General features: G+C 42.9%; 2 protein-coding genes and 1 long non-coding RNA gene across 8 annotated transcripts in view; 1 reads left to right on the top strand and 2 right to left on the bottom strand.

Moving 5' to 3' along the window:
- Positions 1-1141, bottom strand: part of LOC307042476 — a 2391-nt gene extending 1250 nt beyond the window's left edge. The window contains exons 1-3 of one of the 4 annotated variants that reach the window (XR_013809134.1): positions 1023-1141; positions 586-646; positions 1-52 (exon numbers count right to left, since the gene is read on the bottom strand). The exon at positions 1-52 is cut by the window's left edge and continues 72 nt beyond it. This is a non-coding gene — a long non-coding RNA (uncharacterized lncRNA). The other 3 variants (XR_013809135.1, XR_013809136.1, XR_013809137.1) reach the window with 3 other exon arrangements.
- Positions 1142-16434: 15293 nt separating this feature from the next.
- On the top strand, positions 16435-53446 carry LOC307044530 (uncharacterized protein). 3 transcript variants are annotated; one of them, XM_079689840.1, is made up of 3 exons: positions 16435-16492; positions 51817-51882; positions 52039-53446. In XM_079689840.1, exons 1-3 carry the CDS (start codon positions 16450-16452, stop codon positions 53133-53135), a joined length of 1206 nt encoding a protein of 401 aa, XP_079545966.1. In that variant the 5' UTR covers positions 16435-16449; the 3' UTR covers positions 53136-53446. The 3 variants fall into 3 exon arrangements, with proteins under 3 accessions (XP_079545966.1, XP_079545967.1, XP_079545968.1); XM_079689841.1 differs by lacking the exon at positions 16435-16492 and adding an exon at positions 46798-47002; XM_079689842.1 differs by lacking the exon at positions 16435-16492 and adding an exon at positions 46800-47002 and having other exon boundaries at positions 52095-53446.
- Positions 32638-46345, bottom strand: LOC307043983 (zinc finger MYM-type protein 1-like). The gene is made up of 4 exons (XM_079688960.1): positions 46220-46345; positions 36363-36446; positions 36191-36268; positions 32638-36070 (listed from the first exon to the last, which is right to left on the bottom strand). Exon 4 carries the CDS (start codon positions 35400-35402, stop codon positions 34218-34220), a length of 1185 nt encoding a protein of 394 aa, XP_079545086.1. The 5' UTR covers positions 35403-36070; positions 36191-36268; positions 36363-36446; positions 46220-46345; the 3' UTR covers positions 32638-34217.
- Positions 53447-72089: the final 18643 nt, after the last annotated feature.

Below are 72089 nucleotides of genomic sequence, written 5' to 3'. Positions count from 1 at the left end.
GGGTTACAAAACTCTGCAGGAATTGCAGATTCCCCTTCCAGGAATAAGGACACTGCAAAGAAGGATGCAATGTGTTAAGTTTGAGCCTGGTGTGTAACAGCTAACATCAATGCCCCTCCACCCGTAACATCACTGCCCCTCCACCTGCCAACATCACTGCCCTCCACCTGCCAGCACCCAGCCAGAGGAGCGCAAACAACAAAAACAAGCAAGGTGTCCAGTGATGTACCTGGAAGTTTGGGTTGGCAAAATGGAGTAAGAGAGGGACTTGAAAAACCTTGGTGGCTCTCTACTCATGTTGTTACAGTTGTCTTGGTTACAGCTCTCAAGTTTTTTTTTGTTGCCATTTCCACATCTTTAGAAAATATGAAATAAATGAAGTGAAATCGACCTCTTCTCTGGAGAACAAACTTTGATTTCTCTGTCTTGTGAGTTTGCAGTTTTGCAGTTTTGCTCCTCCACCCGTAACATCACTGCCCCTCCACCTGCCATACAGTAGGTTACTAACAAGATTACTTATATAATACAGTGATAGAATACATGTTTAGTATGCTTACTTATATAAAACAGTAGTATTAAACTTACCTTGTGTTTTCACTCTCACTTAAGTCCCTCTCCCTTTGCCATCAATCCAAAATCAGCTGAGCTGCAACATTATACAGACAGGTAATAATCAACACAATATGGCTCTGCTAAAAACACTCACACTTACACGCACCAAAATTATATTTATCTAATATTTAACTCCCTCCACCCCCGCATACAATCCCGTTTAGAAGCCCCTCTTCTCTAATTCAACAACGTTGGACGAAATGACACTAAGAGAACGGAATTTATAATTAAAAGGCTGTTCAACGTGTGTTGCTAACTTGATCCGTTATCCTAGCTTTATCTGTTATCTGTAAACATTCCCTAAATCTAATAATTTAGGGATAATCCACTGACATCCTTTAATACACATGTTAATTTGAATCAGATGTACTGATAATATCCGCAATATAAATCTTTAAACTTCTTCTTACCTTTAAAAGTCCGTCACGAACGGTCTATTATGCTGCAACTCTACAGCTCTGCTAGCCTTGGCGCTAACTTCCGGGGAACGATTGAGAGGCTCCACGATCCGCCATTGCTGTAAAAAAGTGGTCCATTGGAGTGAACGGAGATGACGTAACTCTCAGTCTATACGGCGCTGGTTCTGTGGTTAAACTTGTGTGATTAGTAGTGTCTAAAGTAGCTTAGTTAGAGTGTAGAGTAGCTTAGTTAGTGTTTAGAGTAGCTTAGGATTCTGTGACGGTTGCCTGTAGTTTAGTTGTGTGTTTATATAGATTCTTTGTGTTAGTTGTACCACTTTTAAAGTGAGGGTTTGTTTCGTTCTTTATTTAGTATATTAGTATTTATTTTCCCTGTATGTCTTTAGACTCCTTTCTTAGAGTCCTCCTTTTGTTTTGTTATTTGTCAACCTGTGCCCTTTTGGCCCTTTTGTTTGTTCCAGGCTGCATGCCTGGCATTTTGGTTACCCAGCTATTTTAAATAAACACTTATAATTATTACCAATTACATACTGGTGTGTCTTGCATTCCTCTTCCTCTAGTTGGGACGTAACAATTATGCATTTGTTTACATGCCCACCGGAACCCAGAGGCCTTACCAACAGATCAACGCACAATCAACCCACACAGGACATCTCTTTCTCCAAATTACTTGTTCGACAATATAATTGACTATTCTTGTCTGTCACATACTCTTTTGTCTGTCACATACTGTAAGTGGTGCAAGTTGCGCAACTGATGCGGTATTGCACTAAGGGGAAATATATTTTGACCGGACGCTTTGACCGGAGAGATTTAGATTTGCCGGTCTTCAGCATATTTTACCGGTCATAGTCCGATAATTACCGGCTAACAGGAACTCTGGCCTGCAATGGGTTTTGGCTTTTGCACTGTGTGTCCATTATGCAGGGCCGATTCTAGGGTCTGTGGGGGCCCTAGGCAAAAATTCACTGGGGGCCCCTCGAACCAGCTTTCATCAGCTTTTTCTTGTGTTAGACACGTTAAGACATACAAAAACGAATAAATCACGCATAGAAAAGAACAATTAAAACCAGAATAGTTTTCCTTTGTTAATCTACATGAAGTTTTTTCAGTATTCTGCAGAAAGACTATATCTGCTTCTTGTATTGGTCCTCTTATTACTAGTGCACACTTTTCACTATCATTCAGGACATTTGGCCATTGTGCAGGGTCTTCTGATGTGATCAAACCTTTTGTAGTCGTGATAGTGCAGCTGGAGGTAGGGGTTGACTTGTCATCTTCATGATGAGAAGATGTTGCTGTCCCACTGGAGGCAGATGTTGACGCCTCACTGGAGGCAGATGTTGACGCCTCACTGGAGGCAAATGTGGACGCCCCACTGGAGGAAGATGTTGACACCCCACTGGAGGAAGATGTTGACGCCCCACTCAAGGTAGATGTTGACTGAACTGCTATGACCAAAAAAGAAACAGGAAATATCATGTTACAAGGAATCTTTGGAGTGCGATGCAGGTATAATCAATTAAAAGTGGAATACTTAACTTACCATCATCAGCATTTGGAGGGGGCACCTTATCCTTTTCCGTTGCTGCTGCTGGTGCCAGAAACTTAAGAAAGGATCCTGAGGATGGATAATAAAGTGAAACTTATTACAGTAACATGTTAACAATTCAAAATGCTTTCACTTTATATAATTAAAATTCCTCATATTCAGCTTTCGAATGTTGTTCTTGGGGATAGCTTCCACTATTGTTTACTATTTCCATTTCATTTGAAAGGGATAATGTAAGTGAACATGGTTCCAATACAGAGGATTGTGCTGGAGCCTGCACTATGGCTACCAAGGTTGAAATATACAGTTTTCAGTATCATCATAAAACCACTAGGAGTACACTACAGAGAAGCAAAATACAATAAAATACACTCCACACAGAGAACACTAACTTAACAATAAGTTATTTAGAGAACACTTGTCCAAATGTCTTGCATCTACATTTCCTAATTTAACATTCATAGCTGACAGTTAGCTCAGTCGGACACAGCTTCATCAGTTAACTAGCCTACATAAAAAGTTAGCTGATTTTCCCCTGACAGTACAAGCGCTAGCCAATCAAACCGCTTGCAAGCTGGGAGAGCCAGTCCGCAGTTCATTTCCTCATATTCCAAACGAGAAATTACGGTAGCAAATCACCCGGTTATTTACGACCAGACTATTTACCGGGATACAAACCGGAGGAACCAGGCATGGAGGGAGTTGGCAGAGACAGTGGGTTAAACTGGTAGTTTTTCGCCTGTTTGGGGAGTTTATATCCAGTTTACTTCGCTTTAACATTGCTATTGCTTTGTATGTCGGGGCGGGAGATTCATGTGATTGGTTGTTGGTCGCAAAAAATCCCCAAGCTTTCAGACACGCCCACCTCCAAGATTTTCAAGATTTTTTCAAAGCTGCTGTGTGGACGGGCCGTTAAGGTTAGACTAGCAACATTTAGTTATTTCGTATTTCATCGTTATCTACTCAACTTACTTACCACTGTCTTTTTTTTTTCTCTCATCTCCATCTTTTTTCTTCTTCCTTTTTTCGCTTCCAGAAAGATAATTTGTCTTCATTTTTTTGATAACATTGTTAGAACATTATGCCCTACTATTATTAAAACATTTTCAGCTGCAAGTTAGACTTTTTAATTAGAATGTTATTATTTTAGAGTATGATAACATGCTTTATCGTTCAGATTTATCAGAATTATTTTCTTTTTTTTATAAATGCGACCAGCAGCTAGTACGAGTCACTGTAGGTGTCACATGTACTGGAGGGGACCCAGAATCAGACTCGGAATCAGTTGGTGAAAGTTACATTTGTTTATTAGAAAAGGGGAGGTTGGTTATGGCGGCAGTGGGAAACAGTTGTTCCAGGGTGGGTAGAGAGGCCTGGCTGGTCTTGGGAGTGTGGAAGGCCTTGGATTCCTCCTGGGAGAGACATACAAATGAGTGTGAGGCAAAAGCAGACAAAGTTGTCAAAGAATATGCTGATAAAAAGCTAGAGCGGCACGCAGCAAACTGTTCACGGCAACCATCCGGCAGGGAATGAGTGCAGGCTGCAGGCTTTCATAGTGTGGCTGATGAGCAGGTTGCCGGTGTGGTTGATTGGAGATTGCTCCCAGCCTTGTCGAGCAGACCAGCAGGCAGAGAGAGAGAGACACACAGTAGAAACAAACACATACAAACACTAACAGGGGTTTCAGGGAAGGGCAGTGACAATCGGTCCGTTCCTCTATATGTCTGTCGGTCTCAAATCTAAAGGGTGCAATAACGATTTGTATCCAATATGCATAAACAGCGGACACTGTTTACTGTATACGCAGCCCTCACAAACCATACACGGCCAGATAGCTTATCTAACAGTTAGAACAGGGGTGGGGAACCTCCGGCCCCAGGGCCGTATACAGCCCGCGTGACCATTTGGTACGGCCCTCGAGGTAATTTATAAACACAAGCAAAAAAGAAAAAAATTTAAGAAATCTCGACCGCAAAAAAATTAAACAAGCGAGTGCCTGTTTTTCCTGGCCAATGCTAACGAATATAAGAAGCTTTTTCTCCAACCAGTGAGGTAAAGGCACATCTTTATATGATCATTATAGTTATAAAAAAACAAGAGAATAAAGTAAACAGGTATAAAATACTATATGACAGTAAATAAAAGTTGTTATTAATAAACAAGAATACAGTTTGAAAGGGGAGTGATTTGTAAAATATCCATAAAGAAAAATAAATCTGCTTACAGTTTTGTTTCATAGGGATGTTGAGAGATCTATCCATAGATCTCCTAATGTTGCTCTCAAAGTACACCAGATTGATGCTTTTAACTTTCAACATTTAAAAAAAGATCTTCCCGGGGTAACATGCCCCCGGACCCCCTAGAGGAGGTTAGGTCCCCCCCCACTTAAATCACGTCCATATGGATAGGGAACTAAATACATTTGCACACATCTTGTGTCCATATACTTTCTGTTTTGGTGGTCATGCATGTGAATGCATGCACGAGTCATGGTAAGATATCTGGATTAAGAGTAGGGGTGCACCGAATGGGAAATTCTTGGCCGAAACCGATACCGAAAATAGGAAACAGTTGGCCGAAAACCGAATGCCGAAAATGATTAATAGAAATATATATATATATATATATATATATTACATATATATATATAATGTATACATTTTTTACCAATGTTGTTTAGCTGCCTGATTATGGAAAAATACATGATTATGGCAAAACTTAACTTAAATAATAATCACTATTATGGGTCCATAAAACATTTATTCAGCACTTTTGAATGCCTACAGTACATTAATTCCAAGTCAAGTGCATTTTCTTTTCTCTGTTGGATAGCTACAACAAAGTGCATTCAGAACAAAGCCAAGGTGCTTTAAAACTGCATAAACATCTAGGCCAGTAGGCCTACAACAAAATAGTGTAAATAAAGACTGTAATAGCCAGGCCTTCAACAACAACAAATGCACCTATAAGTGCATGCATACAAATGTGCAAACTGGATAAATCCACATGAATGTAACTATTTACAAATGAAATTACAATACAATTGCAAGAATCTGTAAATAAGGCTGTCTGTCCTCATAAGCAAAGTAGTAAACATTGTATAAAGATACATAAAGTGAAAACTGGATACAAAATCCACAATCAATTACAAATTAAATTACAATTTCAAGAATCTGCAAATAAGGTGGTCTGTCCTCATGAGCAATGTAAACAACATTGTATCATTTAGATACCGAAAGTACAATATATTGAACACTGTGCTGCTGTCATTTCCCACTAATGATAACCTGAGATGGTGAATTATAACTCACAATGAAAATTGTTCAGGAAAGTGGGTATAGAGTAGACATGTAGAACTATGATAAGCCAGCCTTGTCTACTTATTAAGGAAAAGTGGGAGGTTCTTTTTGTAGCTTCTCTGCTTTATCAGCCATAAGTCTGTTCCTCTTCTCATCAAGCACATGAGAGGCAGAGCTGCACAGTCACTCGCTGTCAGTGCTTGTGATTTGATCTTACTCCGCATATTTGTCCGGGTGTTTTGATTTCAAGTGGTGGAGTAATCCTGAAGTGGTGAAAGTATTTGCGGTTACACCCCCTCGAGAAATGTCTGCTGAACACGTTTTACAAATCGCAATCCGCGCCTCTTTCGCTGATATTTTTAAATATCTCCAAGCACCAGACATGTTGGCTGTGAGCCAGCCGCGAGCATGGTCGCGCGCCGTGCTTGTCGCCGCGTTTTGATTACGTGATCACAACAACACGTTAGCTTACCAACGTAACCCTGTTCCCTGACATTCGGTGATATTTTTTCGGTGCCTTTTTAACCATTTTCGGCCGATAATTTTCGGCGGACGAATATTCGGTGCATCCCTAATTAAGAGGTTGCTTTTTCTTTGCACAGCATGAAAGAAAGGCAAAATGAATGGGCTGTGATTTTAGTATTTTTAAGCAGAGGTCAATAATTTGTAAGGCCCTCGGAGGATGTTGAAAAAATTGAAAGGGCCCTTGAGAGGAAAAAGGTTCCCCACCCCTGAGTTAGAGCCAGGGGCGTCGCCTGGTCCTGAAAACATTCGGGGCTTAGCCCACAGTGGCGCTGCAGTGGAATTTTCTACTGCAACGCCCCCCACACGCAAACACACAGTACAATGAAGGCTCGATAATCAGCTCACGGCATTTAGGCAGGGATAAAATGCTATTTTTTATGAGTGGGGGGCGGACCTCACCTCCTGTAAGGGGGTCGATTTTTTTTTAAATATTGAAGTTAAAAGCATCAATCTGGTGCACTTTGAGAGCAACATGGAGAAATCTATGGATACATCTCACAACACATTACATTTCATTTTAGCTGATGCTTTTATCCAAAGCGACTTACAATTACCAATTACAGGGACATCAGGGTTCCTGCAGGTTTCGCCAACTCAAATTTAAGACTTTTTAAGACCTTTTTAAGACCTCTTTGAATAGAATTTAAGACCTATTTCACGGCAAGAAAGTATGAAGAAAAATTGCTATGAAAGAAGAAATACGTCCCATAATTACTTACAAAGTAAATGTATTCATGTTCAACATAAGAACAACGACTGAACATAACAGCATAACAGTACAGAACTGTCTTATCGTGTTAGACAAAAAGTGTGTGTGTGTGTGTGTGTGTGTGTGTGTGTGTGTGTGTGTGTGTGTGTGTGTGTGTGTGTGTGTGTGTTAGGGCTGTGCAATTAATCGTATTTTAATCGCAATTACGATTTTGGCCTGCCACAATTACGAAAACAACATAATCGAAAAAAACGATTATTTTGCTTTGCTAGGTTGTGACAGTGCACTACAACATATTTGATCTAATTAATTTTAGTCTCATTTATTTATCATATTTATATATGTTAAGTAGCTTGTGGAAGAGCGCTCCAAAATATTTGTTGATCTTGTTTATTGGTATTTATTATTTTTATATTATTTATTTAAATGTATAATTTATTTAATTAATTTTTGTATTGGTTTTTCAGTTGAATTATACATTCAGGGTAATGTGTGTGTGTGTGTGTGTGTGTGTGTGTGTGTGTGTGTGTGTGTGTGTGTGTGTGTGTGTGTGTGTGTGTGTGTGTGTGTGTGTGTGTGTGTGTGTGTGTGTGTGTGTGTGTGTGTGTTAGGGCTGTGCAATTAATCGTATTTTAATCGCAATTACGATTTTGGCCTGCCACAATTACGAAAACAACATACTCGAAAAAAACGATTATTTTGCTTTGCTAGGTTGTGACAGTGCACTACAACATATTTGATCTAATTAATATTAGTCTAATTTATTTATCATATTTATATATGTTAAGTAGCTTGTGGAAGAGCGCTCCAAAAATATTTGTTGATCTTGTTTATTGGTATTTATTATTTTGATATTATTTATTTAAATGTATAATTTATTTAATTAATTTTTGTATTGGTTTTTCAGTTGAATTATACATTCAGGGGAATGTGTGTGTGTCTGTCTGTGTGTCTGTCTGTGTGTGTGTGTGTGTGTGTGTGTGTGTGTGTGTGTGTGTGTGTGTGTGTGTGTGTGTGTGTGTGTGTGTGAGTGTGAGTGTGTGTGAGATAGAGAGAGAGAGTGAGTAACAAGAGCTATATTCAGAGCTCTGCTGCCTTGGCTAAACTATTTCATCGTTGCTGTGGTATGATTGGTGTTTAGCTACGGTATTTAGCGTCTACAGCACCTCCGCTTTTAGGGTTGACGTAGACCCAAACTTCGCCCGGAGGTCCCCCAGTCTTGTTGCGGGAGCTGCTGCACTAGCTAACGCTGCACTAGCTCACGCTACATTAGCTAACGCTGCATTAGCAAAAAACACGCTAGTTTATTTTGCAAAAAGGTGCAGCGGGCTTCAAACACGTTCCCTCCAATGGTTTCAACGAAGCACTAAATTAGATGTTTTCCAACCAAATACGGTTGAACTTACACTTCCCCATATTTATTTGTAAGTAGATTAGAAGAGACATGAGTTTCTGACTGCCGCTAGCTGAAGCTTGGTTGCTAGGTTACTAGCTGGGTGTTCTCCAATAAGGGGCCGGGGGAAACAAAGTTAGTGATTACTGGTTCCATGTTGATTTAATTCAATACAAATTGTTGGGGGGAACTGAAAGGCTATTACCGTACTGGTTACTTTGCAGCCCGGACATTTCCCCCAAAACACATTTAGACTCTATCGCAACACAGAAGTACCTTTCAAATCCGATCATTTTTAAGACCTTCTAAAATAATATTTAAGACCTTTCTTATTTTTTTGGTCATATTTAAGACCTTTTTAAGGCCTTAAATTCAGATTATCAAATGTAAGACTTTTTAAGACTTTTGAAGACCCCGCGGGAACCCTGGACATTCTCCCTGGAGTAACTAAGGGCTAAGTGCCTTACTCAAGGGCACACTAGTGGTGGTGTTCCAGGCGGGAACACCCATATGAAACAGAACTGTTAACAGATTTTCTTTTTCTTTATGGATATTTTACAAATCACTCCCCTTTTAAACTCTATTCTTGTTTTACTGCCATATAGTAGATTTCCTAACTGTTTTTCCTTTATTCTCTTATTTTTTTTATAACTATAATGATCATATGAAGGTGTGCCGTGGAGATAATCTTTTGAATAATTTGTGACCAAACCGTTTGAGACCCACTGAGATAACTTAGACTAAAGTTAACTATCTAAACACTCAGAGTCCTTTAGCTCACCTGAGTCACTCAGTCTGACAGGAGAGGACCCTCCTCCAGCTTGTTGTGGAAACAGCTCCTTATGTCCGTTAGAGCAGCTAGATAACCAGATGCTAACAACACGGTCCCTGCTGGCACCGGCCCCCCTCTCTCCCTCTCTCTCTCTATCACACTAAATGCGCTATTGCCACACACACACAGAGCCGAGCTTGAATGACACAGGTTTATTTCCATGCAACTCTCTGATTGGTCTGGTGTCTTGCCTCTGTTGCATTCACTGAACACGGGAAATTACAGTTCTGCCGTCCATTATTTTTGGGATATTTTAAACAAATTATATTATGAATACTGTGGGCCTACATTACATTACATTACATTACATTGCATTTAGCTGACGCTTTTATCCAAAGCGACTTACAATAAGTGCATTCGACCAGGAAGATACAACCTTTAAGAAAACAGAATCATATAAGTACATCAGGTTTCATAGAGCCAAACATTTCAAGTGCTACTCAACTGGCATTTAGAAAGCCAGCCCTTTATTAGTATATAAGTGCTTTGATAGTAATTCTATCGCTCGAAGTGGAGTCTAAAGAGATGAGTTTTCAGTCTGCGTCGGAAGATGTGTAAGCTATCTGCTGTCCTGATTTCAATGGGGAGCTCATTCCACCATTTTGGAGCCAGGATAGCAAACCCACGTGTTTTTGCTGACGGGAACTTGGGTCCCCCTCGCAGTGCGGGTGCAGCGAGCTGTTTGGCTGATGCAGAGCGGAGTGCACGTGCTGGGGTGTACGGTTTAACCATGTCCTGGATGTAGGAAGGGCCAGATCCATTCGCAGCATGGTACGCAAGTACCAGTGTCTTGAAGTGGATTCTAGCAGTTACTGGAAGCCAGTGAAGGGAGCGGAGGAGCGGTGTGGTGTGGGAGAATTTGGGAAGGTTGAAGACCAGACGAGCCGCTGCATTCTGGATGAGCTGCAGAGGTCGGATGGCATATGCAGGTAGACCAGCCAGGAGGGAGTTGCAGTAGTCTAGGCGTGAGATGACGAGAGCCTGGACCAGAATCTGCGCTGATGTCTGGGTCAGCTGGGGACGTATCCTCCTGATGTTGTAAAGCGTGTATCTGCAGCAGCGGGTTGTAGCAGCGATGTTTGCAGTGAAGGACAGTTTGTTATCTAGGACCACACCCAGATTCCTTGCAGTCTGAGTCGGGGAAACAACAGAGGTGCCGATGTTGATTGTTAGGTCAAGAGTGGGACAATCTTTTCCCGGAAGGAAGAGCAGTTCAGTCTTGTCAAGGTTGAGCTTGAGGTGATGAGCAGACATCCACCGAGAGATGTCTGCTAGGCAAGCAGAGATGCGTGCGACGACCTGGGTCTCTGAGCGGGGAAAGGACAGAATTAGTTGGGTGTCGTCAGGGTAGCAGTGGTATGAAAAACCATGCGGGCTAATGACAGACCCGAGCGAGTTTGTGTACAGGGAGAAGAGGAGGGGACCAAGAACCGAGCCCTGAGGGACCCCTGTAGTTAATTGACAAGGGTCGGACTCGGACCCTCTCCAAGTAACCCTGTAGGTGCGGTCGTTGAGGTATGAGGTGAGGAGGGAAAGTGCAGTGCCTGAAACTCCAAGTTCTTGGACAGTGCGAAGGAGGATCCGATGGTTCACCGTGTCGAATGCAGCAGACAGGTCCAGAAGGATGATGACAGAGGAGAGGGAGGCTGCTTTAGCAGTGTGCAGTTTGTCAGAGACAGCAAGGAGAGCAGTTTCTGTTGAGTGACCTGCCTTGAAACCAGACTGGTGCGGATCCAGAAGGTTGTTCTGATGGAGATAAGAGGAGAGTTGTTTAAAGACAGCGCGTTCAAGTGTTTTAGACAGGAACAGGAGGAGAGAGACGGGTCTGTAGTTAATAACATCAGACGGGTTGAGAGTGGGTTTCTTTAGGAGAGGGTTTACTCTTGCCTCCTTGAGACTGTTTGGAAAGTGACCAGAAGTTAGAGAAGTGTTGATGAAATGGGTGAGAAATGGTAGAATATCAGGAGCGATAGTCTGAAGGAGGTTTGAGGGGATAGGGTCCAGAGAACAGGTGGTAGGACGGGCAGAGGTAACGAGGGTAAGAACCTCACTTGGAGAGAGAGGGGAGAAGGAGGTCAGTGTGTGGGTGAAGGGAGGGTCTGGTGACCCAGAGGTGAAGGAGGTCAGTGTGTGGGTGAAGGGAGGGTCTGGTGACCCAGCGGTGAGTAAAGGTGAGTCAGAAAAAGAAGAGCGAATATCATCAACCTTTTTTTCAAAATGGTTAACAAAGTCGCTTGACAGAAGGGAGGAGGGGGGAGGTGCTTTGGGGGGGTCCAAGAGGGTGGAGAAGATAGAAAATAGTTTTTTGGGATTGGAATAGGAAGATTGGATCTTATCTTGAAAGAAAGTGCTTTTTGCCTGAGAGATGGAAGCAGAGAAAGAGGAGAGGAGAGCCTGATAGGTTAGGAGGTCGTCATGGTGTTTGGATTTCCACCATTTCCGCTCTGCTGCCCGAAGGATGGTTCTATTAGCACGCAGTGCATCATTTAGCCAGGGAGCAGGAGGGGACTGACGAGCCGGCCGCGATGTGAGAGGACAGAGAAAGTCCAGAGAGGATGAGAGAGTCGAGAGGAGAGTTTTTGCAGCAGTGTTTGGAGGCAGGAGTTGGAACGAGTCAGAGGAAGGGAGGGCTGAGAGCACCGATGAGGCAAAGATAGAGGGGGAGAGGGAACGGAGGTTACGGCGGACAGGAGCAGAGTTAGAAGAGATTAGGTTGTTATGTTTGGAAAGGGGTAGAGAGAATGAAATGAAGAAGTGATCGGATGTGTGGAGCGGGTTTACAGAGAGGTTAGAAGTAGAGCAGTTCCTTGAGAATATGAGATCAAGGACATTGCCAGCTTTATGAGTTGGTGGGGATGGAGACAGTGAGAAAGCAAAGGTGGTTAACAGAGATGTTAGTTCAGATATCTTCCCTGTCTGGACGTTGAAATCTCCGAGAAGTACAGCGGGAGGGCCAGTTTCAGGGATGTGTGAGAGGAGATTATCTAACTCCTCCAAGAAGTCCCCCAAGGCGCCTGGTGGACGGTAGAGAACAACAATGGTTAATTGTATAGGATGGGTTACTGTGACGGCATGGAATTCAAAGGTGGAAGGAGTGAAATTAGGTAGCTTGAAGAGGGAAAAGCTCCATTTGGGAGAGAGCAGGAGACCAGTGCCACCTCCTCTGCCAGAGGGTCTGGGTGTATGGGAGAAGGAATATGCTGTGGAGAGAGCTGCTGGGGTGGATGTGTTGGATGGAGTTGGATGGAGTGATCCAGGTCTCCGTGAGAGCAAGGAAATCCAGAGACTGCAGGGAAGCGTAGCCAGAGATGAAGTCAGCCTTAGGGACAGCTGACTGGCAGTTCCACAGGCCCCCTGAAACGAGATGTTGGATCTCAGTGGAGCATGTGGGATAGACGAGAGCAGGCCGGTGAGATCGATTAGGAGAAACACGGGGCCAGTGATAATTGCGAGAAGACACATGAACAGGAATGCAGAAAATACACATGATTATAGCATGAGGGGCTAGAGAACCCAAGAGAATTGAATAAAACTAAATAACACCAGCGATACTTGGCGCAATCAGAGTACGATTTGCCTCCTCTTTGCCTCCCACAGGACTCTTAATGTCTTTGTCAGTCTTCGTCTGGCTGACGCTGAAGCTGACGCTCCAGGAAAACGCAACCTAAGATGGATACCTGATTGCTCAGTTCTCACAGCTTTGGGGGCACGCCCCTGTAATTAGTTAACTATTTTCTGCTGATGGGCGACAGCAGAGTCTTCCTACCTATTGAAATGCACACTTGAGGGGCGTGACTCACTGAGACCTGAGTTACGCCTGGAGTTGAGCAGATCTGATCTCTCAGAAATCGCCGTTTTAGCTACAATAACTACAGAACAATTATACAGAGTAGAATAAATGAAACAGAGAAGTCTATTTAAACAAGAATATAACTTACAGTGTTTGCTGAGTCAGTATCGATAGTGTCCTCACCGAGTCTGGAAGCACACTGAGTTATTCTGATTTGAAATGCGCTATTTAAAATGTTTTTCAGCTGGGAAGCGTTTTGCACTTCACGCAATCAGCAGAGTCTTCCTACCTATTGAAATGCACACTTGAGGGGCGTGACTCACTGAGACCTGAGTTACGCCTGGAGTTGAGCAGATCTGAGATTTTAAAATCTCTCAGAAATCGCCGTTTTAGCTACAATAACTACAGAACAATTATTCAGAGTAGAATAAATGAAACAGAGAAGTCTATTTAAACAAGAATATAACTTACAGTGATTGCTGAGTCAGTATCGATAGTGTCCTCACCGAGTCTGGAAGCACACTGAGTTATTCTGATTTGAAATGCGCTATTTAAAATGTTTTTCAGCTGGGAAGCGTTTTGCACTTCACGCAATCAGCAGAGTCTTCCTACCTATTGAAATGCACACTTGAGGGGCGTGACTCACTGAGACCTGAGTTACGCCTGGAGTTGAGCAGATCTGAGATTTTAAAATCTCTCAGAAATCGCCGTTTTAGCTACAATAACTACAGAACAATTATACAGAGTAGAATAAATGAAACAGAGAAGTCTATTTAAACAAGAATATAACTTACAGTGATTGCTGAGTCAGTATCGATAGTGTCCTCACCGAGTCTGGAAGCACACTGAGTTATTCTGATTTGAAATGCGCTATTTAAAATGTTTTTCAGCTGGGAAGCGTTTTGCACTTCACGCAATCAGCAGAATCTTCCTACCTATTGAAATGCACACTTGAGGGGCGTGACTCACTGAGACCTGAGTTACGCCTGGAGTTGAGCAGATCTGAGATTTTAAAATCTCTCAGAAATCGCCGTTTTAGCTACAATAACTACAGAACAATTATACAGAGTAGAATAAATGAAACAGAGAAGTCTATTTAAACAAGAATATAACTTACAGTGATTGCTGAGTCAGTATCGATAGTGTCCTCACCGAGTCTGGAAGCACACTTAGTGTGATTATAAGTGCATGTGAGTGAATATTGGCATTCAGAAATTCGTTTTTATATGTCCTATTCATTGTCTCAATGCGCTCATACATCTTAAGAAAGTTATCACCAAAAATGTTTTTAGAGAACGTTATCCTACCTTTCAGAAGAACATTCTGGGAACCAAAATAAAAACGTTTTAAGAACAGTAGGGCATAATGTTATCAAAAACATCTTAAGAAGGTTATCAAAACATCTTAAGAAGGTTATCACCAAACATTTCAAGAATGTTTTTAAAGAACGTTATCCTACCTTTCAGACAAATCTATCAATCTATCTATCTCTCTATCTATAAGGAACCACAGTAGACAAAAGGCGTTGCTATAGCAACACGTCATGTTTACGCTGCATTTTCTATGAGGTGTAGTGATCACTAATTTACTCATGTTACATAATTCACTCATGGAACTACAGGTTGGGGGTATTGTTTCCACACGGACACATATGATGTTGACTACTTAGTGTGTGCCCCCCTTTCTTCTTTCTTTTCTCTTCCCGGGCTGTAAAGTCAACAGATATTGTTCTAAACTGTATTAAAGTGAACATGTATTATTTGGGACTGTTTTCAAGTAATCCTATATATATAACCTTCTCACTTACACTCATTGACCCAGATACCAGCATACACACACACATTCTTTTCAAGGTTCTTTCTGGGGCCAATATAATCTCAGGTACCAATATATCTGTGTACAATGTTTGATTGTCTGGGAAAGAATAGTTTGTGTGAAATATTCCTTGGGAAAGCAAAGGAGTGAATTCAGGTGCAAGATAAAGATTGACTCTGTCCTTGTTTACTTCCAAAGCTCTCACGCTCTGTTCAGAAGTAAAATACTTTTTCCCAGAACTCTGATTCGCTGTATTGGGCCCGACCAGAGGTGAATCCAACCAGTAAGAACACCTAGGGGAGTGAGCAACCGACACAACTCCTCCCCACGGACTCTCTGATTCGCTTAGGAGTGAAATCGACCAATTAGAGATTTGGGGGGGCGGAGCAACCAACACAACTCTGCCCCCAAATCTGTCTATGTATACTGATGTTTATTCATGCACGATGCCCCCTGTTTCTGACTGGCTGGTCCCGATATCTGTATCGCATATTATTGTTTAACCCTTATCCTGGTGCTTTGGGTTCCTTCTTTTGTGAACCAGCTCATCAAGGGACGGCGCGGAGCAGAGGTGGTGCTCCAACAGCTGCGACCCGACAACATATGGTTTTCTCCTGCTTAATAAAGCCAATGTTGCACCTTTGATGCACCACCTCTGACTCCCTTCTCTCGGCACTACACTGGTGACCCTGACATAAGTGTCGCAGAAGTTTCCGAGACATGGCTAGAAACGCAGTTTTTCGCAAACTGCCGGAGATTTTTGGAGACGTTCGTGGCTGCCTCGTGCACACGGATTGAGGCTCGGTGCGCCCTCCGCGGAATGGCCGAGGACGTCTCTCGCCATTCCCACATCGTTTCGGCACTGGGAGACAGCAAGCCTTCCCGACCACATGGAGACGATACTTTTTATTCATCACCACTGGTGGCGCGGCACTGCTGCGACCCGGGCTCCTGTTGTATGCTGCAGTTTTTGTGTATTTATGACTGGTTAAACGTTTCGTCCTTGGTTTAAACCACACGCTTTAATCAAGAGACTGTGTCTGTGTGTGTGTGTGTGTGTGTGTGTGTGTGTGTGTGTGTGTGTGTGTGTGTGTGTGTGTGTGTGTGTGTGTGTGTGTGTGTGTGTGTGTGTGTGTGTGTGTGTGTGTGTGTGTGTGTGTGTGTGTGTGTGTGTGTGTGTGTGTGTGTGTATTTTGGTACAATGACAACCCTTGCGAAACTTCTACTGGCACTCTTTATCCTTGAACTTTTTCAACCATGCCAAACATTACGGGGAGGAAAAAAATTGGCCCTTTCATACACCAGAGATGCACTGCTGGCCCTCGGTGCTGCGGGAAGCTTCCCACCCCCCAACCTGCCGGTGGACATACGATCTACGGCTCCAGGGAGATGTCTCCGAGAAGGGGAAGGAGGGGAGGAGTACGGCAGCGCCTCAGACGGAGAGGCAACAGGCCACCTTTACCCTCCATGATACTCAGTAATGTGAGGTCGCTACGGAGGAACATGGAAGAGCTGCGGATCAACACTACAGCCTGTTTCGAGTACCGTGAGTCGTCTATTATGGTGTTTTGTGAGACATGGCTTCATCAGGATATTCCCGACGCTTTGTGTGAATAGGAGGGTTTTTCACTCATCCGCTCGGACAGGAGTGAAACGTCGGGGAAAGGCAAAGGTGGGGGTATCTGTGTATTTATCAATGACAAGTGGTGCAGACAACACACTTTGCGTAAGACTATCTGCAGCCCCGACGTTGAACTTATGTGCTTGAGCCTAAGACACCTGTACCTGCCTAGAGAGTTTGGGAATATCATTCTCTGCACTGTTTATATTCCACCCAGCGGGAACGCAGCAAGTTCAGCAGCTCAAATAACTGACTGTGTTCACCAGCAGCTACTACACACTCCTGACGCTCCGGTTTTTATTCTAGGGGACTTTAAGCATTGCAAACTTGAACTGTCACTACCCGATTTTCAACAATACGTTACATTTGAGACCCGGGAAGATACAATTCTAGACAAATGTTACGGAAATGTGAACAACGGATATGTGAGTAGAGCCAAACCCCCGCTTTCGAACTCGAACAAAACGGTTCTCAAGCATTGTAAACCACAGAGCAAGACTGTAAAGGTTTGGACTAGTGACATCATAGAGCAGGGGTGGCCAACCAGTCAGAGGTTAAGAGCCACATGTTTTACATGTTACTTCAAAGAGCCACATCAAACACAATCACTGATACCGCTTGTTTCAGTTTTTTGTTTTCTGGAGACAAGATTTCAACCACGTCACTGATGCATTTTTGTGGCATTGGGATATATTTTTTTTAAATCCTCCTGAGCAGAGAGAGGAGCTGTTGATTATTGTTATTGATTAATGCATCAGTGTTCTATTTCGTATATGGCTTCGCCCTCTAAGGCTATCGCTATTGGGTAATCCCCCTGCGCCCCCGCGCAGCACTGAGACACTTGTAGTCCACGCCCACCCGCAAGGTGGGCCCCACCCTCGGGCCTCCTTCCGGTATAAATAGGAAGGAGGCCCGGCAATCTGCTCCCTCTTTTTTTCAGCAAACCAGCACAGTTATTGAAGCACAGCAATTGAGAATCATCATGAGCAACAACTGCGTCCGTGATTGTCCCTCATGTGGCTCTGGGTTGATAATGAGTTATGACCTGCAGAGATAAAAGCAGTATGCGAATCCTGCCGGGTGTCAGAGCACGCATACGTGGCTCTAAACCAGCAGGTAACATGCACTGCGCTCATCTCCCCTCGGGCGACAGGAAGCGGAGAGTGGACACTCTTGCTGCTGTGGCCGAGGAGGACGATTGGCCCGTCCAGGCTTACGAGCCCGGGGACGGGGCCTCGTGTCCCTGGGGCAGAGTGCCGGGCAGGAGTCCGAAGCAACTCCTGCCAAGCCTCCCTCCATGGTTCACTGTTCGGTTCTCCCCTCCTTCCTCTCTCCCGGACGGGGGAGACAGAGTCAGAGCAGGGTGCCAGCTTGGCGGCCGAACATGCTTTCCCCCTCTCCGTCACCACAGCGCGGCGGCGTCTGTTACGGAGACGGCCAGAAAATTGCTACTGGACGCTCCTATGATCGCTGCGCAAGGTGGGACCTTCGTCTCTACTTTCTCACAGCGGCCGGTATGTATTGTTCCCAGCCTTCACCCCGTCGGGAAAATAGGCATGTTTTGCTATGTTCCAGGGACGGTGATGCGCCATTACGCATGGCACAACAGGCATGGGGTGTTATTTAGCAGGTGTGTCTGTGCTTCTAGTGCCGGGCGGACCCAGTGGGGCGCAGACTACATCATGCTTCGCCCTTAACCCAATAGCGATAGCCTTAGAGAGCGAAGCCATATACGAAATAGAACTGAGGTTACCTACTGTAATCCCAGCTTCTATGAGTAAATGGCGTAGCCCTCTAAGTGCTGGGCCCCACTGGCTCTACGAATAGCTGAAGAAAAGTTATTTGGAATGGGAGCAGATTGCCGGGCCTCCTTCCTATTTATACCGGAAGGAGGCCCGAGGGTGGGGCCCACCTTGCGGGTGGGCGTGGACTACAAGTGTTTCAGTGCTGCGCGGGGGCGCAGGGGGATTACCCAATAGCGATAGCCTTAGAGGGCTGCACCATTTACTCATAGTAGCTGGGGTTATAGTAGGTAAGCTCAGTTTCTTAGGGTCAAAAACACTAAACTCACAACTTAAAATGAAAGCGTTTAGTTTATTTAATAAAAGAGCACATGTTCAATGTGAAAAGTGACAGAAATGATAGATTATTTGCAATTTGGTGCTATATATATATTTAAAAAACAAAAATTATATTATTTGAGTCCTGCAGGACTCGTAAATATCAGTGTCTCGAAAACACATGTTGGCGACCGGGGACGTGCACAGGTACGGGCTAATGTTGCCCGGGCAACGGCCCGTTTGCCATTTGTGTCTGCCCTGTCCCCTGGAGATAGCGAGAGTTTTTTTGTTTTCTATTGTGGCCGAATCAACATGATAAGCCCACAATTAGTATTCTAGCGTCTCACTGCGATAAAAACACAACTTGTCAGCGCTTTCATTTGCCCCCAGTCACGTGACTTTGTTTACAATCTGACAGCTGGAAGCAAAGGAAAGCCTTCCGAGTCCGGATTCATATGGCTATGGTGATCACACCAAATGCCTGCCTGGCGTTAGAGTATAGGGGACAAACCAGGGGACCTAAATATACCTGTTAGTGTGCTTCTGTCTTTCTGTGTCTTTTCATCTGCTCCGTAAACTCCCTCAACGGGGCCGCTCACTCTCTTTTCTTGATTGCCCTCTCACGGAGAACACTTCAATGCCCCGCTTCATTGTAGGATTTCTGCCCTGTCTCCATTTTAGTTTGACCATCTCTATTATTAAGTTATGGAATTCTAATTAAATAATTAAATACCTTACCGTTACTTCGTTCATAAAGAATTATAAGAATAAGGCGTATTGAACTGGTTTCATTAATTAATGTGTTTATTTAAGGTAATTAGTTAGAAGCCCTATTTTATCAGTAGCCTATGTCTGCCCAGCAGTTACAAAGGTCAAACTACATTAAAACAGAATTGTCCCCATTTTTCTTTAATAGTTACTAACATTAGATATTTTAATGAGTTATGGACTGCAAAACATTTGCCTGAATAACGAATTTAGCAGTTGGACATGAAAGTCAATGAGTGTCACTTGCAATGACAGTGTTGTGTTTTTATTACATTACATTACATTGTGTCATTTGTTAGTCACTTTTATCCAAAGCGACTTACATACTCAATACTGTGGGTAATCCCACGTTTTTAACGCCAGGGTATCGCGGTATACCTTTCAAGTATCGGTACACCGTGCAACACAGGAGTCAGTGTCTCTCCCCCAAACTCACACATATAAAAATTCGATATGAACTGAAGAGCCGCATGAAACTAGGCAAAGAGCCGCAGGCGGCTCGAGAGCCGCGGGTTGGCCACCCCTGGCATAGAATCTCCTAAAGGATGTTTTCTCACTGAGTGGAGTATATTTCATGAGATGGACGTGGATAATGCTACTGAGACGCAGGGGCGAATCTAGAAAAATATTCATGGGGTGGCAAGAGGGTGGCAGGAGAATTTCAGGGGTGGCATCCCCTGGCAGAAGTATATGCTGATTTAATCGCAGTCATATCAATCAATGTTAACTTGGAAAGCCACAATAATGATATTTTAACTCAATATCATTAGGTGACATTATTGTGGCACATTACTAAAGCCTTAAATATAAATATATATAAGGTGGCAGACATAATTTAATGAATTTTGAATGAACAATAACTGAATGAGTTTGTTTCACTCTTAGACCAGCAGGGGTACCAAATCTATGCAGACTGCTGCAATAACTACATTAATTAACTGTCTCATCGATGTTTGTCTGAATTAATATGATACTCTAAACAATCATATTATTCCTATAAGCTGTCAATCACTGTTATTATTCACATATTCAGTGTTATTATTAAATAAACTATATTTTTGGAGGAGTTAATGATGAATGTTCCTCAAGATGCTTGCTCACCCTCCTTCAAATTTGAAAGACAAGTAATTACTATCATATATCAAAGGAACAGTTCAGCGCCCCACAACTTCATAGGAAACAGTTACAACCTTGACTTTACATCAGAAAGAACAAACATTAAAGAAGTGACAAACTGCATCAGTTAGGGTTAAAACACGTGTATTCAGCTAAAACATATACATACATCGCTGCAGTTATTATCCAGTGGAAAGTCCTTACCTACTGGCCTAGTTAATTCAAAGTGGTTACTTTTTTTTTGGCGGGGCAGTAAAGTTTTACACACAGTCTTATTTGAGTTTCTTGGGGGGTCGCCAAAGATCGCAGGGGGGCCGCCAGACCTCAGATGATTTGAGGCCTAATATCATATTTAGAATAAAAAAAATTAAAAAATGTAGGCCTACATATAATTTTTTTTACATAATACATTTTTTTACATAATCATTTTTTTTACATATTGTAACGCAATACATGATTGGCGCTAAAAGCCTTGTCTACATTACAATAAAATATAGAAATGAGTTGATGAACTAAAATTAAAATTCAAAAAACTCATCTGATACTCCTCCGATTGGCGCCAACATTGACGTTACTGTGTCAGCTTTCATAATAATAACAGTTTGCTGCGCTTGCTAGCTAGCGACCGACTTCATAAGGTGAATATTTTTGTCTAAAAATGTCTGAAAAACGTAAAGGAGATGACAGCTCATCTGCAATCAAAAAGAAAATGAGGACCTACCTAGAGAGCTATCTTAACTTCGGTTTCATGGAGGGAACGGACAAAACCCGCCCAGAGTGTGTGATATGCAGAGAGAAGCTAGCCAACGAAAGCATGAAACCCAGCAAAATGAAGAGACACCAACAGACCATGCACCCAGAAACAGTCGGGCGTGATCGGGACTTTTTCATAAAGAAACAACACCTTGCGAAGGCAAACAAGCCAATGGATATTAGAACAGCGTTTGTTAGGGCTGGCAGCGAGGCCTCTTTTGAATGTGCACTTTTAATAGCAAAGGCAAAGAAACCGCACAACATTGGCGAGCAGCTCATTAAGCCAGCTTGCATTAAGATGGCTGAGAAACTGTGCGGCCCGCAGGTCGCGGAGAAGCTAAAAACTGTACCACTGTCAAACAATACGGTGAAAGACAGAATTGAGAAGATGGCAAGTAACTGCGAGCTGCAGCTGCTCGAAAAGCTTGGAAAGGGGCCATTTGCCATACAACTTGATGAAACCACAACTGTAGCAGACGAGGCTGTGCTGATCGTTTATGTGCAATATATCGATGGGGAAGATTTGAAGCAGGACATTCTTATGTCAGTCAACCTTACCAATACCACCCGGGGTGAGGACATTTTTACTGCAGTGGATTCTTACCTCTCATCCCACAAGCTTTCCTATGAGAATTTAGTTGCATGTTGCACAGACGGAGCTGCCTCAATGATGGGGAAAAACAAGGGATTTAACAGTCGCTTGAAAGAAAAGGCCCCACACTGCACAATATTTCACTGTGTGATACATCGCCAGGCCCTGGCCAGCAAGAAACTGTCAGAAGACCTCAGGTAAACACTCTCAACTGTTATTAAAATAGTCAATTTCATCAAAGGTCGCCCCACCAACAAGCGTCTATTCGCAGACTTGTGCGAGGATGAGGCGCACCAAACCCTCCTCCTGCACACCGAGGTGCGCTGGCTCTCATGCGGCCGAGTGCTGATAGCTTTGTAGAACTGAAGGAAAAAATTGAAGAGTTTCTACAAACTCGTAACCGCGCACTGTCAGAGCAAGTGACCGAGTCATTCTGGATTAAAACAGCATACCTGGCCGACATCTTCAGTCTATACAATGAAACAAACAAGCGTCTGCAAGGCGTGGAGTCCAACATTCTCCAATGATGCATTTGTGCGCAAACTGGAGTACAGGGTCGGGAAAATGGAGAGGGGGGAGCTGCAACAGTTTCCACTACTGCTGAAACAATCCCAAAACAATCCTGAAACGTTGCCTGTGTCTGTACGTCGCGAGTTCATCCGCCATATGAACGCACTGCAAACAGAAATGCAATCACGGTTCGCTGACATAGACGAGTATGTCTCCAAGGAATTGTGGGTTTTAGATCCCTTTATAGCCAAAATTGAGGATGTGGAATACCTGGATTGCGAAGATGAGCTCACCGACATCCAAGCTGACTCGCTGTCAAAGAAATACTTCCAGGAAAAAGGATTTAAAAAGTTTTGGATTCTCAAAGGACCAAGCCTCGCTCCAAAGATCACACTGCATGCCACGACCAGGATTATACTCCCATTCAGTACGACATATCTATCAGAAACAGCCTTCAGCGCACTTGTTGCCATCAAAACAAAAGCACGCAACACACTGGACGTTCACAACGACTTTAGACTGGCTGTTGTTACAGAATGGTTTAGGCTAGGTTGCAGCTCCACCCTGTGGACGTATTGTGCCTGTGTTATATATATATATCTGCCTCACGTGACTCTATCCCAGTTGTATGATTACCTGCTTAATGTGAATACACGGCGTTGAGACACAGCCTGATTTGCCTTGTTTATTAATGCACCTACATCTACAAACATGGTGTCAGAAGCTCAAATAGGACCCAGCTGTGGATTGCATGCTACTGTCCGTCGCTGAGACGGCGTGCATTTATTTGTTTTGGTGAGGTTTAGCAGTTTCAGTTAGCCTGTTAGCATTAGCGTCACGTTGGAACAATGGCATCCAGCATCCCACCTCCGGAGCCTATGAAGATGGCGGGGGACATCCACGGCAACTGGGTGAGCTTTCGAGCAGAATTTGAGGATTATCTGCTTGCGACCGGGCTCAGCGAGAAAGAAAAGCCGGTACAAGCAGCTGCGCTAAGGAGGCTAATGGGGAACGACTGCCGCCATGTTTACAAACACAACCTGGGACTCACCGCGGACCAACAAAAGGATGCGGGTGATATACTGGTGGCACTGGAGCAATACTTCACGCCCGCAAAGAACGTAATCTTTGAGAGGTACGTTTTTGGCAACCTTAAACAAGAGGATGGAGAGCTCTTGGATGCGTTTGCTACCAGGCTGAGGGAAAAGGCTGCCTCTTGTGAATATGGAGCTTTAAAAGATGAACTCATAAGGGACAGGCTTGTTCTCGGGATAACTGACGAGGGTGCTAGACGTCGTTTACTAAGGGAAAAGGACCTTAAATTGGACGAGGCAATTAAAATTTGCCGTGCAGCCGAGGTCATGGACAGCAAGTTAAAAACCATGTCACTGGGCAGCTCTGGACCTGGAGACAGCGTTAATGCCACACAAGGACAGCGATATGGACGGAGGTCTGCCAGCAGGCCATCCGAGTCCACCAACACATCTGCACAACCACAGAGCATGAGAGACGCTGGCGAATGCAAGTACTGTGGCACACGGCACAAGCGTGGGCGGGACCTGTGCCCTGCTTTTGGTAAATCGTGCCGCTCGTGTGGCACTGCTAACCATTTTGCAAAAGTATGCATGAAAAGAGGCCAGCAGGCACGCCAGTTGAATGCTGTGGATGACCCGTTGCCAGGGGAACTGGAGGACAGCGATGAGAGAGACGTGTACACAGCGGAGAGCGTGGGGGCTGTGAACACTCAAGGTAAAAAGTGGTTTGTCAACCTGCCACTGCAAAGTGGGGTTCAGAGGTGCCAGCTCGACTCTGGAGCCACTTGCAATGTGATGAGCATCAAGGACAAGACGAGACTGGCATCTAGAACGCCTCTTCTGAAGAGTCTCACCAGATTAAAACTATACAACAGTGAGTGGATGAGCTCATTAGGTGTGTACAGCACACAATGCGTCATTAGGGGTAAGACGCACAGACTGGACTTTGAGATCGTGCATACTGGCCAGAGGCCCTTGCTTTCGGGTGAGACATGTGAGAGACTTGGTCTGATACGCTTCACCATTCCTGAGGAGCTGAATAAGGTGGAGCACTGCAGGAAGGGAGACCTGACCAAGGAGTGTCTTGTCAGCACCTACCACGACGTGTTCACCAGCCCTGTTGAGTCTCTGCCTGGTGATATTCACTTTGAGCTGGACAGCACTGTGACACCGGTGCAGTGTGCTCCCAGGAACGTTCCAGTGGCCCTCAAGGCAGCTGTTAAGGCTCAGCTTGATCGATATGAAGAGGAGGGACACTTGACCACAGTCACTCAACCCACGGACTGGATTAGCAATCTAGTCATAGTAAAAAAGCCAGACAAATTGAGACTATGCATTGACCCGAAGCATCTCAACCGTGCTCTGAAACGGTCCCACTACCTTGTGCCCACTTTAGATGACGTGTTGTATAAGCTGCCAAAGGCACGTATATTCACCCTGGTGGATGCACGTGATGCATTCCTGCAGTGCCGCTTGGATGAAGAAAGCAGCCTGATGACAACATTCTGGACACCGTGGGGTAGGAAACGCTGGCTGAAACTTCCTTTCGGTGTGTCAGTTGCCCCGGAGCTGTATCAAAGGAAGCAGCATGAGCTGCTGGCTGGCTTGACAGGGATTGAGCCCATAGCTGATGACATCCTTGTAGTCGGCTGTGGGGACACAGAGGATGAGGCCAATCGCGACCATGACACAAACCTCATCGCTCTGATGGACAGATGCAGGGAAGTAAAGCTGAGACTGGGCCTGAAAAAGCTGCAGTTCCGAGTGAAGGAGGTCCGCTTCCACGGCCACATACTGTCCGCGGAGGGCCTCAAGGCTGACCCTGACAAAGTCAGGGCGGTGCTGGACATGCCAAACCCCACAGACGCAAAAGGGGTCCAGCGGTGTGTCGGATTTGTGAACTATCTGTCCAGATTCATGCCACGCTTGTCAGCGGTATGTGAGCCGCTGAGGAGACTGCTGGACAAGGATGTGATGTGGCACTGGCTGCCCAAACATGATGCCGCCATGAAGGAAATCAAGGCACTGGTCACGGCGGTGCCAGTCCTAAGGTACTATGACGTCCGCAAGCTAGTCACCGTACAGAGCGACTCCAGTCAGGCGGGTCTGGGCTGCTGCTTGCTTCAAGGGGGACAGCCTGTCGCATTCGCCTCCCGGGCATTGACCCAAACAGAGCAAAATTATGCACAGATTGAAAAGGAGTGCCTGAGCATCGTATTCGCCTGCCAACGCTTCTACTACTATCTATATGGGAGGGGTGATGTGACTGCAGAGACCGACCACCGCCCGCTGGTGTCCATCTTCACCAAGCCCCTCCTCAGTGCGCCAAAGCGCCTTCAGAGCATGCTCCTCACACTTCAGAATTACTGCCATTTCCAATTCCAATTACGGCCATTTCTGATGGTGGAGGCCAGTTTGCCGGTGGAGAGTTCCGGGCGTTTGCGAGAGAGTGGGGTTTTGAGCATGTCATGTCCTCACCGAGGCACCCAAAGGCTAATGGCAAAGCGGAGTCAGCAGTGAAAATTGTAAAGAGCCTGTGCAGAAGGGCAGACCGTGCCAAAGAGGACCCCTGGAGGGCCATATTGCATTGGAGAAATACGCCCACTGAGGGTATGCATTGCAGCCCAGCACAGCGGCTTATGTCGCGGAGACTGAGAACCCTTCTCCCTGTGGCCGACCAGCTACTGGTGCCTCAGGTCGTCACGGGTGTTCCTGACAAGCTGAAAGTGAAACATCAAGCAGCAAAGCTGACATATGACAGATCTGCCAAGGATCTGCCGGAGCTGAACGTCGGCCAGCCCATACGGATGAAGCCGCTCCCAGGAGACAGGACGGGCCGATGGAGGAGAGGTGTGTGCCTTCAGCAGTTGGGACTCCGGTCCTATCTGGTCGGTGTGGAGGGGACCACGTATCGGCGCAACAGGGTTGATCTTCGACCAGCAGAGGCGGCCCTTCTCCAGCCGTCAGTTCTCCCAGAATCGGCCCCGGAGCAGCCTGCGAGTGGGGGGAGCGCCAGAGAGGTTGTCTGCGTCCCCGAGGAGTCTCCAAGGCCATCACCCCCGAGGTCGTCGCGGTCTTCCCCGCAGACTGGGGGTACACCATGCCGTGAGTTACAGGGCCGGGCCTTCTCCCGGAGCGGACGGCTGATTAGACCTCCTGACAGACTTGACCTCTAGGACACACACACGCACTCACACACACACACTTGGACTGTGCGCACTCAAACACACATGGACGATAAAGATTTAAAAAAAGAAAAAAAAAAAGGAAGTGGAGAGATTGTAAAACAAATGTGATTGATTGTTCTGAGTTTATTGCTGATGTGTTCTGATCCAGCTATTATTGAAGTGTCTTTGCTAGGTGCACTATTTGTTGTTGAAATCATTTGATTAATGTTCTGTTTAAAGGTCAACCGTTTAATGGCAGTATTGATCCTGTGTTGTTACTTAACAAAAGGAAGGGAGATGTTACAGAATGGTTTAGGCTAGGTTGCAGCTCCACCCTGTGGATGTATTGTGCCTGTGTTATATATATATCTGCCTCACGTGACTACCCCAGTTGTATGATTACCTGCTTAATGTGAATACACGGCGTTGAGACACAGCCTGATTTACCTTGTTTATTAATGCACCTACATCTACAAACAGCTGTCACTCACATTACACCGGACATTCCATCCCTGGCTGCGGGCGTGCAAGCCCAAGGTTCACATTAATGAACCTACTTGAACCTCGTCTTCTCTCTGCTACCTGTTCCATGGCAGACAAGCATTTGATTTACCTGCTTAATATGCCAGTTTTTCATTTTTGTTTTATACAGGCCTATGCAACCATATTACCATTTATTTATTAGACATAGTATATTCTTTTGAAGTGTCCTGTTCTTCGACATTTGAAATAAATATGATGCATACAGTTGGATTATTTGTCACAGTTGCTCCGATCAGATCGGTCTCCTCCATTTTGTAGATTATTTACGATTTTTTAATCCACATAAACACATCGCCAAAATCCGGCTTACTTTGAGCATGTGTTTTAAACAGTTGAATCCCTTTGTGAATTGTTTCCACTTTAATTTCTTGATACAGCGGGCATCCAAATTCATTAATCCTGAGTCCAATAACCAACAAGGTCACTCCAATAGTCCTCCTTAATTACGCTTACATCCTCCTTTAATGAAATACTTCACATTCATCCAGTTTGTGACAATAGTTGTAGCATTTTTGAGACTTTTAAACTTTAATTACCGCTGTTGCCGTGTGTGTGTGTGTGTGTGGGGGGGGGTAGTTACCAGGCACGGCTGTCACTACCCGATCTGCCCCCCTGCCCGATCTGTACTGCGCATGTGCGAGATGGTCCGCCATACTGGACAACTACATACGGCAACTGTAATAGGACACTTCACACGGTGGCGTTTGGCAAAGCAGAAAAAGAACACAAAAAAACCGGGAGAGATGAGTTATTGTTATGACAACGTGACTTCACTTTTATTTAACAAATCTTTTTATTGGGTTCTTTTATTTGGGGTTAAGTAAATTGTCAGAATAAGTGAGACATAGATTTAACTTCTGTTAGACAGCTATATGCCATACATTTTCGCATACATTCACAGTAAATATTTATTCAGTATGATAACTGATAACTGTGATAACTGTGCTTTGCCAAACGCCACTGTGTCAAGTGTCCTAGTTGAGTTGCCGTACGGAGTTATCCAGTATGGCAGACCATCTCGCACATGCACAGTACAGATCGGGCAGGGGGGCAGATCGGCAACAGCGATAATTAAAGTTTCAAAGTTTTGGGGGGTTGCCAATTCCAACAGGAGTCATTTGGTGGGGGCCCTGGGTGAAAAAGGTTGGGAACCCCTGATCTAGATAATACACTCAGCTGGAAGGCGCATGTTCAAGGTCTGTGCTCGAGATTTCAACAGCGATTGTACTTTCTGCGTCGACTCCGGGCTTTCGGAGTCGACCAGAAGTTCATGTTACTGTTCTGTCATGCAGTGTGGGAGAGCATCATTGGGTATGGTATTACTGCCTGGTATGAAAACTTGACAGTGCAGTCAAAGTCACAGATCGCTCGCCTGGTACAGACTGCTATGAAAATGATGGGGGTTAAAAAACACCCATCTCTCCAAAACATATACGAGCAGTCCATTATCAGACAGGCAAACAAAATTGTGTCTGATTCCACCCACATACTCCACCCAGAATTCCAGCTACTACCTTCTGGTAGAAGATTTAGGGTTCCCAAGAGCAGGCTGAACCGCTTCGATTAAGCTGCCGATTAAGCTTCTTAACATTCACATGAAATTAAATGTAGTCAAATGTACTTTTTAAATGTTAGCAATGCAATAGGTCGCCATTGTCAGTATGTGCGTCTGTGTATTGTGTTTGTTCAAACGGTGTATGACTGATGGTATGTGTATGTCTCTTAATGTCCACTATGTTTGTATATGTACATGTATGCGGAACTGCAGGACGGAGTCCAGAACAAATGTCCTTACGGGGACAATAAAGTATATCGTATCATACACGACCTGCTAGGTACGGAAGAGCCCGATTTATGTTTTGTGGGACTGTTTCTTCGGGACATGCGGCTGGTGTTGAGCCCCGCGCTTTAGCCGAAGAAGCTGACCGGTTCTTCCTGGCCGCCCGGCGATTTACACCTGGGGTGCTGGTCACTACACGCAGCGGCACCTTCCCTGGTAGAGGCACGCCGCCTAGCAGAGGCTCTGGGGCCGACGACATCGACTAACGGCTACCGGCTTACAGCTAGTGGCCGTCGACGCCGGCTAACAGCTAACAGCTAACCACGGCTAACAGCTAATGGTTAACAACGACGACTAACGGCTTGCAACAGCTAACAACAACAGCTAACGGCTAACAACGGGTAACTGCTAACGACGACTGACAACTAACGGCTAGCAGCTAACGGCTGACTGCTTCCATGTGTTAACATCTGACTGTTAACCCTTTTTGGTGGTGCCTGGAGGGGAGGTTCGACCAAGCCTGGTTGACCTCTTGTGGATCCTCTCACAATTTCGCCCACCTGTTTTTGATCGTGGACGACCCTTTAGAGCTTTTTCCGGTGTCTGAGAGGAGGTTCGATCAGACGGTCGACCTCGTGTGGACACTCTCGCTTTCTCACCACCTCGACAGCGGCTTCGGACGTCGCTCACGCCCTTCATCGGTGCCTGGGTGGCGCACTACTGGACCCTGCCTGACCTCTCCTCCAACCGCGGTTCACCTCGACGGCGGCGGTTTCAGACGTCGCCCACGCTGTCATCGGCGCCTGGGTGGCGCACTTCTGGACCCCGTCTCGCCTCTCCCCTGTCCATGGCTCCTGCCTCCCGGGGATACCGCTCCTTCCTCTAGAGGACTTTGTGCCCGCCTCCGATGCGCGCTCGCCCGCGGCCGGGCTGCGCTCCTTCCTGCTGGGGAACACCGGGATATTCATGCCCATCCCCACGTCGCAGCACAGCGACCCAGCTTTCTACGGCTGGCGGATGTTGTCTTCATCCGCCACGACGTCTACCGCGGCCCTCTGCGGCCCCCTTTCGACGGCCCGTTACATGGCCCGCACCCTACTCCCCGGTGGGGATGCCCTCGCCCTCGTTGGGGCCCCTACACTCTTCTGCAGCCTCCTTCCGACAGCCCTTTCCTTGGCCCGGCCCTCGCCTGCGGCCCTACCCTGCTCGGCCCCTGTGGTGCTTCCTCCCAGACGTGAGGATTGTGTCCATGGTTGAATTCTGGGGGGGCTTGTGCAGTGATCACTAATTTACTCATGTTACATAATTCACTCATGGAACTACAGGTTGGGGGTATTGTTTCCACACGGACAAATATGATGTTGACTACTTATTGTGTGCCCCCCTTTCTTCTTTCTCTTCTCTTCCCGGGCTGCGACCCGACAACATGTGGTTTTCTCCTGCTTAATAAAGCCAACTTTGCACCTTCGATGCACCGCCTCTGACTCCCTTCTCTCGGCACTACAGAGGTAAATATTACCCGCAGGCGGATATAGGTATAAATGGCCAGGGGCGGACATATACACATAGCACATTTGGTGCCCTAGGCACATTTGGTGCCCTAGGCGAGCTTCACCACTGCACCCCCCCCCCCCCCCAAAAGAAATATCAAAATATCTTAACAGTTATACAGTAAAGTACTGCACCTTTATTTATTACAAGCAAGAACAAGAGCTAAGAAGAAATGTAAAGTGCACACTAAAGAATTAAAACAAATAAACAACTTAGCTAACAAACAATAATAATAATAATAATAACAATAACAAACAATAAAATAACGTGCACATTTGCTTCCAAAGAAAATGATGTATTGTAAAATATGTTACACATGTCAGATAATCAAAATATAATATGCTAAATAAACAAACAAATACATAAAAATTACAAATTCCCTTTGTCTCAAGAACTATTTACATTCCACTCCCTATCATCACACAAGGTTAGCCTACATATTAGCTCCTTCTGGTTTCCATTTACAGTGCAATCCTTCTGGCCTTCCTCACTGCAAAGTCATTAATCACATCATCATATGAAATCTGACCACCAACCTCATGGTTAATGAGGCGTTCTTGAGCCATGTTTGACCTCAGGTATGTTTTCAAGAGTTTTAATTTGGAAAAACTCCTCTCGGCTGAAGCTACTGTTACTGATAGCGTTGCACTGATCCGCAGAGCAATACACAAGTTGGGATATATTTCGGTGAGCTGCTTTGTGTGTATGAATTTCAACAACTAAAGAGTTGACATGCTCTTTGATGGCAAGTCAGGTACATTTTCCAACTCCTGAGCCAGCTCCTTCCCATCCAAATCAGATTGCCCTCCATGGCTTAAGGTGTGTGCAAGTGCCTCTGCTTGCTTCATCAGCTCTTGATGTGGCAGGTCTGGGAAGTTGTACAGAATGCCAAACTTGTCTTGCACATGTTTAAGAGTGGTAAACCTCTCCTTTTGTTCTGACACTGCAGCATCCACCACCACGTTAAAGAAGGTTACCTCAAGATTTTGCAAGGCATCCCTCAATGGCTCATCAGGAGACTCATACAGATGTGGCGATTCATTTCAGACAGTTTGAAACGCGAGGGCCGTGATTGGTACGTGATCTGCCCTCGCTCAAGGGAAAACCTCCAGTTTGACTTGAGACCGCCCCCGTGATAGATAAATGTAATTATAATGAAGCCAGCTGCAATGGATCATTGATCCACCAGGGGGTGCAGTGGGGTTCCACACTGGAGCTCATGTGAAATAAAGTGAGATACAGTACGCTGGATGTACAGCGGAACTTTGTTAAGATCCATATGTCACGGATATCATACTACTGTGCTAAATAAGAGACGTGTAATCATTTACAAAACATCACCATGTTGTTATTTAACAAAATAATTTTGTTATTCGAAAAAAACGAACGGGAGGAAATGCAGCCCGGCTCTCGATTTTTAATCCTAATTTAATCATCTTCACCACGATCATTTGTTTATGTTCGCCGAATTGACATTAAATCACTGACACATATGAAAATACTGTATTCAACTTCATTAAAACGTTATTAACGTGCCTAAACTCAGTAATTCACCAAAAATATGTATATTTTAATGGAGCTTCGTCGGTCGATCAGGATCCCAAAGTGTAGCGGAGGGATCCTCATCTGGATGAAGGGTGTTATTTTCCCCATAAGGAACAAGTCGCTGCAAATTATCCCGCTTATTACATGGCCACATTCTCAACAAAGTAACGACATGACTCCCAATATTAATTGAAATGCTTTTATGCATTTAGAAAATGTTTTTATTGATTTAAAAAATAGTTGTATGTATTGATTTAAATTGACATGCATCCGCTAAGAAAAATAGTCCGTTGTTACAGTTTTTTAAACAGTCTGAATGAAACGGCAGCTCTCAGCTGTGTATTTACACAACTAATGGCCCATCAACCACAGCTCTCTGCCCCCCTCCCCCCTTGATCTTTCTTCTCCAGCAGCTAGTAACGGTAGGTTACTCTGAGTGACAAGCTTACAGTTAGACACAACACTGTAATTGCAAGTGACCCTCAGTTAGTTGACTTTTATGTTCAACTGCTAAATTCGTTACTGATAAAAAAGGGCTTCTACTGTACCTAATTACCTCAACACTAAAACCGCCAGAGGTTTTTGTATAGGCCTACCTAAACCCGTCAAATCCCGCTATTAGAATGCAATTTTTAACAACATAGGCTGCTACATAACACACTTTCAGGAAAAGTCACGGACTGGGAGACTTTAATATTTTATTGAAAAAAAGTTACATTGCACACACACAACACACATCACACAAATTGACCCGATTGGCGGTTCTAGTGTTAAATAAACTCACTAATTAATGAAACCAGTTCAATACGCATTATTCTTATTCTTATCATTCTTTATGAGCGCAGAAATAGTCTTAAAATCAGATCTGTTTTTTAAATGAAATCTGACGGCAGGCAGTTAGCTCTGATCACCTATGATAAAAGCGCTGCACCTAATCGCTGGCCATTCAGCCACAGACACTGTTCGAAATGGGGGGAAGCTAGGGGGAGCTTGGCTCCCCCGAAAAGGGAGGGAGCTCCCCTGATGGCTGACTTTGAGATAAATAGGGGGAGCCCAAAACAATCGTGCATATTTGTGTCACACAGATTAGAAATGTTGAGTTTCTGTAAATAACAGTTCTTGAAATAGATAATAGTTATTGTTCATTACAGTTTCTGAATATTTGTTTTATATTTGTGAATATGTCTGGGTGTTGCCATCTGTACATGGCGGCGCTGCATTCTTACTTACGTTGCTATGGTTATGGCGGTGATGCCGGCGCGGTATTTGAAATGTTTATATTGATATTTTTTTTACTCTGGCTGTGTAATAAAGAAATATGGCAAAACGAAAACAGCCAAGCGTCACAGCTTTTGGATTCACAAGCAAAGAAGCGAAGGAGTCTAAAAATGACAACGTGAACAGAAAACAACTTTTAGTTGGCCGGCTGTAAGCGACGTTAGGGTCGAGCTTGACAGCTCCACACCGAGGGAGAGGCCTGCCGATGCGGAGCCTGAAGAGGCTTCAACAACGGCCACATCCGCCGGCATAGTGACACCGTCTGTATTAGTAGAAGAGTGTTTTTATAGCAATTGATCGCATCCGCGCTGCTGCGCCAGTCAACAGAGCGTGCGTGTGACATATTTAGTAGCAGGATGTGCTCTGAAAAATAGGGCTCCCCGAAAGCAAATGGGTAATTCGAAAACTGACAGAGCTCCCTCTATACAAATCAAAACTGTAGACGGTGTGAAAGCACCTATTGTTTTAAATAATGGTCGGAATGTGACCTGTGAGCCTTCTGAATTACCGTGGGACAGCACATTCTAAACTAAAATGTTCAATCAATAAAGTAACATCTTATCTTATCTTAATAATATCTTCATATTAATAATAAATCATACAGTATGTGTCCGAAAGGGAGCAGGAGGAAGCAAACACAAAAATATACTGCATATTAAAGCAAACGATTGTAAAGGTTAAAGTATGAGCATAACAAATAAAGAAGTATAATGTAAACATTTACATTATGATTATTTAATATATAAAGACTATATATTATTGAATTACAAGATTAGATATACTTTAGTTGATCTAAAATATTGATGTGTTCAAATGCTCTTCAAAACACAACTGAAAGTCCATGAAACTTGTCTTTCTGTATTTGTGAATGAAGCGCCATCTCCTGGTTAAAACCTGAAATTGAAAATCTGGCAACGCCCTCTTGGAAAATAGTGGGAGGGCTTAACATTCCTCTATACTGGTCTTTGGCAGGTAGTAGGCAGGAAGCTGTAAGCTGGAGTCCGAAATTCAGTGCTACATCTGTATGAGAAGTGCCTCTTTGTTGACTTCAGCCGCTTTTGCACAAGGACTGCGTCCACATTCATGTCTTCACACATGTCCTTGGCTGATGTTTGTGCAGCCACAAAGCCTGTGGCTCTGTAGGATTCGAGAGCTTTTTCAGTCTTTTTCAGTAGACTTACTGCTACATCCACTTGCATTGTTTGGGACTGCAGGAGTTTGCTCACCTGCTGAATTTGACTTAACATGTCATACCAGACCACTGTGCACAGTGAAAAGCGGAATGACCCCACTTCTTCTGCCAGAGACCGGGCTTCAATCCTGATGATTAGGTCTTTGGCCTGGTTTCTCACCTCAAGCAGTGCCTCTCTCACAGCTGCGGCTTCATATCGCAGAGGCTCCACAGCTTTCACTCTGCTCTCCCATCTCGTTTCTGACAACATTTTGAGTGAAAGGTTGACGTTTTTCTTGAGGATGGCCCATCTCTGTGTAGAGGCAGAAAACAGGCAGTATAGCTTCTGCACAATGCCAAAAAATGATATGGCATCTTTGGAGCTTTTGGCAGCATCAGCAATGACCAAATTGAGTATATGTGCCCAACAAGGCACAAACAAAGCTCTTAGGTTCAACTGCAGTAGCCTGGCCTGTACTCCCTTGTTTTTCCCTCTCATATTTGCACCGTTGTCACATGACTGTCCTCTGCAGTCATCAAAGGCAATCTGCAACTCCTCCAGCCTCTTCAAAATCAGGGCGGACAAACTTTCACCAGTGGACTCCTCTGCTACTAGGAATCCCATGAAGTGCTCTTTAATCTGGGGGTCTTCTTCCAGTGTCACAATTCTGATGACTACTGACAGCTGTTCAGTGTGGCTAACATCCGGGGTGCAATCTAAAATGAGGGAAAAGTACTTGCATTTCTTTATTTCTTGCACTATTGTTGATAGAATATTTCCACTGATGCATGCAATCAACTCATTCTGAATGGTTTTGCCCAAGTAGCTGTGGTAGGATGTTTGACTTTTAATCTTGTGGATGTGGTCTTTCATCACTGGGTCAAACTGCACCAAAAGCTCAACCTCTTTCAAAAAGTTTCCATTTGAAGGAGAGTGGAGTATTTCTGTCTTTCCTCTCAATGCCATATTTCGCCCTGCCAGAGACTACAATAGCAACCAGTCGTGTCAGCACTGCTCTCCACTGACTCTTCTCTGCCTTAAGGAGGGCCTGCTCTTGTTTGTCTATTGTTGTACCTTGTTTTAAATCGAACTGCCAATTCTTTCCATGACGCCAAATTGTTCAGGTGTTCCGGAGTATTTTCATGGCTGGTCAAAGCAGCACTTGCATTTTTCCAATCCGACAGTCCTGCATTTGGTAAATGAATTTGTTTTGGAGAGAAAAGTTGACAACAAAAACAAAAAAGGCTGTTCTTCTTTTTTGAATATGTCACCCAACTTCTTTTGATCCTTTCTCCATTTACTAAGGTCCTGCTGAAGTACTGATGGTGGCCAAAAATAAAATCAGGTGTTATCTGATATGGTCCTCTCCGAACAAACTCTGTCCTCATTGTGTCTGTGAGATGTGAAGGGCAGTCAGCAGGATCGGTTGGTAGTGGATCGTCTGTCTTTGCTGCATCTGGAGGGCATGTGAAGCACATTTTCTCATCTCATATTCACAATATCCACACACACACACACATACACACACACACACACACACACACACACACACGTGTGGGTATGGGTGGAATCTGTGGTGCAATCAGGATGAGATGCAGCAGGCTGTTCTGACGTTCCTTGCAGTGGTTCTGGGCCTATACATATATAGAGAACACACAAGAGCAAATATATTGGCTGGATTAGAATAGTATGACAGTCATTTTTAGATTCAATTATTTATCATCACATCAGGAACATCTATTGACACTACTCACCAGAACAAACAGGCACAGTGGTCATCTCATCAGGATGAGCAGCTTGCTGTTCTCACGTTCCTTCATGTGGTTCTAGGTCTATATAGAAAGAACACACAAGAGCAAATATATTGACTGCATTTCACATTAAATTATTTATCATCAGGAACATCTATTGACACATTGCACTCACCTGAGGAAGCCGGCACAGCTGAGGTGCATGGCTGTTCCTTGTCAACTGATGCAGCAGGTGGTCCCAGATATTTTAAAAGTTAATCTAAAATGATATAAAAAAATATGTATTATCAACATTGAATAATTTCCATTTGTTAAATGTTGCTATTATTTAGTTAGTAAGCATTTGGACAGCCTGACAGGTCTAATTCAACTAATCAAGAGCTACGCCTATCTTATTCGAACAGTTGAATCAGGTGTGTTAGTTCTGGGTTGGAACAAAAACATTCAACAGGACTGGAGTTGAGAACCACTGAGCTAGTTAGCTAACGTTAGCGCACATTATGACAGGGTTGAATTTGGCAAATGTTTGACTCAGATATTCAATGTGCTTTCTGAGGTAAACTTAACGTTAGCTAACGTTACCAACTAACTAACATTCCACCACACTGGCTAGCTCGCTACACCGTAACTAACATATCATTATTACTAATATTTCTATTTCATGACACATCGAAAATAGCCTTATGACAGTTTCGACTGAATGGCAATAACAAACGCTGGCTAGTGTTAACTGTGTTCGTTATTCTCCCGACCAGGAGAGAAGCTTTAAAATAGGAGACTAAATGGAGTCTCTGTGAAAGTTCAATTGGGTACTTTAATTAAAAAAGGCGCGGTAGTGTTACAGACAGAATATTGTTCAGTCAGACAAACAGCTGTGATCCGCTCCTCGATAGGGAAGCCAAGAGAGTGGATCTCTCCTCCGGTGGTTTATATATGGTGTGCTGGCTCCTCCCCGCCAGCCGGCTCGCCTCGTCTCCAATGTCCGTTATTGCATTTAAACAGAGGATAGGTTCTTTTCACATTCAATATATGCTTAACACACCGTTTCTCCTCATATTCTCTTTCATCACTTTTCATTTAACACATTCTAAACGCTGTAATCAATACTCTAAACAATACTTCTCGGCTCGTTTGGTTTCCGGTCATTCCGGATGTTGTCACATGCTACTCTCGTCTGTAAACAATGTATTCAAATAAACTGTACCTTCATTTAATATTCAGCATGGTAGTATCTCGACATCTATAGTTGTAGTGTTAAATCAGTAGGCTTCGGTTTGCACCACTCTATATCATTTCGCTACTAAATTCACCTCTTCAGGAAATCGTATATTAGCCACATGCTAAATGCTAACCGGAGATGAAGGATTTTCAGAATAAAAGCTTAACTGCTTGTGCACAAGAATTTCTGGTTTTTCAGTATAAAAGAGCATTAAAACTGACGGCATGTTTAAACTACATTTCCCCATTAAAACATTGATTTTAATTTCTAACAGTCCCTCCTTACACACCTAAAAGGTGTGTATAATACTGAAATCAATGAGTTCTTCATCTGAACTTTGCATATTACATATCTCATATTAACAAACATACAATCAAATGGAATGGTTTTACAGCCGGCTTTACAAAAATACAAAATAAATTCTTGTCTGTGTTCAAACATAAAAGTTTTCCCTTGTGCATAACTTCTAGTGTTTACATTCAATATCATTCTTCAAAATAGCAGCAATGGCTTGGTATCAGAACATTTCTTCCTCCCTCCTTTCACAGAAACCGTTCTCATACCACACTCAGTGTTAAGGCACTTGTTTTTACAAAGTGAAAAGAAACAAACCATTTTAGAATAGCAATGATTTATACAACATGAAATCTACCATATTAGAATAGTATAAAATAATAAAGTCAAATAAAATGGACTATCTTAGAATAGTGTAAAATTAATTGGAATAATAAAAATATTAAAAATATACTATCTTGGAATAGTATGAAGTAAATTGAAATGGATTCACTCCATTTTAATTTTGCTCACTTCTTCACATGATATCATTTAAAGAATCACATCGGCTGGCCATTCATTGATCAATCTCATCTCCGAACATCCATATCATTTAAACTAACTCATCATTGTCATCCACATCTGTATACGGGGTGGGTCGTCTTGTTCTGCTAGCATTTGTAACCGTCTCCTCATGAGAAATGTACCCTCCCTCCTTTCATACCATTTAAGGTATGAAAGTAATATGTTCTCTAGAAGGGGCCGTTGTGCGTTCTACTCTGGGGTACGGCATTCTAGACAGTCATTTCTGGGAGAAGATTTTGCTCAGTTACAACAGTTGTAGAGTTTCATCACTTAAAAGTTCCTTCTCATTACCTTTGGGTGGTCTGTTCTAATGCAGTGATAAAGTCCCTGAAATGGTGTGAAAACCGGTGGAATGTCAATAACGCATTATACTAATTTATTTTCAATTCTGGTCTACTTAAATAGCTATGCTAACCCCTTTAACAGTGTGTGGAACCTTGGGTGCCCGAGCATGTGATAATTACTCCCTCCTTTAACAAGGATTTCAAAAACAGAAGTCATTTCATTAATGGTTTGTAGTTTAATTCAGGAATTTACATTAATGGCAGATATGTTTCTCCTTTAAATAACATCTCTAAATGTCAGGTCATCTGGTGAATGGATGACCTTTAGGAGCGCCCTCTGAAGCTGCAAGTAAGATTTAAAACATCTGCAGGGTGGGTTGAGCGACCCCTTCTCCCTGAACGATGTTTGTTGTAACAAATATGCACCATCACAATGAGTGCTCCAAGGCCCCGCATGTATTGCTCCCAACTACATTAGTTTTTTTTTTTAAATTAAACTTTGCTTTCGCTCTTTGCCCAGTGTCATTTTAAAACTCTACATCTTGGACGAAAAACAAATGTTATTTCCACCTTAATCTTCCCTCCTGAGGTAATAACCATGCTACAATGGAGAAATCAATACTCTAGATTGGAATACTATCTTTGGCTTGGTACTAGCTCTACCTTTAACATTTTCCATACAAATAAAGATTTGTCTGCTTTTATAGAGTGGTTACTAAAACCATCCCTTTAAACTGTAGGTCTAAACTGTAACAAATTAAATCTTACCCAAATTCAGACATGAATAAAAAACTCTTAAAGAATAATTTGTTGATATGATGAAAAGATTGAATAATATGTTCTACCCTCAGTGTGTTTTTAGGGTTATTTAATAGTTTCCTCTTTCTTTCTTTATAAATTCACCAATTGATTAATTCATGGCTAATAAATCTTTTTCTTTACGTATTTCTCGTTGGTGAATAAGTGTGTTTATGTGTAAACTCACTCACTCCCGTTTTCCTTCTCTCCCCCTCTGGTTGTCAAGCCACGACCCCCTCACATTCTGCCGGACCAGGCCAACTCCTCCGTTCTTTCCTCTCCTCCGTCCACCTTCTCCTCAGTCCATCTGCGCTTGGACCCTTCCGCTGTAACTCTTTTCAGTGTCCCATTTGCTTTGCTTTTCATCTCCTCCTTTAGTCTCTACTTTGTTGCATGGAGGGCGTATTCCGCTCTCATGTCCCACACTCTGCTCTTGTGTCCAAATCTTGTGGCTCAGCTTGGAACTCCATGTCCTGTGGGGGACCGATGAGAGTGTGCCTTTTTATGTCACCTGTAGTTCTGAATTCCTCAGGTGGAGATGGTTCTGGATAAAGTCTTGTCATTGTTGGTTCAGCTCTGCTTCTCTGTCTGTTCGATGGAGGAGGAGGAGTCTTCCGTGGTGAGGTCTTTTGTCTGCTTGGAAGTTGGGGTCGTAGCGTTCTGACAGGCGGAGAGATAGAGAGAGAGAGATCTCGGGACGCATTATCTATAGTTAACACACTGAGGTAAAATAAATCCAATCTTTCCCACTCCATTTTCCTAACCATACTATCTTTCTTTGATGTTAAATGTCATCTAAGCCCAGTTAATGTTTTCTAATAATTGTACCATATCCCTAAACATTGTTTTCACCCACTGTAACATGTTTACTCCAATTAACTTTCAGGAAACCACTTTCTTCCATACATTTAAATACCTAGATGCTTCAAGCACCACATATTTCACACACTATAAAGGAACGTCTCCATTTTTCTCCATCACTTTAAATCTCACTGTTATTTAGAACATAAGTAACTTTGGTGACTGGACATATCTGCAATGTCGCCACTGTCTGCTGGGAAATTTTGTTCATAGAGTTTGTACGTACAAAGCTGTACTTTTGGGTTAGTAGCCTGTGTCTAACAATCATTTTCAATAATTGTGCTCAGATCACCAATCGGTTGTTCATAGCTTAACAGGGGGTGTTTCTGGTACAGACTAAAACATGGATCCAGTGTATTTAGAGATTCCCCTAATCTGTAAATCCCCATCACTTACATATCCCAATCACTTAAACCCATCTCATCATTTGATACAAGAACTGCATATAAGGGGGTGAATCATCTTGATTATAACCGCCTCTTGTTTGGGACCGAGTATTTCTAACTCCTCCTCTTGTTGCTCAGCTGATCTTTTGGCTCTGGGGATAAGTGAAAGTCTCTGAAACACAGCTGGAGTCTTGTTAGTGATGTGGGCATTCTATGAGTGAACTAATGGATCCATGTCTTACATAATATTGTACTCCCCTTCCAACCAGAAAGGTGCCAAGTGTAATGAGCACAATCAACAATGCTATTCTGACTCTTATCCCTAGGGGACCCCTCAATTGGTTTGGCTTTGTTCTCGTCATCATCTCTATTTTATCCCTGGTTGTGTCCGTTACAGAATTTAAATAACGAGTCCAAAAATAACATACAAAAAATTGGTCTCTTTTTCAGATGTAAAACAAAAAAAATAGGTTTTCACATTAATGTACAATCTATGAAAAAAAAATATAGACAATTTGCCTTTTGAGCTGTTTCTATCTTTATCTTATTTCTATTTATTGTTTTGTTCCAGCTCTGCCAAATCAGTCCTAACTCCCAATAATGTTCTGGAAGTTGCCAGTGAAGGGTGACCATGTGTGAGGTGGTGTCAATTTGCTCCTTTTTCTTTACCTTTAAACCGGAGCGCGTGTGAAGTTTGTTACAACCTTTCACGCTTCCGTCCACCGGGGATCAGCCCACTGTCTTTTGTGAACTTTCACCCTCACCCAATCACCTGGCCGAACAGGAGTCTCTTCTGGTGCCTCGTCTGGAATCTCTGTAGTTTTCCTAGCCTGCTGTGTAGACAAAACTTGCATAATATTACTCAGAGTTCTGACATATTCATCCACTTCTATTTGTCTAATATCTAAAACTGGACCACTCCCTCCTTGGAGAAGGCCCGAGCTTCGGCATACCTCTTGTTGACTACATGTTATTATTTATTAACTACAACGTCACTGAAATCAACATATCTGTATAATCATGACACTCCCTCCTTTGAGCATAAAATGCTCAATTAATATTGCAATGATTACCCTATTCTGAACAGGACATGTAAAACCCATAACGTTGCATTAAAGAAATATAACTTCTCCGTGTACCCACAAGGGGTACAAAAATATCGTATGATTTATGGTTTTCTGATGGTATAAATGCATATTCACTATAAAAAAAATCAGCAATTAGCACTTCTAATAGTTTACTTGTTTCAATAATGGCTTTTGTAATGGTATTATGCATCATCGTTGCTGCGAAAAACAATACCTCTGGTGTCGCTAATGCGTCTCGATAACTCGAGGATTAGAGGATTGGTTGACACTGCTGAACTAACATGATAAAATAATATTTCTCCAAACTGGAGGGAAAATATGAACTATTCTCACAGAGAGTGACCTGCATGAAGGGCTGGTGCCCCTCACTCAAATGAGATATTGCCTTACGCACTACACTATAAATCAGTAAAGTTACTCAAGAATAAATAAATAAAGACTGATTCTTGAAACTGTTGTAAAAACCCTACAACTTCTTCATCCAAGCTCTCAATCAGTGTTATGTTATTTAATCTGCGGCTCATGCCTTAAAACAGATACTTCAGACCGATTATAAAATTGTGTTTGAGAAAAATGTAATCTGACTCCATAAATCACATAATTGTTTGATTAAAAACTACACTTCTGGCTAAGAATAAGTGAAGTTCCCCTTTAAACACAGCCCCGGTCTTCTGACGGGGTCCATTTATGTACTGGATGGAAAATGTTGGGCCAGTCTCCGTCGCTCCGTCACTGTTCTCCCGCTAACAGTCACTCTCTAGTTCAGCTGGGTTCTTGTTGACTTCTTCACTGGTTTGAGACAAGCGACCCTATCGGACACCTCCCTTTGTCTTTCGGCAATAATGTCATTATGGGCTTCAACTGCCTTTCGTCTCTCTTCCATTCCTCTGTTGAGTTCCTTTTCCATTCTTCTGTTGAGTTCCTTTTCCATTCTTCTGCTGAGTTCTTCCATTCTTCTGTTGGTCTCCTCTTCCATTCTTCTGCTGAGTTCTACCACATGTAAGCTGTTTGTCAATCCTTGGCTGGCATCTTCCAGATGGAATACCAGACTTGCAACCATAGCTTTTCTTTTTTCAGCTCTGTTCATAGCAATGTTTTCAGGTCCATACCAAGAGGGTTGTCCGGCTTTGATCCATGCTTGTTGTTCTCGCAGGTATTCTCCATTTTCATGGTCAATTACTGCTTTTCTATGGGCTTTCGTTGGTTCAGGCTGATTATCTGCTGGAAGCAGTCCTCTCGTTTGCCACTGTTCCAACAGTTTCTTATATTGGGTCCATGTCTTCCATCTAAGATTTGGAACTGTTGTAGCATCTGATCTGATTTTTACCCTTTCCTTAATAACTGCAGTTGTGCATGGTTCTGCGTCTGGTCTCAACTTAGTGTCTTTAAGTGACATGTTCTCTTCTTATTCGAATGAAATTATGAAGTTTATCAAGGATTGAAGCACTAATCCTCCGACTAGCACCTTTGTTCCTGATTTGAATATCCTATGTCATCCAATCTTAACTTTAAATCAGGTTGTTGTTTTTCTTTTGTTTTTTTTTTAAAAAATTTTTTTTTTTTTTTAATTTTTTATATTATTAAAGTAAATTAAAATATAAAATTTTTTGCAAATTCTAAATTGTTTAAAAAATAAAAATTTGTGCAAATTTTAAATTGTTAAAAATAAAAATTGTACAGTGTACAGTATAGTTTTGACTTTGAAATATGAATTTGGTTCAAATTCACAATGTTATGGTGTTTCTGCTATTTGGGTAATAATTCTGTACTACCACCAGAGTGCGCTATTTTAAATTCCAGCTTAATCCACTAGGGAATAGCTGTTTCAAAACTGACTCGTTTTTAACAAGGAGAAACTTAGTTTCCTCAAAAATATCTTTAAAATAGGAATTTACACTATGGTTAAACAACACAACACATAACCGCCAAAACACATTTGCAAAGAAGAATATTCACAATGTTATGGTGTTTCCGCTATTTGGGTAATCATTCTGTACTACCACCAGAGTGCGCTATTTTAAATTCCAGCTTGTTCCACTAGGGAATAGCTGTTTCAAAACTGACTCGTTTTTAACAAGGAGAAACTTAGTTTCCTCAAAAATATCTTTAAAATAGGAATTTACACTATGGTTAAACAACACAACACACATAACCGCCAAAACACATTTGCAAAGAAGAATATTTCAAAAACCGCCAAAACACATTTGCCAGCAGCAATACTTCAAAAACGGCCAAAACACATTTGCCAGCAGCAATACTTCAAATCTTTGGAAATACAACAATCCTTCTCTCTAATATCCAAAAATTGATTCAGCCTTCTAGTTCCAACTGTGACAAGAAGTATTATTCGTTCTTCACAAGATGGAGGTCAGGAAAATGCCTCATTGGAGTGAAACCAGCTGCATAAGAACAAAGAAAGGAGTGCTTTGAATTAGCATTTCACGAAATGGCGATTGCCCTGTCTTTGTTTTTCCACATGTGGGGTGTAAACAAGATGGCACCCGATTATTTCGCACTCTGACCTGTAGACAAAGAGATTTGTCCATGCGGCTCCCAGGTGGGAGTTTAAACAATGGCTAGGTGATCTTTAAACGAACAGTAACAAAGTAAACCACTGGTGTGGTATCATAAACCCTGAAATACAAGCCAAAACAACACTTAGTTTAAAATAACGACATTTCTATCTAGTTTACTATGAAAAAATGGGCTTTATCTTATTGATATCATCACTTAAAGTTAGGAACCCTTACGCACTAGCTATAAACCTGTTCACGTAATATTTGACTTTATAGTCGACTATGGGCTTTATCTTATTGATATCATCACTTAAAGTTAGGAACCCTTACGCACTAGCTATAAACCTGTTCACGTAATATTTGACTTTATAGTCGACTATGGTTAACTGTTGCTATTTGGACACGCCAAACTGGGACTAATATGGAGACCTATCAGCCACTGATAATAGACCGTCGTCTTATTACTGCACTGCTGCTGTAACTCCGATTACCGTAACCCACCCGCAATATCTTTTTTTAAACAGAACAGTTTTAACCACTGATAAAGGCCTAGACCTTAACCAAGCCTTTCTTGAAAAGGACTTTCTTCACTGACTTCGGTCTTAGCCCTTAACTGATTCACTATGCCCCGCTACTTTTCACTTTCTCGGCCCTTAACCGATTCGCTATGTCTCCAGATCTTAACAAAAAGTCGTTAAATGGGCTATATACCCTTACGTCATAGGCTAAATAACTATTAACGTAACAAGAGACACCCATGTGAAAGCAGCAAGGCACCTATCCGAAGTACAATGTCCACACACTATATATTTAAAATTCAACACCCACACGTGGTTAATAGCATGCAGGGTTAATGGAACAAAAGAAAGTGTGAACTCACCCTGCTTGTGACAAAACAACGCCTCGTGGTTTTAGAGTGATTATTTTATGAATTTGGGTTGTTTTAACATTAAAATGCACAGCTATTTTCAGGATCAGCCGGCTGCCATCAAACACACAAATCTAACTTTGCCTAGTTTAACTAGTGAAGAATCTTTGTCATAACAGGCATCTTCTTACCGATTGATTTGAGCTCTTGTGTGTCGAATGGCTGCAAGCGTCTCCAGAAAACAGCCGGTTGGTTTTCTCTCCTCGGTCAGCGAGATCACGTCAGGGAACTCACCAGATTGTTAACTGTGTTCGTTATTCTCCCGACCAGGAGAGAAGCTTTAAAATAGGAGACTAAATGGAGTCTCTGTGAAAGTTCAATTGGGTACTTTAATTAAAAAAGGCGCGGTAGTGTTACAGACAGAATATTGTTCAGTCAGACAAACAGCTGTGATCCGCTCCTCGATAGGGAAGCCAAGAGAGTGGATCTCTCCTCCGGTGGTTTATATATGGTGTGCTGGCTCCTCCCCGCCAGCCGGCTCGCCTCGTCTCCAATGTCCGTTATTGCATTTAAACAGAGGATAGGTTCTTTTCACATTCAATATATGCTTAACACACCGTTTCTCCTCATATTCTCTTTCATCACTTTTCATTTAACACATTCTAAACGCTGTAATCAATACTCTAAACAATACTTCTCGGCTCGTTTGGTTTCCGGTCATTCCGGATGTTGTCACATGCTACTCTCGTCTGTAAACAATGTATTCAAATAAACTGTACCTTCATTTAATATTCAGCATGGTAGTATCTCGACATCTATAGTTGTAGTGTTAAATCAGTAGGCTTCGGTTTGCACCACTCTATATCATTTCGCTACTAAATTCACCTCTTCAGGAAATCGTATATTAGCCACATGCTAAATGCTAACCGGAGATGAAGGATTTTCAGAATAAAAGCTTAACTGCTTGTGCACAAGAATTTCTGGTTTTTCAGTATAAAAGAGCATTAAAACTGACGGCATGTTTAAACTACATTTCCCCATTAAAACATTGATTTTAATTTCTAACACTAGCTAACGTTGGCTTGGCTAACTAGCAAGATTACATGATCCATTCGCTAATGTTGACAATACAATCAAAATTGCATACCTTTCACCTTGGCACGTTTCTCTTCTTCTTTTTTTCTGTTTTTATACTGCGCCCCGGATGGCTTTTGCCTCTTCATAGTTCTCTAACGTTAGTCTTTCTTTCCTCAACGCTCAATTTTATAAACACTTGACCGATATCCATCAATGCACAGCGCTCTAGCATGTTCTGACTGTGAACACCTAAATCCGAGGCTCTTCGACCGACCGACCATTTTAGATTTTTGGCTCATTTTCCCTTATGTTAGAAAACATTTTTGTATGTAAGAATAATGGTTGCAGATATAGAGGGGGGCGCCAAAACTGCGCCAAGCAAAAAAAAAAATATATATTTTTTTTTGTTGCAATTTTTGGCGCCCATCTCTGGGTGGCGATCTAGGCAACCGCCTACAGATGTAGTACTTCATTTCAGACGCCTACCCATGCGGGTCCGTGATCTGCACGGGGTGGGCCCCTGCTGTAAAGGACAACCCCCCAGCAGGACTTGATACGCCCCCTTGATAAATAAATGTAATTTTAATGAAACCAGCTGCAATGGATCATGGATCCCCGCGCGGGCCCCGGAGATTGTTTCATGATTTTTCCATGATCCTGCATAAACGATTTCCCATTCATTCTCTATGGCACCGTTGAATCGTTGCCGATGTAATATATATTTGGCCGCGAGTGGCGCTGTGGCGCACTTTTGCCAGTGAGACCTGTCTGCTCCTTCCCCCGCTCTCCTTCAGTGAGTGAGTGATTGAGAGACGGGACAGCGACTTTTTCAACTCCTGACAATACGACCAAACTATAAGGTAAGTTATAGTAACATGAATTAAAAGAGAAGCGACATGTAATGTTATGTTATCTGGGCTTTGTCTGACGTGTTTTAGTTTCAATGAAAGCTATAAAGTGGTCCGTGTTTCCTACGTGTATCGTGTCTAACGGCTGCATGCACACAAGGCACTTTAGGATGAATTACATGTTAACAGGGGCGCGGGAAGGGGGGTGCTGAGGGCGCTGCAGCACCCCCTAGCGGCAGGGAGGGGGAGCGGAGCACCCCTGCCTGCAAATGTATTTTATTTGTATTATATATATTTATTTCATTTCATTGTGCCTGAGATTATATTTTATATTATATATTATTATTCAAATGATCATTTAAAACTATATAATACATTATTTTGCTTCAGGGAAGAAAAATAAAAAAGATGTGGAAAAAAAGGTTGTTGATAGTTTTTAGTCGGCTACTTTTAACGTGACACACAACAACACAAGTAACTGACATGGCGCAAAAACGGATATCAGAATTTTTTCTCTCCAACAACGCTAAATCTGCTAAACATATTGAATTAAAAGATGCAGGGGCAGGAGGACATTTGTCTACAACCACCAACAACGAGCACCAGCCTCCTAGCAGCAGCACCGATGAAACAGGAGCTAGCAGTTCAACTGTGGCTAACGCTAGCCATGGCCACACACCGGCAGGTGGTGCAGTTGACAAGCTAGACCCGACACCTAACGTTTTGGGGTTTGATGAGCCGTGTCGACCAGACATAAGTTTTCCTGCCAGGAAAATTGGGACAGAGGCCTTCGAGCGGTCATTTCAGAAAAGCTGGTTTACCCGGTGGAAATGGGTGCATTATGTCACGGAGAAAGACACCGTTCTTTGCTTCACCTGCTGCAAAGCCATAGAGAAGGGCTTAAGACATAATGACAGAAAGACAAGTTCATTTACAGTAGGAGGCTTTTGTAACTGGCGTAAAGCAACCACAAAGTTTAGCCAGCACGAGTTGTCTGACATTCACTCAGAATCGGAGAGAATGCTTGCTCACAACAATACTCCCATTAATGCTCTACTGTCGGAGATTGTTGAGAAAGAGCAAAGAACGGCCAGAACAGTCCTAGAGCTAATATTCAGATCAGTAAGATTCATCGGCAGCTTAGGACTATCATTAAGAGGCCATAACAATCGAGATGGGGTGCTATGGAAACTGATGATGGAGCGGACATTTACATTGCCAAAATGCCAGGAGTGGCTGCAGCGAAGAGACAACTGGATGTCCGACACGGTACAAAATGAAATACTGGAGATATTCGCCCATGCTGTTCAAAGAGAAATCGTGTCCGAAGCGAGAGAGCATTCTTTCTATGGTCTTACTGCAGATGCGACCACTGATATAAGTACGTCAGAGCAATTTTCCATTACTTTGCAATACGTGGATTCAAAACTTGAGGCAGTGAATGCTTTCCTTGGATTTTACAGTGCACCTGATTCAACTGGAGAAACACTTTTTTCTTGCATAAAGGATGTTTTTCTGCGCTTGAATTTGCCACTGGAGCGTCTCAGGGGATTTTGCTTCGATGGTGCTGCGAATATGTCGGGCCGCATCTCGGGTGTGCAAGCCAAACTAAAAGAGCAGTGTCCATCTGCACTATACGTGCACTGTAGTAACCATGCACTTGATCTGGTATTACAAGAAGTGGCGAGAGAAGTTCGTGTTGTTGCAGACACATTAAACTTTGTACGAAGTGTCTCAGTGGTGCTCGGGGAGTCATCAAAGCGCAAGATGCTGTTCCAGTCCATATTTGGTGATGATGAGGCGGTTTGCAACTTGCTGTCATTATGCCCGACTCGGTGGGCCGTACGCACAAGGGCGATTTCACGGGTTGTCTCCTCATATACAGCCATTCTGCAGACACTGAAGATGCTTGAGCAAGACAAGACAGTCAGGGGAGATACTCGGGCAAAAGTATCTGGTCTATACAAACAAGCCACAAAAGCCAAAACATACTTTGGCCTTTTGTGCTGTGAGGCTCTTTTTGGACCATGCGAGACCGTAGCCAGAGCTCTCCAAAGTGAGAAGGCAAGTGCGAAGGGGGCACTGGAGTGTGTGAGTGCGCTACGACAGCGCATGCATGGACTGAGAGAAGATGGATTTATCGAGGAGATGACTGCCAAAGTGGCTGCTTGTGCAGAAAGAAACAACCTGAAAATGCCCCTTCCTCCACGAACCAACAGAACCCCTGCCCGATTAAGAGATACGGAGGAGACAGAGGCCATCGTGACTGATGTAGGAGAGCAGCAGTGGCGGCGTGAATTCTATGAGGCCTTGGATCTTGTGACAGCTGAGCTGGATCGCCGATTCGACCAAGAAGGCCTACAAGTCGCTGCCCTGAGAGAGCAAACTGTCATCAATGCCGCAAACGGAGAATACTTAGGCATGAGAGAGATCACTGCTGCACAGGTGCCCGATCAGTTTGATAAATCTCGTCTACATATGGAGCTCACATTGCTGGGTAACCTCTCCAAGACAAAAGGACTCAAAACAGCTCAAGACGTTGCAGGATTCATCGGAGTACTGCATCCTCAAACAAGGGAACTCCTGACAGAAGTGGAAAAGTTGATCGAACTTTGTCTATGTCTACCTGTCTCTGCTGCTTCCTCTGAGCGTTCCTTCTCCACCCTTCGCCGCCTCAAAACCTGGCTTCGGAGCAACATGACACAGAGACGACTGACACACCTGGCCGTAATGCACGTACACAGTGACATTCTTGATCGGATTGACATCCAGCCACTAATGAAAAGATTCATCGACAACACCCCTGAACGGAAGTCCACATTTGGGGTCTTCAAATAGGTAAAACATGCATTATTAATCATTTTTGGTTATTTGCTGCCGCCGTGCATAATACTGGTTAACATCATGTTTGTGGTATTTGAATTATTATGTTATGGTTATTGCTGCAATAAATTCCACATTGTTGGTCAAATAATATTTTACATCTTTGTAGTGTGTGTGTGTGTGTGTGTGTAGTGTGTGTGTGTGTGTGTGTGTGTGTGTGTGTGTGTGTGTGTGTGTGTGTGTGTGTGTGTGTGTGTGTGTGTGTGTGTGTGTGTGTGTGTGTGTGTGTGTGTGTGTGTGTGTGTGTGTGTGTGCTCGCGCTCTTGTGCGTGCTCTATATTGCCCGTAATAGTGTTCACTGGAGTCCACTGTTATGCCACTGTGTACCGGTACCGAAGTGGGCCGGCATATAATGACAGCAGGTGCAGTGTGCAGGGCTGTGTTAATTGATGTTACTGTTAGCAATAGCATTAGTTGACTGAGAAAACCGTCAAGAAAAAAGTTTAGCGATGTTACGACTATAACTATAATATGCCCACAGCTGTGATTGACAACCTGGACAGCCAGTCAGAAGCTAGAATGCTAACCTAGAGAGCCAATCAGAACCTAGAACGGGCTGCAGGGCTGGCCAGACTATTATATTGTGCATAAAGTTAGATGCATTAGGATAGAGTCATATGCTCATGATATTCCAAGTTAAATTATATAATATTAATATTATAATTTTAAATAATTATATTAAATAATAGTAATATTCAATAATAGTAATATTGAATAATAAGGACACAGAGATGTGTGGCCAATTCACTATTGCATTCATTTTAGTGATTGACATTACTGTGCATGATATTGTATTCCTTGAAGTTGGTTATTTAATACTGGACAAGTGCTCTCATAATGACTATTAGAATCATTTGTTGGTTAGACCACATGGCATTGATTGAATGTCTGAGCTGCATGTGCGTTGGCACTTCTTTTTGTTTACAGCCAGGCACAGGCAAACATTTTTGACTATACCCATTTGCTGACTCCTATATATCCACTTTGACACACTTCACACATGACACGGACATTTTGAAGAAACCTTAACTAAAGGAAGGTTTCATTTTGCACCTTACTTACTTTATGTTATGGCTTGACTCTGGGGAATCTAGCCATAACAGTATACAGTATATGAGCATAGTAGATGTATAATTTATCTGTAGGCTACAAGGGTGGCCCGCATGTGTGGGCGGCGGGCCGGTGTGTGGGCCGGTGCGTCTGAACGTCCGGGCTGAATTTGTGTCCCAGTCCACCCCTGACCTGTGTGTGTGTGTGTGTGTGTGTGTTCGCTCGCGCGTGCTCACGCTCTTGTGCGTGCGCAATATTGCCCGTAATAGTGTTCACTGAGTCCATTGTTATGCCACTGTATGTGTGTGGTTTTGGCCCCGCCCTCCCGCCGTGCTGTCCGGTGCGTAATTAGCACATCGGACAGCACCTCAGCACCCCCACTCAAAATACCTTCCCGCGCCTCTGCATGTTAATTCAACTTAAGCTGCTTAAAGTTCATGTGGTAGGATTTCTGTGTGAGTTTGTGTTTTTGTTGACTTGGTGAGGCGAAATTACCGCAAGTTACTTGGAGCGAAATCCTCCGTGTTTGTGTGCGTTTACATTAATGTATATATAAATTAACGCTAACTACCATGTAAGTTTACCATTAACTCCCTTATTATTTTCCAATAAACCGGGGTTAGATATACTAACCCATCCCTGTTACAAAACACAGCGTGGGGACAAGTTAACAGCAGTTTACTTTTCATTCATCGGTTCTACAATATGCAGCTGTGCTGTTGGCCAGACGCCATTGGCTGTATCGTTCCAATAGCTTGCATATAAACTCTTATTTCACTACTTCATTTTTTTTAAACTACTTTTCTTTTTGTATTTACTTTTTAATATTTACTTGCACTATATTTCTTTATTTTACTGTTGATAATAATGACATGTTTTAATATTTTCTATAGTGGCTCCTGAGATTTCTGCAGAGGCCAGTCAACCGACACTGCATCCACCAGCTGCACCAACACAAAGTGAGTGATACTAACAATAATACATCACATGTTTGAGGCACCTTCAAGTGTTTGAATGTTTCTCATTTGGATGTGTACTTGCTAAAAATCATTTTTCAAAAAAATCACACACAATCGTAATTATTTGCCATGTATTTTTATTTATTGTCTGCCTAGGTCAGCCATTACCCATGCCATCAACGCTCCTCCTCCTCCTCCTCCTCCTCCTCCAGCTTCCTGCCTACAACCAGGATGTCAGTCATTGGAACTGTTCGCCGCAGCAGAGGATCTGGATGAAGATGGAGCTGCAATCCATGGGGCTCTGGCCAGGCCCCGTTCCTGTACGCAACCCTCTAAAGATGGTGTCATTGTGGCGTGGCCCTCCCCAGCCAGAGCTGATTGACAGCGTCTATGATTTTCCCTGCGCCAAGTACTTTCAGCTCCATCCCTTTTTCATCTGGAAGCCAGAAAATGACAATTTGATGGGAAGGCTGAGGAACAATTACACTCTGCCGTGTATTGACGGCTGTGCTCAGCCTCAAATTGCCTCTGCTGGTGTTGGCAGGCCTCGTGTGATTGTCGGCACCACCGGACAGTACTACTTGCTCTCTTCAAGGCTCTGCTGCAAAGTCTGCCGGAAGAGGTGGTATGCCGACAACCCATCCTGGCTGGAAAAGCTCCCCAAGAGGTTCACCAACCTGCTGCCAGCAGTACTGACTTACAAGAAAGCCATCTGTAAGTCGGTACTGGACGAGCTCCGGCGCAGCGGCAAGTCACCCACTGATACGGCAAAGCAGATCACAGAGTTGATGCACCTGAAATATGAACGTGCTGACCTGGCGTACCTCCTCAGCTGTAAGAACATCATGGATGGTGAGGAAGGAAAGTACGACCAGAAGACAATTACCCAGTTCCTTCGGCAGGAAACCAAGCCAGCTCCCTTTGGAGAGTATGGGGACTCTGATGGCTGGAACGGGATCTCTGTGTCTGCACACTACCTGACAGACTGCATGAGTACGAATACCAGCAGGGCGCCGGATGCTTGGATGACATCTGATGCCATTGCTGCTCAGGCTACTTCCGGTGACGTGCTGAATACATGTGCATCAAGGTCCAACTTTAATGCAAACATGCTCATCAAGCTGGACTTACATTTTTTCATTCTCTATTTACTACTGCTTTATTTACTTATATTTACTTTATTTAACAAAATATTATTTACTTTATTTACTTCTACCTTATTTTGTTACTTATATATTATATGTTTTGTATGACATAATCTGCTTTGTTTCTGTTGTTTACAATAAAGATGTTTTTTGATTAATATCTACATGTCTCATTCATAAGTAAATTATTTATACTACATGGTCCATATCTTAAATGTAAATAATACCTTCGGAGTTTTTCTTTTGAAGGTAATAAATACATATAAACACAATAACAGGACATTAGGATTCACAGACTTTGCCCCAACCGGGTGTCGAACCTGATAACAGAAGAAATATCAGCTGGCTAAGACAGTAGTTCAGCACCATCAGTAATGCTGCGATTTTATTGGCTGTCACTCTATACCACCTAAGCACGACTTGCCCACCAGGGGGAGCCGTGAAAAGCTGCCACACTGGAACTCATGTGAAATAAACAGCTGATAGATTTACTGGTATCTGATATAGCGGATATTTGTTAAGATCCATATGTCACGGATAGGATCATATTTTGTGCTAAATAAGAGACATGTAATCATTTACTAAACATCACCATGTTTTTATTTAACAAAATAATGTTGTTTAATTCACGTTGGCGTAAGTACAAAACCATTGCTATGTTTTTAGATCAGGAAATGTAGCCCGGCTCAAACAAATGATTTTCAATCATCATCCTCACGATCATTTAATTTATCATATGTTCGCGAGTTGAAATGAATGCACTAAATGCAATCCACATGAGTTTACAACAACAAAAATAATCGCTTTGTTTTTATATCACATCCGACCGGAGGAAAATGCAGCACGGCTCTCACTACCGATCATCCTAATCCCACGGGCAAACAATAATATGTACAGTGTTAATAGTTTACTGTATTATTAGTGTCTAATATTACTGGGGATTTCAGAATGGTACTGGATATTGATTGATTGTATCGGGTTCATATTGCAACATATTCCCGAAGTATGAAATTCAAAAATGTCCCACATTAGGGCAATTCACCCTACATTTAATCATTCAAACAAAATAATATTTTGTTTCTTTTTAACGAAATAAATGTGGTTTAATCCACATAATTTACTGTGTTAATTGTTTACTGTAGTATTGTGCACATTATTTTTCGCTGCTTGTTGCACCTCTGGTTAGAAGCTAAACTGCATTTCGTTGTCTCAGTACCTGTAATATGTGCAATAACAATAAAGTTGAATCTAATCTTAAACAGGAACAAATGTATTTACTTAGTACATATCTGACATTAACGATTAAACAAATTTGTGCATTCTTTAAACCGAGTCAAGCCGACTCCGGAGGTGGCGGCACATTAAAGTGTGCACCTGATTGTTTAACTTGAAGGTGCCTGATGACATTTAATCATTCAAACAAAATCATATTTTGTTTATTTTTAACGAAATAAATGTGGTTTAATCCACATAATTTACTGTGTTAATTGTTTACTGTAGGCTAGTATTGTTTAACTTGAAGGTGCCTGATGTGAACATTTCCAGCCCAACCATTTACACCTTCCTTTTTTCCCGTCCAAAGTTTGAATTGGAGAAAGGTAATGGTTATCGATGGTGCTTTTATAGCCTATTGTATAATAACTGATTTATATTGCTTTTCAAATGCATATGGCCACACATTTACACTGCTCTTCCCGTCAAGAATATTGTTACGTCCCCACTAAGGTCTAGGGGACCTGGAGACAATAACAGACAACCTTCCGCCTTCTGGTCGTAGCAGTCAACTTCATTTTCCCCTGGGTAGAGGTCAGAGCTTCCCTAGCCAAGGAGCAAGCACGATGTAGACGATCCTTAAGTTTGGCGACATACTCTGGGATACTGCAAACTTTTTTCATTGGCATGATCAAATGCTCTTTAAGAACTTTTAAAGGACCTCTGACTTCATGTCCAAACACTAGCTCAGCAGGACTAAAACCTAGAGACTCCTGAACAGCTTCACGGGCGGCAAATAACACTAGAGGAACACCGTCATCCCAATCTTTATGAGACTCGTGGCAATGTTTTCTTAACATGCATTTCATAGTCTGGTGAAACCTCTCTAATGCCCCCTGACTTTCAGGATGATATGGGCTGGATGTCACATGCTTGATCCCTAAGGTGTCAAGTACCCGGGCAAACACTTTAGACATGAAGTTAGTACCTTGGTCTGTTTGAACTACCTTTGGTAGACCAAACGTGGAGAAAAACTTCAGAAGTGCCTTGGTGATGACCGGGGCAGTGATTTTCCGTAGTGGGATGGCTTCTGGGAACCTAGTGGAGGCACACATGACAGTTAAGAGAAACTGATTTCCAGTTTTAGGCAAGGGTCCCACACAATCCACAATCACCCTTTCAAATGGCTCTCCCATTACTGGGATGGGAATGAGAGGAGCAGGGTGAATCACCTGATTTGGTTTACCAGCAACTTGGCACACATGACATGTTCGACAATAAAGAACTACGTCAGACTTAAGTCCTGGCCAAAAGTAGTGTTTTAAAACTCTTTCATACGTTTTTGTTACCCCCATGTGACCTGACCACGGATGATCATGAGCCAAGGACATCACCTGAGAACGATAGGCTGTTGGCACGACAACCTGATAATTTGCAAAGGAGTCTGCCTCCTCACAGGCATCACTAATCCAGCGACGCATCAATAGTCCATCTTCCATAATATAGGCCATCTTCTTTGACTTGGCCTCTTCCTGACTGATAACAGAAGAGACATTTAGAAAGTGTTTCATCACTTAACTGGGCTGCCATGAATTCTTCCCGAGTGGCAGGCAGTTGTACAAGCTCTGAGCTCTTACTGGGTGATCCAGCATCAGCAGACCGGGCCTCCTCTGGCAGTCGGTCCGTCGCAGTCATGTCTTTAAGAAACTGCCCTGTAGCAAGAAAAGAATCAGACAAGTCCTCTCCATATTTCTTTGACTGGGCCCTTGTAACAACACAAGCAGGAAAGATTTCGGGAAGAATTCATGGCACTGCAGATTCGCAAGTTAGAGATAGAAGCTGAGAAAGAAATCACGTTAAAGCGGCTTGAAGTTGATGCCCTGAGTATCTCTTCAGAGCAGACATTTGAGAGGTCCCGGGTTCATCCCGGACGACCCCCCATTTGTTACGTCCCCACTAAGGTCTAGGGGACCTGGAGACAATAACATACAACCAATAAAAATGAGGGAGTCAGCGTAACAGTTGACAAAAGGTTTATTATGTGTAAACCCAGATCCGAACAGACATATAATTGAAACACTCTGTTGGTGAGGAGGAGGAGGAGTCAAAGGATTGTGCCAAACAAAATAAACAAGCATAACAAAACCAGGCCTCTCTCTACATCTATCCTTTGAAACCAAAACTCAAACAAAAAAACCCTCACAGCTAAACTACAAAGAATTTAACAAAACAATATACAGGGGTGGCAACAATCCGCTAACCTAGTGTGTCTGAACATTAGTTAGCTACGTGGTGAGAAATGTACAGGGTACCCCAGACTTACCTAACTCCTCCACCTCTCAACACACCCACTTTCAAAAAGGTCAGACAATACAAAGATAATGAGTTGCTAAACACTGCAGGCTCCTTCATCAGCAACAGGCCCAGAGTGAGAGAGAGAGAGAAGACTTCCTGGGTGCCTCCTTTATGGTCGGCCCTGGCTGCTGATAGGCCAGCTGAGGGTGAGAGGATCCAATCAGCCATCAGATTCAGGTGCACAGGCAGATTCCGATCAGCTGCGGATTAGCTGTGCAGAAGACAGGGAGAAGAGAGAAACACAGAAGGGAAGAAAAACCACACAAGTACAGCCTGCCTGGCACGTAACAAATATGAATAGAACTTAGTTAGATCACTTTACATTTCTGCGATTTAATTTTTAATCACACACGTCTCCCCACGTCTCCCCGTCCCGAAAATAATAAATAAAATAAAAAGATGAAACAATTTTCAAGTTCAGTTTTCACCATTTTATTTAAAAATAACTGACATAACAGACACCATACTGTAGGCCTATCTGCTGCGGAAACCAGGACGAGCTATTTCGGGATCTGTTTTTCGGGGGCTCCTCAGTCTCTCATTTACCCGGCTCCTAATCTTATGCCGCTGGTCAATGTTCAGATTTGGGAACCAATTGGAGACATCAATCTTTTTCAACCTCTTGACGGGAAAAAAGGAAGGTGTAAATGGTTGAATGATGAATAAACAGTGAGGAGGGGTACAGTATGAATACACTAGATATACACAGCCGCCCAGCTTGTGAGCAGTATGAACACCAATGAGCGCTCAGCTCGAGATACCAGCGAGTCGAGAGAGAGAATGATATCTGCATTTTCTCTTTTGGTTTGATTACACATGCTGGGGATGGTGTTTACAAACATTGACCAGACCGTTCACCAGCCCCACCCCCCATGTTGCCTATATGCTGTGTTGCGAACTCTCTTTTTAAAACGAATTGGCCATCGGAATGTGTGGAAGAATTCTCCCAAGGGGAATGGTCACATTCCACAGCTCTCCCCCCCACTCCTGTGATCTCCCAACCCCCAGTCTGTAGGTTTGTGTTCGCATATTTATATGCCGTAATTCATACTGGTCCTCTCACGCACATACATTCTCCTTACAGTATACATGTATATATGAGTCCGTGTTACGGACCATTTGTTTTTCTTTATTAAAAAAGTAAAAGGAAGAGCGTCTGAGAGGCGTTTTTGCCCTTTTGCTTTTTACCTTACTAAATGGTCTAATGGTCAGTGGAGCGAGGGGGTAGGGGGGCCGCGAAACTCGCAGAAGTGATTTCAAAACAAAAAGCACTCGTTTGCTTGGAACAAAGAAAACGGCCAAGACACACATTGAGTCCAGAAAATGAATGTTATTAATGGTTGTAAATATAATAAGCCTGTGTCAAAAATTGACAACAGGCTTATTATACTTACAGCCCTTAATAACATTCATTTTCTGGTCTCAATGTGTGTCTTGGCCGTTTTCTTTGTGATCGCTAAATTCCCCTTGTTTCCTCTTGCATACATATATTGTCTTCAGACATACATACATTCTTCTCTTGCATACATATATTGTCTTCAGACCAGTGCTTGAATTGGGCCGGTACTCACCGGTACGCAGTACCGGCACTTCTGATTTTTACCCATGTGGTACCGGCACTTCTTACTGAGTACCGGCAAGGTACCGGCAAGGTTCAACAACAAGGTGGAGGGAGAGTCCTTTGCTGATAACTACAGCTCTGGTGAGGTAAATTACTCTCTGAGTCTTTAGATAGTTAACTTAGTTTAAGTTATCTCAGTGGGTCTCAAACGGTTCGGTCACCATTTATGTAAACACATATTTCCATTTGAGGGGACGTAGTGATTAGTAAAATATGCATGAATAATACAAACAAAATGTTAACTAGGTGAAAAAAGGTAAGATAAACTTGTTGAGAGCTAAAACTAGTCTTTGCTGTTGCCTCAAAGAGGAGCAGGGGGGAGAGGAGGGAGACAGGAGAGGTCGATTCAGGAGCCCAGACACACTCACAACTATAAATGAACCAAAAACAAATAAATAAACAAGTTTCAATGTTTTTTCATATTGGATATTGTATGTTATTTGTTATGGCCATGTACTTATGATTTTATGATTATTTAAACATATACATTTTTGTTTCATATGGGTGTAGTCTCTTTATTTCCCCCTCAAAATGCACCAGATTGATGCATTTAAGTCCCAACATTTAAAAAAAATATCTTACCGGGGGAGCATGCCCTCGAACCCCCCTATAGGATTTGAGGCCCGGCCCCACTGTTCCCAAATAGATTTGCAATTTTTTTTAAATAGTAACCCATCTCCATATGTTTCTTTTTGGGTAGTAGATTTAAACTAGAGGGCTATCACTTTGTGCAGCAACGCTATTGACAAATAAATCCAGCAAAATGGCACAAAAAAATGGTAGTGGCCTCAGGGACGAGGAGTCATTTAACCAGCCAGTAGGAGTCAAGCTTTACTTTCTTTTATATCCATAAAGAAAAAGTAAATCTGTTTACAGTTATTTCATTATGGATGTTGAGAGGTATCCATATATCTCTTCATTTTGCTCTCAAATTGCACCAGATTGATGCATCTAACTTCAATATTTAAAAAAAAATGTTCCCGGGGGAGCATGCCCCCGGACCCCCCTAGACTAGAGGGTGTCAGGTCCACTCCCCACTTATAAAAATAGCACTTTACCACTGCACCCCCTCTAATCTCAGATGCACCCTGAGTCATTTTGTGTAAGTACAGTGAGCCTTTCTAAAATATACAGTAAAGAGATAAACCCACCAGCATTATAGGATATACTATGACTTTGTGCCAAATACTTGTTGCTGTTTTAGAGTACTGGCACCTTTTTTATTCCAATTCAAGCACTGCTTCAGACATACATGCATTCTTCTCTTGCATACATATATTGTCTTCAGACATACATGCATTCTTCTCTTGCATACATATATTGGCTTCAGACATACATGCATTATTCTCTTGCATACATATATTGTCTTCAGACAAGCATATATTATTTGTAATAGTAAATGTAAACATTGAATGAATGTGCATGAGAGCAAAATGTATAAATATGAGCATTAAAATATATGAATATGAGAACAAAATGCATGAATGTGTGATTGACAATGTATGAATGTGTGCATTGAAATATGATAATATGAGAGCAGAATGTGTGAGTGTAAATATATACGTGTGTGAGAGTGAAAATGTATGTATGTAAAAGGAGAATATATGTGTGTAAGAGTGAAAATGTATGTATGTAAAAGGAGAATATGTGTGTGAGAGTGAAAATGTATGTAAGTAAAAGGAGAATATATGTGTGTAAGAGTGAAAATATGCTGCATTTTGAATGTCCGATAGTCCACCATTTCCACCGGAAATATCAAACATTTAATTAAAGTGAAAAACAATGAACAAGACTTAACGTATTAATAATAATTTATTATATTTATTCCGTTTGGATGTAGTATTTTTGACTTTGTTTAGAGCAGTGATCTTCTCTGCAGCAGAGAGAGCTAAGCGCTGTCAGACCGGACCCAACCCTGAAAAGTATTATCATCTGAAATTAATCATTATGTTATTAATATACATATAAGTATTGTTACAACTTGTATTTAGAAATACTCTGTTGTAATTATTGATGCATAAATGTGTTCATCCATTCAATGTGGCATCTGCTATAATGGGTTTAATGTATGATATTACGAGTTGTATATTTTTGTTTTTTTGGTTTCATGGTTCTGCCACGAGCTCACAAGACAGTTTTGGGTAAGACATAGGGATACAATACATTAGAATATATGATATGATAATTACATTTGAGTTTTATTCATTTCTTATTTCATAGTTTCTCATTATTATTATTTTTATTTTTATCGCTCATCTTATTTTTGATTTTATTAATCTGTGCTATCCTGTTTTTCACTCTCACTACTGTGTAAAAACACCCCAACAATATTACAAAAAATATACTGCATAAAGCAAACTATATACTTTATTTGATCTAAAACATTGATGTTTTTTCATTATAGTAGCCCGTGAAAACCATAACAAATAAGTGATTAAATGCTACAGTATTCAGCAAACACAACTGCAGAGCTGCAAACATTGCAAACAGACTAAGTTCTACAATACGCATTTGTCTTTGTGTATTTGTGAATGAAGCGCCATCTCATGGTTAAATCCTGTAATTGAACAAATGGGGAAATTGGGCAACGCCCTCTAGCAATTTGGCAACACCCCCAGCCACTGGGATCCGCTGGGCTTTTGACTGGGACACACCCATGTGAGTCCTATCTGGAGTGCTACATCTGTATATCGCCTGTAGGAAGCTCCACCCCTGTAAATGGCAATTTTTGACAATCTGACTTCATATTGACAATTTTTAACAACAGAGGGTGCTACATAACACACTTTCAGGAAAAGTCACGGACTGGGAGACCTTAATATTATATCGAAAAAAAGTTCAATCAAAAAACAGCTCGGGTAAAATTGGCGGTTCTAGTGTTAAGCATTAAGTGGGATAATACTGTAGATCAAACAGCTTCTGTTTGAGGTTGGTATAATAAGGTTATCCTTGTAAGAAAGGCCCATTCCCAAACCGCCCCCTACACCCTACCCCTACACCCTAACCCTCCGTTTGCGCGTTCACGCGGAGGGTCCGCCATATTGAGGGCTGTTCCAAAGCAACGAGTGTGGAGCGGTGTGGAGGGGGAGTGGGCTATCAAGCCCTCAAACAGCGATTCTGCAGCGGTGCTGACTTGAGACCAGTCTCTACCTGACCGGAGTCACGCTGTGTGTGTCCGTCAGGAAACAAGCTGTTACAAGTATTTCCAGCAAACATCCACTGATAAACTGTGATGTTAACAACCTCATGATAACCTCATATGTTTTTAACTTAGGATCATACCTGTGTCTAGTCTAGAAAAAGGTAAATGTGTGCATTTTTTTATAAAGTTGTGTATATTTACAGACCGTTGCAAAAACTAAGAAGCTTATAAACATCAGGTTTAAAACTAAAAGAGCTTTGAAACACAATGAAAGATGTTTAAGTTTTATTTGAGTTATTATTTTAAACTTTTTGTCTAAGAGATGCTGATTTGAAACCGTTGTTACATACAGTGACGGCATTTCCTGTTTCTGCCGGAGGGAGGGGAGGCCGTCCCAAAGCTTGCCGCTGTATTTACTCCCTCCATCTGACAGGAGGGAGCCTCGTTGAGCTGCGAGTGTGGCTACAGACGGAGTTCACTCCGTCACGGAGGGGTAGGGTCGAGGGAGTGGTTTGGGATTGGGCCTTAGAGAGATATTTTATTAGGTAGGTAACTTTATGCATTGATAAGGTTAATTAAAATGTGCTATGATCGATTATGTAGACAAGCTAACGTCAAAGTAGTGTTGAAGAGCGGCCTAGCGTATGTGGAATTAACCTCACAATAAGATGTGTGTATATTACAAATATGAATGTCATATTTCAAGATGATTACTATGGTGGCCCTGAAGTGCAAGACACCACAGTATTTCACAAAACACAACAGCATTTCAGAAAACACTACAGCATTTTTAAAAACACTACAGCATTTCACAAAACACAAGAGCATTTCAGACAACGCGTCTGGTGGAATAGCACCCATTGACTAGAGTGGCCGCGATCTTTGCGAATGCCGGAGCGCAGCCGTAACGCAGCCGTAACGCAGCCGTAACGCGGCCGTAGCGCGCCGCAGACGGACCCGGTGGAATCTAGGGGTAACGGATGTTGTGTTGGGACATTTTGTCGGGTGACCAATCACGAAGCGTAATTTCTTGACTGGCAGCAAAAACAACCAATCACAGCAGTGCTTCTCTGGCTGGTTCTGTCCAATCACAAACAAAAGGAATACTCTTTCCATCCAATGTGAAATGCTGTGGTGTTTTATGAAATGCTGTAGTGTTTTGTGAAATGCTGTTGTGTTTTGTGAAATGCTGTTTTTTTGTGAAATGCTGTTGTGTTTTGTGAAATGCTATAGCGTTTTCTGAAATGTTGTTGTGTTTTGTGAAATGCTGTTGTGTTTTCTGAAATGCTATAGCGTTTTCTGTAATGCTGTTGTCTTTTGTGAAATGCTGCGGCGTTTTGTGAAATGCTGTAGTGTTTTGTGAAATGCTGTGGCGTCGTGCACTTCAGGGCTACCGTAGCTTACTTAGACACTACAATATGGTTGGTGGAGCTGGAGTTCATTATTGAGCTTACACGTTAACGTCACAGTCATATCTGAAGAACGAACCCAAACCTTGTTCTTTTTATTGGTATGAAATAAATAGTAAGCATTGCTGATAAAGTAAACTATTTTATTTGAATATTTGTGTCTGGGAGAAGGTACTGTACACAGTTCCTATGTTCGGCAGTTATAGACTGGGCTTTCTTGTACAAGAGAATAAAAAAAAAACATCAATATGGACCACTACTGTAGGGGAAACTTCTGTGTAGCAATGCAGGAGGAGCCACCGACTCAGGAAGCTGGAGCTTTGATGTCAAACACTGATGGGTTTATTTAGGAGCTTCGGCCGGAGAATTCACAAAACAAGTCCAGAGTCAGAGGTTCTGACTTCACAGGAGTTACCACGTCAAATCTGAAGAACTCTACCCCAGACCCGTGTATTTAGCTAGTTCAGAGAGAATAATCAACATTGTGCATAAAAGGATAGAATCATAACACCTCTATCAGCTGACGCCAAGAGGAACAGGGAGACAACATTCTGAGAGCACAGAAGCCAAAGTTACATGTGCAGTATGAACTGATAAACTGGGTCAAAGTTATGGGCCTTGGAAAATATTTCCCTAAGAATTACTGTATAATTATCCTTAAATTATGTTATACAATGTACCTAATAAAGAAGTATGGCATTTTGAAACATGATGTGCAACAATTTTTACTGTAATTTGTGTGCATTTTGTTGTTAACTAAGATGATATGATTTATTTTTTGTAAGTATGCACGTGGACGCTTTGGACATACCTGGAGAAGGAAGAAATGGGTCTTCGGAATGATGGGAGTTAAAGACAAAAGGCGGAGACTAGCGTTGAAACTAGTGGAGAAACGATCAAGATGCCACCCTGTCCCTCTGATTAGACGGCATGTTAAGTCAGGAAGTACCATTATTAGTGATGAGTGGAGGACATTGCTGAGTAACATGGGGTACAACTACTACACCCTAAACGGAGAAGCCCCATCTGTGCCCTGGAGGATGTCTTGTTGCGAGCTAAAGTAACGTGTTATAGCAGAAAGTTTAATACAGCGTATTTCTGGTATATTCATTTTTAATGTCACCTGATATATAAGAAGTGTGTTGAATTATGTTATCACTAATATATGTGTGTTTTTATATATTCATGTGTGTTAGACTTGAATGGACAGGTCAATTTTTTCCTCTTAATTATAGAGAGGTTTTTTATATATATTCCTAAAATAATGTCCCATTTTAAGTAGAAGTAGATTAGCGCAAAGAGTCTTTTCTTCCACTTTTGTGTTATAATCAAAAGGTGTTTTTTTGGCTATTTGTGAGTAGGTAAAGTACAGTATAACCTGGGATTTCTGCCTTGAGTAAAATGATTACCCGTTGATAAGTATTTTTCAGAAAGTCATTTTGGGCTTTCAAGGGCGGAAATCAGTAGGTTGTCTGTAAGAGTTTTTTATATGATCTGGAAGCTTAAATTAATAAAAGGAGGACATTTTTTTTGTCAATTCTTGGACCTTCTCAATATAACTATACTTTGATTACAGTTTCCAGATATTAGGAAAGGCCATGAGACGATTGGGTCACATAGTTAAAGAGACAATTGTCCTTCTGATTTATCAATGGATGTATTCATGTTATTTTGAGCGGACTTCGGGGTGGAAGGAAGTTCAGAGAAGGCCTTAGGGGATAAGAACCTTTGTTAGTTAACTAATCCTGTGGAGAACATATACAAGTATAGCTTTCATAAAGAAAGACACGTGACATTTGTGTGATAGGCTTCATGAGAAGATGTGTGTGTGTTCATTGCAGTAGCTAGCCTATATGTGCTGTATAATTACTGCTCAACTATACCTGTGTTTGTGTTCTATCTATTTCTCTCTGTTTTATTCTTTCATGTGTGAGTACTAAATTGCCACAACATTTTGGAGTAGTTGGCTATGTGTGTGCTTAATTACTCTGTATGAAATAGGAGCAGTTTGCATGACAGGAGACTAGAGATGTGGGAGAGGAGACATCCTTATTTAGAAACAGTATGTCAAGTATCTGGAAGGCTACATGTCTAAAATATGTGTGTGATATTAAGGTAACTCACATGTATTACTTGTATTAGCCAACTATAAATAACTATATCTTAAACATATCTTAAAAATGCCAAAAGTATGTGAAACTGTATGTGTATTAAACTGATGGGGGTGTGTGTGCAGGCTGCAAGAATGCGAGACAACGAACACCAGATGTGTTGGTTTTGCCTCAAACTTAAGAGACTCTTGTTTCTGGGTCACCTCAGCTGGCTCGCGCTGATTCGCTATGACAGGCCATCGTTTTTGTGTCTCCCAATAGATGACCCCTCTGGGAGGAGCATCCGACACAACTCCTCCCGTTGTAATTGCATGTACCCCTGCTGTGTCCTTGGTCTGGTCTCTTTTTTCTCATGCTGCCAAGATAGTAAGATCTACCAGCAGGAGGACCAGAGCAGGGGTACCCCTTTGAATTGTATTGTTGTTTTTTACCATTAAAACAGATTATTGTTTAACTTTTATTCTGGTGCTTTGAATTCCTTCTTTTATGATTTAACCAGCTCATCAATGGACACGCGGAGCCGAGGTGGGTTTCAGACCACTCAGCGCCCCAACAAAGTGGTGACCCCGTGACGTGATGAGTAGGGCTTCATCCAGCAGCCAGCGGACGGAGCAGTCCAGGGAAAACACCTTGAACCTTTCTGACAACTAAAAACAGGGCCCTACAAATACAAGGTAAGCAGATACCTGTTATACTCAAAATCTGTGATTGGCTATAACCAACATTTTAGAGTTTTCAGAGAGATTCACAGTGTTCTAGTTTTCACGGTAAACAATACAATACATTTTTTACTTTAAGCGTAGGGTATTGAGTCCCTACGGCTGGCAGGAAAGTCATATAAGACTAAAGTAAAGCAGCAAAGTATTTCAGCGAAGGGTATCGAGTCCCTACGGCTGGAAGGGTATCGAGTCCCTACGCCTAGTGGAGGTATCGAGTCCCCACGGCTATACTTGCTGGGGAAGTCAAGTAGAGTGTCGATTCTCTATCCATGACTAATCAGAATAACAATTCCGAGGCTCATAGGAACCGAAGTTGAGTTATATGTTATTCCAAGAAGAGAAACGCAAATTTCAAAAAAGCCATTTCGAAACGACCGGATCTCACTATCTCTTGTTCTGTTGGGTTGAATCTAGAAGGCTAAACGTGACGATAAAGAGATTCTGTAGACTTGGGTTTCGACTCCATGCTAAAAGCCACATCGCTGCAAGGGGGTGTATAAGCGCTTTTAAGAAGTCTCTCCATCTGTCTAAATAAACATCGCACTATAAAAGCTGGATAGACTGTACGGGGAATAATTTTCTGTGAGTAATTAGTATAAAAAGTGAACACAAATAACCTTAGTTAGAATATATAAGGGAGAAAGTCAGGTAAAGAAGCAAAGTTTAAGCTTGTTGCTCTCAGAAGACCAGTTTGCATTTTCCCCTCAGTGAGGTGGAGCTCATTCCTGGTCAGGTGCCGCCATCTGGTGGCCAACAGGGTGTGATACAAAAGAAAGAGCGACTAATGGTAAAGTATGTTTTTTTGGCTCCATCTGCTGGACGTATTTTGTAGTATTTCTTGCATTATTGCATTACATTTGGCTGGCGCCTTTATCCAAAGCGACTTACAATAAGTGCGTTTTACCGGGAACATACAAACAAAAAAAACAGGATCATTAAAGTATATCAGGTTTTATAGAGCCAAAACACTTCAAGTGCTACTCAACTGGCTTTAGATAAGCCAGTCCGTTGTTAGTATATAAGTGCTTTGTTAGTACTTCTTTGTTAATAATTCTATTGCTCAAAGTGGAGTTGAAATACATGAGTTTTTACACTCAAACTATTTACACGTCTAGATTAAGGGCAGAGCAGTTAAATAAATACAATAACTACATTAGGAGTGACGACAAGCATTGTCCAGTATATTAATAAATACAAGTGAACACATATCAACCTAGTCAGATAAATAGATACAACCATCATGGAAGGACAGTTTCAAAAGAATGATTTACACGTCCCAAATCCCGGAAGTTTCCGAGAACAATGGGGATAGACTGAGAGATTGATTCTCAGTGGAATGAAACAGGGGGAGAAGAAGAAGGCTTGTGCTGGCCTCAGGTTCCTCCATAATAAAATGATAGAAGAAGACAGAGTGGGAGGAGATGAGACTCAAGGAAATTTAGGCTCAGCTCTGAATGTTTATGAACGACAGCTGGTAAAAAGACTTGGCGACCTAAACAAACAACAGCACAGATTATTAGGCCGGACAAAACTAAACAAAGAGAAAGAGGAGGTAGATAAAATATGGAGGCTATGTCATAATGCAGCACTCGCTATGAACGGGGTAGCTATTACTCCCTTCACAGCCAAGACTCCCCCAGTCCTGGTTGCGGTCCAAACCCCGACCCAGAGAGAAGAGTTGCAACACTCTAGTTACCTTAGCACTCTCCTGTTCCCTCATGACAGTATAGGGACGCACGTGCCAACACAAGCACCTACAGATGAAGAAATACGTCACCATATTGCAGAACGGGTCAGATGTTATAGGAATATAAATAAAGAGGAAACCTCTGCCTCTGACAGGGAAGACAGGGGGAGGCAAATTCTCAGCAGTGCTGCAAATGACGTGTGCACTGCACAAAAGGCTAACTCAGACGAGAGGCCCCAGACAGGACCTGTAGAGGATCAGCATGTCCACATCCTTTCCCCCCTCATTTACCCGGACCTATTTAATCAATTTAAACAACCTCCCCCTTACTCTCCCCCTGTCCCGAACGCACCCCCCATGTCTAATCTACAGATGCCACTAACAGAAGCGTGCTCTGGGTCAGACCAAGACAAAGCAAGTGAAAGGGGGGGTAACTTTAAAATGGTGGGAAATGTTTCACTGACTCCTTTAAGGAGTACCTCTATTAAAAAAGGCAAGAGCAGCCCCACAGAGGCAGAATTACTCGCCATTGTAGAACGCCACAAGAAGAGAAGAAAGGAAGAGGAGAGAAGAAGTGATAAGGAAAGCGGAGACGATGGGAGTGAGGATAGTCAGTGGGGAGAGAGGGGATATCACCATGCAGTGGAAGAATTACTGAGACTTGAAAAGGAAGAAAAGGAACGAGAAAGTCAGAACAGAAGAATGAATAGAGATAGAGAGAGCGGTAGTCAAGAAAGAACAAGTAGGGAACGGTATAGAGACAGTTCTCCCAAAAATGAGGGTTGTTTCAGTGACGAACCGTTCCAAAAACGACAGGCACAAACAGGCCATCTCTCCACCAGTGGGGGAGGAGCATCTGGAGATATAAGTGATGAGTGTTACTCTGGAGCAGAACAGGAAGAGGACAACTGCAGAAAGGTTAAGAGCAAGGTTAAGAACATATCTCTGACAGCGACAATCACTGAACTGACTGAAGAACAGGTTCTTGCACTCCCCCGTAGGAGGTTAAGATCCCAACACACCTCAGAAAACCCCACGTCTCATGCCTTTATGGGCCCAGCATTAAAGGCTCCTTTAGTGACTCTCCCCAGTGGGAATACCACTTACCACCCTTTCACACTAGGAAACATACATGCACTAGTTGACAAAATCCCGCTACCTACTGAGGGAGGGAGACATTGGATGAGAAAGTTTGCTGATATGTCAGCAGGACAAACAATCTGCCTTGGAGATTTCAGGAGGATATTAGCACAACAGACTTCCAGCTATGAGGTAGAGAGAGTTGAGGAAAGATCAGGAACAGGAAGAATGAAGGATGACAAACTTATCTCTTCCAACAACATACACAGCTTGCTTGGCAAGGCAATGAGAGAACATTTCCCACAGACAGGAGGAGGTTACGGTTCACTGTCCTTCACATTTGCACCTGGAGAGGCCGCAGCAACCATGTTGCTCAGGTCAAGCCAACAATACACAGTAGCTACTGACTATAGTCCAGAAAATAATGACCAACATATGCAGATGTTCCGTAAAGCGATATTGGCAGCAGTACCTGCCGAGATTAAAGCTCTTATGGAGGACAACCCTAAAACAGATCAACTAAACACACAGACATGGGAGCGTCATTTGGCCCATCATTTAGGCAAATTTAACAAACAACTCACAAAAAATAAAACCGAGAAAGACGAGTTGAGAGTGCAACTACTCCGTACTCAGCTAGAAATAGCCCGTAAAACAGTTCAAAATGAGAAAAAGAGTGCCAAACAGCTGATTGTTCATCCCGTGGCGCCAGCAGAGCAAGCACCGGGGCCGCAAAACCCACAAGGGGGTTTTCCCAACCAAGGTCCGTTCTATAACCAGCCCCAATATGGCTACAATAATGGTTTTCAGCAACAGAGGGGCGGGTTCAGAGGCAGAGCTAAAGGTAGAGGAGGGTTTGGAACAGCTCCAGGAGTGAACCAATATCAGCAGAAGGTGTGCTTCACCTGTGGACAGGCCGACCACTGGTACAAGCAGTGCCCACAGGGATCCCCACCACAGAGCGGGCGGGGACAAGGGGGACAGAGAGGGACAGAGAGGGCATGGACAAGGGAACAGACAAGACATGCAGTATTTCCAGAAGCACCATGAGGCAGCCCCACCGGCCCAACACCAAGACCAGGGTCACGTTGCACCCAATGCAATGGCCGCCCCCTATGGCCACTTTGTCCAGTACGAACAAGACTATTACCCACCACAATGAGGTCGCCCAGGGAACCCTGAATGTACGGCCCTGGCGGATCCTTACATGGACATGATTAAAAAACTCGAAGTTAACATTCCTTGTTGATTCAGGAGCTAGATATTCAACTATCAACTCCCCCATTTTCAACACGTCCATGTCAAGTAATACAGTCTCAGTCATAAGGTTTTCGGGAGAAATAGAGCAAGTACCGCTCTCTACGCCGTTAACCACCAGAATAGCAAGCCAGATATTTTTCCATCAGTACGTTTTGGCATCCCAAAGTCCGGCTAACCTCATGGGAAGGGATGTTCTCATCAAAGCTAATGCCTCCATCCTCTGTTCCCCCGACGGACTAATAATATCGTTTCCCGATGGCACTCGCCTCAATTGTTCATTATCCACCATAAAGTCAGGTTGGCCCAATCCACTGAAGCAGAAGCAACTCAGTATGCCACCATATACTGGGGGTTGCTCGACCGGCCCCAAGACAAGACACTAGGACTATTTTCCATTTTTCAACAATGGAAGCCGTGGATTAACCTCCTCACGACTTATGGTTCCCCTCCAGATAAACGCTAAATTATGATAGAAAAGACGACCAAAGTTATGCATATGCGTATGACCCAGAGGTGTCTATGTCCGTGTGGGACATAACCACAACCAATTTATTTGTGGGACAAGCGGGGGTGGCTGCATCTGTTGAACTCACTGATGAACAACTCTATTGGTACCGTATGTCAGCTGAAGCTACACCACACATTTCATTAGCTATTAGAAAGGGCTATGAAGCTAAAGAACTTGGTCCAATGGTCAAAACGCTGCTAGAAGTCGAGGATTGGGAACCAACACAAATAGCAGCACTCACATACTCTCCCTCACACAAAGTTTATGCTCTAAAGATCTGCACTCAAGAACGCATCTCCATGGAGAGACACGAAGTGGATAGACATCATGGTAGAGAGAAGACTGACCATTCATTCACTGATGACATGTTGCGTGACCTCCCACCTGACCTGTGGTCATCTGACTCTCATGACTTAGGTTTCTGCTCAAAGGCTGCACCAATGACATTTGAGGTAAGCAGCCATATGCCTATACATCTATCACAGTACCCTGTTAAACCACAGGCCAAAGGAGGTATCAGCAAGGCAGTTGAGGGACTAAAAAGAGCAGGGGTGTTGGAACCCTCAAAAAGTGAGTGGAATACTCCAATACTCCCGGTATCAAAACCTAACGGCGAGTGCAGGATGGCTCATGATTTGAGGAGCATTAATGCTATCACAACTACAACTCTGGTACCAGTTCCTAACCCATACACGGCTATCTGTAATATCTCACCTGAACATACATGGTTCACCTGTATAGTCCTGCCCAACGCTTTCTTCTGCATACTTCTTGCGGAAGAGATGGGACCTATTTTTTCATTTACAATGGGCGGGGAAAAACCACAGTACACAAGACTACCCCAAGGCTTCAGTTTGTCTCCAGGAACATTTAACAAAATACTCAGGGAACAGTTAGACGGCGTTTCATTACCAGAGGGGGTGGTGTTGATCCAGTATGTAGATGACCTTCTCATTGCAGCACCATCCGCGGCCTCTTGTTTAGAGGCCACCAGGAACCTACTGGTTCGCCTCCACGCAACAGGGTTCAAGGTCTCCAAGAAAAAGCTACAATGCACCCGTAAAGAGGTGACATTTTTGGGCAGAGTTATCTCTCCAGCAGGTACAGGCATGTCAGCAGCACATCAGGAACTCATATTGCACCACCCCAAACCCAAGACAGTCAAAGACATGCTATCTTTTCTGGGTCTCACAGGCTACAGCAGACACTACATCCCAGAGTATAACCCAAGAACAGCTGTACTGAGAACACTGATCAATGACAAAGGCATGCGCAATCTCACTGCCACACTGGCCTGGACACAATCTGCAGAAGCTGCGTTAATTTCTCTCAAACAATCCATGTCCCAGGTCACCTCTCTCGCCTCTGCATCCTATGCATTGCCATTTTTCCTTGATGTTTCTGAAAATGAAAACACAGTAAATGGTATTCTATTTCAGAAAAAGGGGGGATGGAGGTCAATACTGATGTACATTAGTATCACACTGGACAGAGTGGAGAACAGAGAATCTCAATGCACAAGACATACGGCAGGTACAGCACGTATCTTAAACAACATTTCACACATTGTAATGAGACACCCTTTGACAGTACTGACAACACATAGCATTGTTTCTTTTTTAACTCAAGTGCATTCAAAATGACTTCCACAAGACAGACCAGGTTAGAGAAAACTCTGACAGAAGCACACATCACCTACACACATGAAGGAGTTAACAGCGCAGACACCATTGGCAACGGAGAACCCCAAAGGTGTGAGGAAAGAATCATCCAGGATGTGAAGCTAAGAATAGATCTCAGAGACGAGCCTATGCCACATGCAGAAAAACCTGTTCACAGACGGCTGTTGTTTCAGACACCCCACCAACGGGCACCAAGCGGCCTACGCAGTGGTGGGTCAAACAACTGAGGGACAGTTTGAGGAAAGATCAGCAGGAAAAGTAACAGGGAAAGTCTCA

Source organism: Notothenia rossii (assembly GCF_949606895.1).
Source record: "Notothenia rossii genome assembly, chromosome: 6".
NCBI lineage: Eukaryota > Metazoa > Chordata > Actinopteri > Perciformes > Nototheniidae > Notothenia > Notothenia rossii.
The sequence above is the reverse complement of the archived record's forward strand: the minus strand, read 5'-3'. Positions and strand labels throughout refer to the sequence as shown.

What these genes read in the sequence shown, in the direction of transcription:
- LOC307044530 (XM_079689840.1), top strand. Translation starts at nt 16,450, where the DNA reads ATGGAAGAGCTGCGGATCAACACTACAGCCTGTTTCGAGTACC. An exon ending in TACAGCCTGTTTCGAGTACC is followed by an intron (nt 16,493 to 51,816) that starts GTGAGTCGTCTA and finishes TATTTTCTATAG; the next exon opens with TGGCTCCTGAGATTTCTGCA. An exon ending in ACCAGCTGCACCAACACAAA is followed by an intron (nt 51,883 to 52,038) that starts GTGAGTGATACT and finishes TTGTCTGCCTAG; the next exon opens with GTCAGCCATTACCCATGCCA.
- LOC307043983 (XM_079688960.1), bottom strand. Translation starts at nt 35,402, where the DNA reads ATGGCATTGAGAGGAAAGACAGAAATACTCCACTCTCCTTCAAATGGA.